Source organism: Osmerus mordax, chromosome 19 (assembly GCF_038355195.1).
Source record: "Osmerus mordax isolate fOsmMor3 chromosome 19, fOsmMor3.pri, whole genome shotgun sequence".
NCBI classification, from domain to species: Eukaryota; Metazoa; Chordata; class Actinopteri; order Osmeriformes; family Osmeridae; genus Osmerus; species Osmerus mordax.
Window position 1 is genome coordinate 915,288 of NC_090068.1, and position 72,089 is coordinate 987,376.

General features: G+C 42.6%; 3 protein-coding genes across 5 annotated transcripts; 1 reads left to right on the forward strand and 2 right to left on the reverse strand.

Moving 5' to 3' along the window:
* Nucleotides 1–4,592: 4,592 nt before the first annotated feature.
* LOC136963012 (NADPH--cytochrome P450 reductase-like) lies at nt 4,593–27,510 on the forward strand. 3 transcript variants are annotated; one of them, XM_067256975.1, is made up of 16 exons: nt 4,593–4,657; nt 9,330–9,584; nt 15,764–15,812; nt 16,134–16,262; nt 16,462–16,611; nt 17,358–17,482; nt 17,762–17,851; nt 19,014–19,112; nt 22,945–23,061; nt 23,421–23,539; nt 23,791–23,972; nt 24,394–24,543; nt 24,800–25,067; nt 25,221–25,366; nt 25,524–25,609; nt 25,809–27,510. In XM_067256975.1, exons 2-16 carry the CDS (start codon nt 9,397–9,399, stop codon nt 25,951–25,953), a joined length of 2,043 nt encoding a protein of 680 aa, XP_067113076.1. In that variant the 5' UTR covers nt 4,593–4,657; nt 9,330–9,396; the 3' UTR covers nt 25,954–27,510. The 3 variants fall into 3 exon arrangements, with proteins under 3 accessions (XP_067113076.1, XP_067113078.1, XP_067113077.1); XM_067256977.1 differs by lacking the exons at nt 4,593–4,657; nt 9,330–9,584 and adding an exon at nt 11,056–11,124; XM_067256976.1 differs by lacking the exons at nt 4,593–4,657; nt 9,330–9,584 and adding an exon at nt 12,992–14,201.
* A 104-nt stretch (nt 27,511–27,614) lies between these two features.
* Nucleotides 27,615–29,812, reverse strand: LOC136963013 (rhomboid domain-containing protein 2-like). The gene is made up of 4 exons (XM_067256978.1): nt 29,562–29,812; nt 28,928–29,332; nt 28,594–28,741; nt 27,615–28,336 (listed from the first exon to the last, which is right to left on the reverse strand). Exons 1-4 carry the CDS (start codon nt 29,746–29,748, stop codon nt 27,856–27,858), a joined length of 1,221 nt encoding a protein of 406 aa, XP_067113079.1. The 5' UTR covers nt 29,749–29,812; the 3' UTR covers nt 27,615–27,855.
* An 8,754-nt stretch (nt 29,813–38,566) lies between these two features.
* Nucleotides 38,567–46,453, reverse strand: prkrip1 (PRKR interacting protein 1). Its single transcript, XM_067257426.1, has 6 exons — nt 46,312–46,453; nt 45,943–46,021; nt 40,775–40,875; nt 40,565–40,650; nt 40,397–40,461; nt 38,567–39,192 (listed from the first exon to the last, which is right to left on the reverse strand). The coding sequence occupies exons 1-6, from the start codon at nt 46,438–46,440 to the stop codon at nt 39,095–39,097; spliced, it is 558 nt and encodes a 185-aa protein (XP_067113527.1). The 5' UTR covers nt 46,441–46,453; the 3' UTR covers nt 38,567–39,094.
* Between the last annotated feature and the right edge of the window lie 25,636 nt (nt 46,454–72,089).

A 72,089-nucleotide genomic window follows, 5' to 3' on the forward strand; every position in this document is an offset into this window, starting at 1 on the left:
CTCCTCCACTCTTTTGTTTACAGCTTCATCTGGAACAGAATTTATCAGAAGATGTCTCTTTTATAGTTAGTATTTTTTATAAAGTTGGTTAACCATTTGATTCGCCTTTTCATCATGCTATGTGAAAGGTTTAAGTTGTGGTATTACATACTATGATCTCCAATAAATCAATTCAAATGGTGTTATGCATCTGTTATAGGACTGGGAAAGACTTCAATTCACATAGTAAACATACTGTATCTATAATTACCAGGCAGTATTTTCCCCTCCACATTTCTTTAGTTCAGTAAAGTTCATGCATATCATGTTTGCACAATAGGGTATGCTAAAAAAAATAATCTTAAAGTTTTCTTGAATAATTTTTTAATCCATATGCTATAAACACTTTTTCGTTATCTCCATCCCTCCTGTTTGAGACATGATTCATCCCATGGCTCAAATCAGCACATAGAGAAACAGATTCCTTAGTAACATAAGGTCCTCTTGTGACTATTTTACCAAATCACACCTATTTTTATAAAAGATATGATAAAAGCAATTTTCATTATGCCAAACCAGAATCCATATGCTTCTTAAAAGAAATAGACCAAATAATGTTCTTAATGTAGCTATTAACCAAACATTTTTTCCAACTATATTTTCTATAAAAGGTCAGATAGGTAGAACTTCATAACTCGTTTTGCTGCAGTTCAAAACGAGCCAATTATCTCAAACCATCACAACCACAATTTATCAGACTTTATGAGTCTTCCCAAATTATTTTCAGAACTGAATGTTATAATAACCCTCTTCATGCACCAATACCATTTATTAATACAACATTATCACAGCCTAACTGTTTGTCCCAAACAGTATGCCAGGCTCTGATAATAAAACTTAAAACCAAATTAAAATTAAACTCCAAATAAAAATTCATTTCGTTTTTTCTCTTGCTCATTTTTAACCAAATTACATCTAATACCTCTGGGATCACCTTTGTAAGATCTCAAGTAACGGGACTCTTTTAGCCCCCACCTTTCTCCATCTCTCCTCGGGATTTCTGTAACTTCTTGGTCAAAGAAAAAAACCACACCACACTCCTCTCTATTTCTATTCAACACAAAACAAGTTCAGGGACTCTAACCCTTGGAGTGGATTTTACCCTCTCCTTTTTTATAAACACAAAACAAGTTCAGGGACTCTAACCCTTGGAGTGGATTTTACCCTCTCCTTTTTTATAAACACAAAACAAGTTCAGGGACTCTAACCCTTGCAGTGTATTTTAACCTCTCCTTTTTTAAACACAAAACACGTAGGCCTACAGGGACTCTCACCCTTTTTGAAAAGGACTCTAACCTCTCCTTGACAAAGACAAAACACATATAGGGACTCTCACCCTTTTGAAGAGGACTCTAACCTCTCTTTGACAAAGACAAGCCACGTGTTAGGACTCTCACCCTTTTGAAGAGGACTCTAACCTCTCCTTGACAAAGACAAAACACGTGTAGGGACTCTCACCCATTTGAAGAGGACTCTAACCTCTCCTTGACAAGGACAAAACACGTGTAGGGACTTCCACCCTTTTGGAGAGGACTCTAACCTCCCCTTGACAAAGACAAAACACGTATAGGGACTCTCACCCATTTGAAGAGGACTCTAACCTCCCCTTGACAAAGACAAAACACAAAACCGGTTGATTTCCCACCACTGTTGGTTTGATTAGGTACGATGAAACATAGTAATCGTCTAAATTTGGTTCTCAGTTCCGAATAGCAGTACTTTGAATTAACAGGTGTCTGCTTACCTTTTTTTATGTTGAGGCGCCTCTGACGATTACGTCTGCCTCCTCGTACCGGTGTATGGGTCTTTCTCCCGATCTGTCGGTCGGGCCGGAACCCTCTGGACTCCCTCTTTTCAGCGTCGGGGTCACCATTTGAAGGATTGAATTATTTTGTGTCTATTCCAATATGTAATGATAGTATTCAATGACACAAATTTGTGTTCTAGAAAGAGTGGTCTGGAGTCGCAGAGGTCCGATAATATCAGCTTTAATGCAGCAGTTGGAAATCAACAAGTACAGAGCTCTGGGGTTGTCTACGTTTCCCTACCCGCAACAGAGTTCGGGCTGGTTCACGAAGTCCAACTCGCTATCTGTCCCTCCCCAGCATATATTTATACAGTGCAATTTAAACAGAAAGATGAAAAGAGGGTTGAGCTTGTTCTCTCGAGCATCAGGGAGTTTTTCTTGCCTACGCGTCCCACCTGCTCGGGTGCCGTCTCCACCCGGTTTCAAGGTTGTTTCTGAAAATGAAGAGATAGAGACACAAAGAACAGCCTGCTTCCCACACCCAGTGTGAGACCCAATGTTTAAGCCTGAGCACACTTCTCAGTTCATAAGACAGAACTTTAATAAGCACAATGCATAACTTTACTAAGCACAATATATTCTTTAATCCCTCTTTGAAGAGGCCAACAGCGGAAGGGAAGAAACTGTTTTAGTGCCACTTAAGCTCACACGGCTAGCTGTCATTAATCTTGACAATGTTCTTTAATGTCAGATGCAGGGCTTGACATTAACCTTTTGAGGCACTTACATTCTATGCACAAAAGTCATTTGTCCGAAACCTTTAAATAGTGTCGTAGGCCGAAAACTGGATAAGACACCTTAAGTTTAGGCTAAGTGGATAACCACAGGTCAAGAAAGCTTTGTCTTGACATTTGGTCTCTCAGCAGAGAAACGGGGACAGTAAGGGGAGGGGGTCAGCTGATTCAAGATAAGCATGAATCAGCAGTTACAACGAGAACATAACATATTGACATAATGCTTACAGGAGATAACGAGATACATCGAGAGCAGGGTAGACTGACCATTTGGGTTTTGGGAGGACAGGGTGAACTGCCATTATGATAAGGGGTTTTCCATATGCTATAAATGCTGTCTGTATTCAGATGTTAAGTAGGCTCTCACTTTGTGCTCCGAGAGACCTAACTGTGTGTTTTCCCTGACTTGATCAATAAAATCTTGTCGTTGCATCTGAAAACTTGGACAGACTCTCTGCGTTCATCCTTTGCACCTCTTCGGCTAAAAAACAAGCCACCACAATAGCCTGACCTAGTGAAACTGGCAAAACTAGCCTGGCTAACGGAGGTCGCTTTCTCAGGCAAATGACGAATGAAACAGGCTCGGTTAAAGAAATCCAATATTCTGGCTATCTTCGGTAGGCTCGTATCTACCAAAAGCAGTCCTCACTGACGTTTGTGGTGTAGAATGGAGTGAAATACAACATTGTGAACACTGCCAGTGAGTGCCCGAGTCTGACTCTGAGGCTAACGTCAAAACCGGGGGACCAAGGCATGGCTGCCGCCTACTACTATGCGGGCGACGCATTCTCACAAAAATTGCAAGACTTTCGTGACCCAAATCAAAATTCTGATGCTACAGATCAAAGGGGAATCGCGTTCTCTCTTAAATGCTGTCCTCCTCGACCTGAGCAGAATTCACCGAGATGAACTTCACCGAAACAAAGGAAAAAAGCAGGCATATTGCAGGCATTTCTAAGGCTGAGTAGGTAGGTAAGATGGCGGCGCAAAGCTAGTGACGTCATGTGAATCAAATCAATAGTTTGTTTGGTAGCTGTAGCTAGTGCTAACGTTACCCACCTAAGTCAATCCTGTTTGCTTGCACAGGGATCTTCTACGCTAGAGCTACGTTATAGACAAACATCTGCCATGCCCGACGAGTCAATGTTAGCTAGACTCTAGCTCATCTGCTTTTTATTAACGCTGATTTGCAAGGAATGCAAGAACAGCTAGATAGCGAAAATGCCTAGAGTAGGCATGTAAACTAGTTTAGCTTGCTAACGCAAGAGCATAGGTAATGTGTGATGGTTTAGTTTATTGGCAATGGGGCTAACGCGTTATCTCATGTTCCTGACTGTGTTTCATTCGAATAAATGGATAAGAGCGTCTGCTAAATGACTAAATGTAAAATAACCCGTACATGTAAATCTACAATTCACGATTCATGTTTGTCCAGATCTTTGGCAGGTTATTTTTTATCTAGCTAACTGAAGCTGAGTTCAATCACGATATAGTTTGGCTCACAATAGATTCATTTGTACGTTTTTATTTCAAGTCCCCACCTTCGTTGTTTCAATGAGTGTTGGCCGTGTTGCGTCTGCTCCACAGCTTCGCTTGTTGTAAACCAACCAATCAGCGCGCAGCTCATCTATATATTCATGAGCATACCATAAAAGGAGAAAACCTAGCGTTTTTTACCGGGAACATTTCAGAGGATCTATTCAGGGGGCATAGGCCATTTTCAGCCCAACCAATGTTACATACCCTATTCGGAGACCTTAAGGAACAGTGTAACCCAGTCAATCACCCCTTTAATAGAATAAAAACAACAGGACGAGCCGGGTGCCTAACCGCAAATGCAACACCACCTACATCCACCGGGGCCGTTGCCTCAAGCCAAGGGGCGGAGGGGTGGGGGTCTGTATCAAAGAAAATACTTTTTGTCTGTATAGTACCAGCAGGTGGCACCAGATCTCTACAACCGTTTCGCTCTGCTGTGCAGCGCACCTGGATGACGTAAATTTTCGATGTCGCACAACTAGTTAGCTAGCACTAGCCTAGCCATCTTACTAAACCAGACAGAATACAGGATCAAAAGGTAAGAGTTGAGATACTTGACCAGGGACAATCATTTTGTATTTAAAATGTTATTATGATTTGAGGTAATTGTATAAATATCTAACTAATAGTTTTTCTTTCATTGGTGGTCTATCTACCAAGCCCCCAACATGGTCAATTGATTTACATTACAAGCTATTTTTTGTCCAGACTAGCTAGTTAGGTCAAACTACTCACATTCAGTTGTGCAAAACAGGTTACACAAATGTTCCATCCCTGTTTGAAAATGTATTGTTGGAATGCTGCTACAACTATTGTTCTTCGAATCTTTATTCAACTTCTTCATATTTTTATTCTTATTCTTTTATTTCTTCCGTGGCTCCTTCAAATCTTCAGCTATTTAAACTGTTCGGCTATCAAAAAACTGCTATGACTGCTATGACTTTTCAGCTTTCTACCTCTTATCCTCAAATTAATATAAATCAATATTCATAATATTTTTAACCCTTCTGCTGCCTTCGAGTTTTTTCCCCAATCCTCTTGAACTTCTTAAACTTTCAAATCCTTCTTCTTCCTCAATCTTTCAGCTACAGCCACCATTTAAACGATAAACAAAGCTTTTTGATATGTATTCAACATTTTTCAATATCACTGATTATGTCTCATGAGTTTTTGAGACCGTTTCTGAGATTTACATGGGTGTGTATGTGACAGCATTGAAATGCTAGAGTGGAGAGGAGCTTCAGAAACTGGTTCAAAAAATATTTCAACCATTTTTTATTCATTTCAGCATTCCAACGCATTTTATGCAGTAAATGCACCTTATAGTTACATTTACATTTAATTAATTTAGCAGACACATTTATGCAAAGCAATGTACAAATAGTGCATACAGGAAGTACAGCGAGATCAAGGATCAGAAATAAATAAGTTACCTAGTTCGAACAGTATTTTGGTGGTCAGAGTCAAGGAACGTTCTGATTTTGCATCACAAAATAACCTCATCTCAGCTATCAGGCAGAACATCTATTAATTTCAGGAGGGTGTGTGTACCAATTAGAATGGGTTTAGTTTCAGGTGTCTTCTTTATACCCCAACGGAGTGCAGTGCCACGATCGACGTTGTTTGGATAAGCATTTCGACATCAAATAATGAAATGATTATTCACCGCATAATCAGTTGCCAAAAGGCATAATCAGCTGCTGTCAAATGGGCTGGCTAGCAAACAGAATGACAATATAAAGTGGATATACTTTCAATATAGATCAGTGAATTTTGTTAGGTCTACATAAATGTGTTTACTGATGTCAAAACTGCCTACACATTGCAAATGTACAAGCGTTGTATGGTGAATTAGGCCTACAATTATGACAACTGGCTCAACCATTGTACATGTAATGACTTCTGTAATGAACTAAATGTTTAGATGTTTGTGGTGGTAAGACAATTTAACAGAAAAACAATATAGTACATTTTGATCAACATAACATAAGCAATTTAGAACATAGGGCCTTCATTTGTCTGCTGTTTTGTATTTATCATTCCAGGAATCTGTGTGTGTATGCCACCAATGTTATCATGGGAACTATGCACTATCTATAGTTCAAGTACGGTAATCTGTATTTGTGTGTTTCACTGACATCTTAATCACCGGCTGAATCACGGGCACTATGCACTCATAGTTTATCGACCATGAGTTCCTTATCTTCTTTAGTACATACAAACATGCTCAAGCTAGCAATAGCAGAGACCCTGATCGGATACATAGGATAGCAGTGTTTCCCCTCCTATATATATATATATTTTTTTTTTTTTTATACAGCGCAAAATAATAATTGGTCTACTGTTATGAAAAAACACAGATATGCATTTATATTTTTGCAACCAATATGTTTGATTAGCTTCTGCTGTTTGGACCACTCCCAGACATTTTTGTACATAGCTTTTTGTAATGTTAGTGACAGTGATATTTCTGTCACAGCTGTCAGACGATATACCATCACACTAGCTTCAGAGGATGATATTGATTGGTATTCTCTAACAGATTTACATTTCTTACATAAAAAAGCCAAATGGCCAATTTGGCTATTGAGAAGCTCAATATGACAACCCTTTGAGATCCTCACAATTGTGTTATGATCCTTATTGTTTTGGCCGTCTAAAACAGAACAGCATTTATATGGAGCTAAATCAGGGCCAAATGTTTTGTTAATTCGAAAACAAAAATCTTTAGTCGAAAAACTAAAGCTTGACATTGAAAATGTAAGTTTTGGTCGAAAACGTGAAAAATAAAACCATGTATTCAAAGAAAAAATAAGTGTACCAATTGTTTTTTCAGGTTGAATAATATTTCGATGAAATTGTGGAATAATTTTGAATAAGTTATGAATTTTTAATTTTCACTGTCATATTTTCCCTTTTTTTTACGGCTTCAATTTTTTTTGTTTTAGTTTGAGTTTTTTTTTTTTTTGAGTTTCAGTTTTTTTTTTTTTTTTTTTTTGAATTTTGGCCCCGATTTTGCGTAGGGGGCGTGGCTTCAACTCAGAGGCGGTAATTATGAGTGACAGCCTAACAAAGAGGCAGAAGACTCGGCTGTTGGCATGGCGTCCGCTCCGCCAAGGCAACAGGCTGGCGCCAGCGCACAGTTAAGACATGTGAAAGATATTAGCCTTTTTGAATAGATACTTTGGGACATTATCCCCGCAGTGGCATTTTTTTGTATGAATAGGAATGGGACAGCAATTTGCGGCATTATTATGAAGGTACATTTAGTGTCTTTATGTTTAGTAAAACTTTTTTCTTTGCAATGAAAAATAAATTTTCTGCAAAATCGAGGCTTCAAAGCTAAAAAAAGATTTAGCAAATTATTTTGTACATTATTTTTGCATTAGAAACTTTTTTTGCTTTTGAATATTTTTTATTATATATAGGTTACTGTAGCTTATTTGATGATGGCAAAATAATGCATTTCAAAATCATTTTCTAGAATCAACGTAATGTATTTAAAATAGTACATTAAAATATAGCTGCAAGCAGCAATGAGGTGGCCAAGCAGTCGAATGACCCATAAAACATGTTAAACATCCTCATAAGAGGTTTACGAGTACACACAACAAGTTTGGTGTGAATCCATCAAAGATTTGCTGAGATACGACCCAACTTCCTGTTTGCTGGCTTAACGGCACATTTTGATTGGCCGTACCGGGCAAACGGTTTTGAAAATCCAAAAAACATACGATAGCTTTTGTTGAGGCTTGGTCTGAAGATGATCTCTGCCAAATTTGGTGAAGATAAGAAAACATTTGTAGGAGGAGTAAAGAAAAAAAGTTTTTTCAGTAATTCAAAATGGCGCATCAATTCGGCTGTTATCGAGAGTTATCATGTGTCACACACAGGATGTCCCAAGATATCATGAGACAAAGGAATTACTTAATAAAGGCAAACAAATCAACAGTTATTGGCCAAAACACATTTTTGGTTCCTGCGGCCACGCCCAGTGATCACATGACACCAAATTGATTGGACATCCTCAGGAGAGGGTTCCGAGTCATCCTACCAAGTTTGGTGTTGATTTCTCAAGGATTGGTTGAGATATGACCCAACTTCCTGTTTGGTGTCTTTGCTGCCGATTTTGATTGGCTGTACCGGACAAACGGTTTTGAAAATAAAAAATCCTTTCGACATTTTTAGTGAGGGTTGCTGTGACGATGATGTGTGCCAATTCTGGGCAAGATTTGACAAAAACTGAAGGAGGAGAAGCGAAAAAACTTTTTCATTAAAATTCATAATGGCGGAAAATCTATATAACCGGAAATTGGCGTCATAGGGTGTGTTGAACTCGTCTTGATCCAGGGAATCCAACGGTACCTCATTTTTGAAAATCGGTCATACGGTTCAAAAGTTACGTGTGTAAACACAAGTCCAACTTTGACCCGTTGGTGGCGCTAGAGTGCTCGAATGGGAGACATGAAACTTGGTGAAAATAAAGAGGGGACTGTGCTTAATGAGTGTGCCAAATTTCACAACTTTTTACCATATGGTTCTAGGGGCTGCCATAGACTCCAATGGGAGAAGAAGTGTAATAATAATAAGAAGGTAGAAACACTTAAGTGGCTTCGCCGCTTCGCGGCTTGGCCACCAATAATAATAAGAAAAGGTAGAAACACTTAAGTGGCTTCACCGCTTCGCGGCTTGGCCACCAATAAGAAAAGGTAGAAACACTTAAGTGGCTTCGCCTCTTCGCGGCTTGGCCACCAATTAGTAGCTAAGTGAAAGCTCTGTGCCGCTTACTTAAGACGCTGCCATGAATCTTTACAGACAGTCCTGTCCGTCATAACTTCCTTTATGTTGGAAAGAAACGTTTAACAGTATTGGTTGTATGTAGCCAAACTGCATATAACAGGGAACTTCAATGTAGTTGAGAACAAGACTATGCACGCCTATCTCAGCTGGACCCTGAATGCAGCTGGTTGGGAACATTGTCTGCCAGAAACATAAACGTAAAACGTTCTGTTGTTTTTGAACGTCATCGGTGTTGCGTCTGAACGTTGAGTCTGTGTGGATATTGAGATTGGGCCTATTTGTGACTACTACACAAGCCATGGAGTAAGTTGAGATTCTTACGTTAGGCCTCATCAGCTGGGAACACAATATCATGGAACGCATGGTTAAATTTGTTTATCTGAAACCATCTTATTTGTTGATCTTTACAGGCCTAGTCTCCCCGGTCCCCCTGGCTCCAGCCAGTGTTTCACAGCCCCTCAGCAAGGTTGTGGTCCCATGGCGGACACTGAGGAGGGCACGGCAGAGGGCCGTAGCAGCCCGGACCCAGCCCAGGCAGAAGATCCTCTCTTCAGCAAGCTGGACATCCTTCTCTTCTCCCTCATCATCGGCATGCTCATCTACTACTTCATGAACCGTAAGAAGACAGAGGAAGCAGACCCTGAATTCAAAAGACTCCCCACTGTGTAAGTGGCCTTCCTTTTATTTTCAATTTTTCAAGAGGATCTCTATCCAAAAATAATTAGGATATTTTTTATACTTTCCAGTGAATCTGATTTTACACGTTTATCAATACCGTATTTCTTCGATCAAACCCCGCGGCGTCTATTACGCAATGATCATTTTTGGTGCGGCGTTTATTCGAGGGCGGCGTTTAATTAGTAAGAGAGATTTAGTGAATTGTAGCTGCAGTGCGGTCATAGACAAACAAAGAATAGACAAAGAGGTCAAACAAAGCCTGGTGTAAAATTGAAGCTGTGCGTGTCTACATTGTGTAGAAATCTGAAGCAGCATGCCGAAACATTCTTACACTTTAGCTTTCAAACAGAAAGCTGTGCAGAAAGCATTCACCAGCAGCAACAGATCTGTAGCACGCGAACTTGGGGCTGATGAAAGGCGAATTCGCGAGTGAAGTCAGCTACCTCGCTATATTGTACCTGTCGCAATTACATTATAATAATGTATAATTAGTTTTCAACCAATGTCATAATTTGGAACTATATAATTGCATTCAGTTGGCTATTATTAAGTGACTTTATTTGGTAAGAGTACAGTGCCTTCATTTTGAAGGCCTTGGAACGCTCGTGAGTGAGAGAGTCGACAAGCTAACAGCAAGCGAAGCATGGACAATTTAATGCTCCGATAAAAGTTAAAGTTTGTTATAGCTGATGTTAGCGATCTAAGGAAACCTCTATTCCCTGGTGTACAGCATGCCGCCAACGAGGTATGTTGTTTTGTGTCTGTATTTTACTTTGGTGAAATACATACACACATGGCTAGATGCTGCGCATGTCATTGTATGTTCATATTAAGCTAATGTGGTCTTCATTTTCTCATTATAGGCTACTGTGGGTTTAGTTTTCACTGTGGATTTGGAGAAGCTTCAAATAAACCTGTAGCAAGAAAGCCACTTGTGTCTGCCAGTGCTTTGAGGGAATTATAGTACACTTTACTTGTGTAATAAATATTGTGTTTTAATTTGACCAATTAAATAACAGTTTTCGGAGCAGCGTTTAATCGAGGGCTGCGTTTATTACACAATGTTCATTTTTGGTGCGGCGTTTATTTGAAGGTGGCGTTTAATCGAAGAAATACGGTAGTTGTGTCTTTTACGGCTGTATGAAGGGGATGGCACTGACCCCTGTCAATGGTTTGAAATGTGAATGGATAACTAATCATGTCTGTTTCAATATGTATAGGATTTTTACACTCCTGCCCCCACCTCTTATGTGCTAAAGACTGAAGATGTTATGCTGCATGGAGTCTCACTTGATGTGACTAAAGGCCAATTTATACTTCTGCGTTTTGACGGAGACAGGGAACGCCCTCTCCATCAAGGAACACCTCCGAGCCCCTCGAGAGCTCTACTTGCACCTCCTGATTTTCCTGACCGTCCGTCCGTCATTTTACGGATACCCCTTGGCTGTGATTGGTCCGTATTAAGAACCGCTTGCGTCAGGGTTGCCGTGACCAACAAGAGAACAGAATCCTTTGACCGCCATTGTTGTAAGTTTTTACAATTCATATTTCAGCTAAACAGTACATGTAAATCAGCATCTGAATTAAAATGTGACGAGAAATGGGCAGTGTAGTTGCTGAAAATGTGCTTATTTTATTGATGAAACGGCTAATTTGTAAATTTGCTCCGACTTTTCGATAACCTAGCTAGCATCGCAGTGCAGCGCCACCTACTCTTCTGGCAGTGAATTGTTTTCAGCACCCACAGCCTTCGGATTAGTATAAATTGAACCAATCCGTCCGACTCCGTCTGTCCGTAACGGAGTCGGAGAAGTATAATTCGGCCTTCACAGTTTGTTAAAGTTCGGCTACGTGTGGAAAATGGGAAAGTGTACTTTCAACGAGACATGGCTAGATCACAGCGATTTCCGCTGTTGGTTATAAGCGGTACCCAGCTCCAGGTACGAGGCTCGCTGCAAACTTTGCCAAAAAAATATTAAATTGGGTGTGAACTGTGAAGGCGCTGGAGTCACACGCTTTCTCTTCTCTCCGTCCGTCTGTCCGTCCGTAAACGGAGTCGGAGAAGTATAAATCAGCCTTTACTGTTGCATTGGTAGTCATATGTTGATAAGTATGGATCAAGACATGTTCTTACAGATAATAGTTGGGTATAAAATGGAATGTGCAGCATTGTTCTCTAGGGTTTTCTTTCTCTTGGTTGCCAATATAGAAAACCCTACATGTATTACTACTTTGTCGGAGATTGAGACGTTTTTCAAAGGTGGAGACCCGCTCTTTTTAGTTTCCCTTGGTTGCTTTGTTTCTTCAAATACAACTTACAGTACAGAGTAGCCTATGTAATGGTTCAGTTATTTTATTCTCTTATTCCCCTTAAAGAGTTCAAAAACTCTCTCACACTTTTTTTTTATCACCCCCTAGTGACCCAAAGTAATTCGAATTGCATTTTGCCATGGAACTTGAAGAGTTGAAGGCTGCCAGTGGCAGTGAGCTCCTGCATGGTCTACACTAGACCGCACTGTGGTCAGGACTGAGGCCTTCAAGCATTTCAAAGGACTGCCCTCATGTAGGCCCTAAGTGAGGGAATGTCCATGGTCACATTAGTTAACATTTGTTGTTGGGAGAAAGAAACACCAGAGGAACAACAAAGGAATTTGCTTGTTCCTCTGTTCTGAGTTGTGGTGGGAGCCGTGGACAGTTGTGTGGCAAAAAATCCTACGGCCTTCATGGAAGTCTGGAGCGGCAGTAGCATTTTTCTGATTTGACCATGTGTTTGTTAGATTAGCTAAATGAGCTGTACAAATGTAGCTTTTATCAATAGGAAAAACCTTAGTGAAAGAACGCAAGGAACATGCAGACTTGCATGATCTCTTCAACAGGATCATGTCCACATTGAAAAAGCCTCAACCTCAATCTGCATTATAGGCCTATAACTAAACCTACAAAATAAAAACATTTCTTTGTTGAAGGATTCTTAAAATAAAACTACTGAACACTGTACATAGAAAGGCAAGATATGGCTTAATCAGTACCAGTTGTTCATTTGTTGGCATTTTTCTGTGTGTTTGGATCAATTCTCCCCCTCAAGGGAATGCCAAAGTTTTACCCCTCCCCCCAGAACAATGGACGTGAAGGAGATTCTAATTACTGGAAATGTTTACCCAGTGAGGAGTCCCTCTTGAACTTTTCTTTCTTTCCTTCCTTCTTTCTTTCCTTATTTTCCTCTTTCTACCTCTGTGTCGATGGGAGCAGTGTTACACTGAATCAAAAAGTAGCCCACAACTGGAAGCCTAATTACTGGACCCCTCTCTCCCTGAGAGAGATCCCCCCCCCCCCCCCCGGCCTCAGCAAACCCCATTGAAGGAAATGGAAATATGCAAGACGGAGGAAACGGCCCACAAGTGAAGCCCTGAACATTCCAGGAAGGGGTTTGTTTCGTGGAGAGCTGGAAAAAGAGAGCTACCTTGGAGTTTGCTTGTCATGCAGTCTGGCTGGCTCATACTGTAGTGTTTGTGGTGTTTATATTTATTATTTATTTATAACTTTTTTGCTGCTGCGCACAGGGGACTACTGTGTTTTTGTATTGGTGGAAGTGATTTTCTCTATCTACACTGGTACTTGCTGGCCCACTGGCAAGGTCTAAAGTGGATGCTCTTTTCCCTTTTTGAAATCGCTCCGAGGTGGAAAGTTGGGGGCCAAAGTCCAGCCTTTCTTTCTGTTCGAGCCTTCACTCTGTGGCGAACCATCTCTAATTAGCTTTTGAAGAGGCGTGAATGGAGCGGGCCATGTCACTAAAGGCGACCTTTTATGACAGATTAGGTAAACATAGTGACACGCTCTCTCGGCTTGGGGCTTTTTGAGACATGCCTCATGCAAGCTCGCATCCTCGTCGCTCTGTAAGAAAAGGGGACACGTCAACAACAGAACACATTTCCGGCGTTAATGGTTGCCAGGGTGACTTGGGTCTTGTAATCCCTACTGATTGCAGAGGAAAAGAGGAGGAGATATAGATGCTGGTTGTGTGAGCCCAGTTGAGTGTGTTTGTCTGTGCAGGGGGGCATGACAGGGCTGTTTCATGTACATGTCAGCTGGCGACTTGCTAGTGTGAGATTTGAGGGAGATGTCTGTCCAGCCAGCCTTCACGTTCAGGGTGCTCGCCCTGCCTCGGAGCCAGATGTCAGCTGCGTGAGAGCGGGTGAGGCGAGGGGCTGCAGCAACGCCGCGTCCACATCGAGGAGAACGAGTGGGGTCTCCCGTCAAGCTAGCAAGAGGCTGCAAAACATAGTAGCCATGGCTGCCTGCTTGTTCTGATTCCACCGTGAAGAGAAGGAGAAAGCACTCCAGTAGCGTGTGTGTGTGCGCAAGATATAGGGATGTTAGTTAGTGAGGGGATGAAATTCAGCTGAAGCATTGGAAAAACGGACTATGAGAGGCCAAGGCACAGTTAGCTCCTAGCCCCCCCCACACAACACAGGGGCTTCACAGGGCACGTTATCGGACTGTTTCCCACTGTGGATCAACAAGTGTTTGGCACACTGGAGAACACTGCCTCCAGTCATGGGATGTGTGTTCTCACTGCCCAAGGAGAGACAGGCAGCGGCAGCCAGGTCAGTCTTTGTGTGTGTGTGTGTGTGTGTGTGAGTGAGACACGCTACTCCAATTTCATCCACTGTCTAACTAGGGGTGGGCGATATGGCCAAAATCTTCTATCACGGTATGAGTAATTTTATATCACGGTTACGGTATATATTACGGTTTATTACACAGCTGTTCTTAATGCTGTAGAATGCTCCATTCACTTGAATGGGGCTTCCCAACGTTCTGCGGTGAACAATTTTTTCATATTTGACCGTTGCTATGCATATTTGACTGCTGTCAAGGGAAGTGGCCTTTTTGCCTCGGATTCACGTCTTTCGTAGCACTCCGCAATTAGTCCGGTAACTTTTCAACCCCAGCGTACTCCGTTGCTTAGCGACGTCAGCTGATTTGAAGCCTAAAGAATGTTCAACATCTATGCAGTTCATCGTCTTTGGCGAACTATTTCTCTGCTGATCAACACTACGAATGGTAACAAATAAATTGTAAAAGACACACTGTGTTAAGTTATTCTTTCGGCAAGTAGCCGTGTAATAAGCGGGATAATGTATAGAACCTCCGCTTCGCGTCGGGGTGCTGTTCGCCCTGTCGGGGCTTATTTTCCCGATAATGACCGGCGTTCTATACATGATCCCTTACATATCTCATGTGAGTAGGGGGGTGGGGGGTTTTGGCATATATGCTTAATAAGAATGTATGAAATACATAATTTAAACCAATAAAGAAATAAAATTAAAAAATTCTTTAAAAAATACCGCGGTTGAAACGGTATAGCCAAATCTCAATAATTTTGGTACTACCACCAACTCTCGAAAATAGATTTTTGAAAAAATTATGTTCCATTTTCCTTTGAGGGCACAATCAGGAGCAGTTTGTGGATTACAGATGTCAATGAAGACATGTTTTAGTTGTCTTAGCTTGCACTCAGAATTTGTTGCGTGGCTCTGTCAAGGAGCTAGCAGCTTGTTAAAACACACAAGTTATGTTTGAGTTGTATTTTCTAAATCCCTAGTTTTTGGAACTAAGCTTCAGACTGTATGCGTCAGAAAGAGAGCAGAAATCAACACAATTGTTTCAACAGTTTCTATTCCACAGCAGTTGTGATTCTGACGTTGTGACCAACAGTGAGTTGCGTTGGGCTGTTTCTATACTTTGTTTCCATGACATGTTCAAGGATTTCAACACGGGTAAAGGGGTGTGGGCGCCACAAAAAATCTGTCCCCTGGGCTCAAATAGGATGAGAGTGGTGGAGCAAAGAACATTCTCTGCTCAACGTTTTTGAAAGGCTGCTTTTATGGAGGCAAACATTACATGACATGTAGACGTATAACAGCTACTGGGGTCAAATTATGGAATGAGTAAATGAAGACGCAGTTGGTTGTGTCTAACTCATCAGATTTTCTATGGGTTGAAACAATTGATTCCCTGGTGCCAAGATATCTCAAGGATTTAAACTTTTTGGTCTACAGCACTGTCTTTTAACTGCTACATCACAGCCCTATTGGTGGATTTAAATGTGTAAGTTACCTTAATGGGTTTAATGTTAATATCTGCCTGCTGTTTGTTTGTCCAGAGTCACACCACAGCGAGAAACCAGCTTCATTGAAAAGATGAAAAAGACGGTTGGTGGTGTTTTTCCTCATCTATGATGAATCTATCTCTATGATGAATCTATCTATGAACTAAATGATACAATTTGCTGTGATATCATGTCATCGTTATTTATCATCTTAATTAACCATCGAGGTGAACGAAAAAGTCATAACTTGAATAGGTGGCTATGGGTCTTGGGGCAGTGCATTGTACCACTTGACAGTCATTTGAGCATGGATAGTTTAATGAGGTACCCCCCCTCCCGCCCCCAATAAAGTCCTACCAACTTAAATCTGTGTATTCATCTTGCTAATGACCCATGTTTTGTCCATCTGGATCTATCTCTCCAGAACAGAAACATAGTGGTGTTCTACGGCTCTCAGACGGGCACAGCTGAGGAGTTCTGCGGCAGACTGGCCAAAGACGCCCAGCGCTACGGCATGAGGGGCATGTCTGCCGACCCTGAAGAATACGACATGGTATTGGTCTTGTATATCTGATCTTCAAACTCGTGGTTAACGTTGTACACCTAGGTATTGCTGGGTCTTTGGGATTGGATTTGTCCAACACTCAAAGTCAATATGAATGTTTTCTGTTGCCTTCTTAGCAATGGAGACTTTTTTCCCAGTCAGAAGTTTCTGAGAAAAAAGTCTTGGCTTGTTGGTTCTCACTTTCCAGTCGGAGTTGCCCCGCCTGGCGGAGATGGAGAACTCGCTGGCGGTGTTCTGCATGGCCACCTACGGGGAAGGAGACCCCACAGACAATGCTCAGGATTTCTATGACTGGATGCAGGAGACCGACGAGGACCTGAGTGGCGTCAGCTTTGCGGTTCGTGTTTTCACCATCAGACTTTTGACAATTCATTTTTAGTCACAGTATCACAGACAGATGTATGACTTTTAGGCTTTAATTCCATAAGGACAATGTCTTACTCCGGCCTAAAGAGAGTGTAGTAAGAGATGTCAGGGGCTTTAATGCTGTAGGGATTTGCGTACACAGACTCACTCCGCATCCCAAAATATTTGTCCTTTTCCCCCACTCCAAAATCAAACCCTTTGGGTGGAATGTAACACACACTTTACCAACCCCCTTTACTGAACACTCCAAATTCACCAAGTGGAAACATGAGGCTCTGCCAAACAGCGTCTTTGGCTTAGCAAGCTTGCTATAGCGCTGGTAGTTTGTGGTTTTTCCTGAGACATAGTTTTCCATTTCAAGTGTTTTCTCATTTACATCACCGCTGAACAATGTGAACCACAGCTTCCTCCAGTTCTTTGTGTGACCCTCCAGAGGATGTTTTTTGAACTGCTTCATTGGTCAAAGGGTTGTCTTGAAAATACGTTTATTTTTTGTCTTCCAAAATATTGCTTTTTCAAAGCCACAAAAGGTTACAAGTAAGATTCAGATAGGTTGAGACCTCTGCAGAAATTTGAGTCTGCTACACTTTTTTCAGTTCTGATTTATGCTCATGAGTAAATTGGCTAAAACAAGCTTTTAATCAATATAAATATCTATTTTCCCAAGTATCTTTACATTGATTTACTGTTAAGGCCAATATTGACTTTCTACCACAGGTGTTTGGCTTGGGGAATAAAACATATGAGCACTTCAATGCCATGGGGAAATATACAGACAAGAGACTGGCAGAGTTGGGGGGCAATAGAATATTCGATCTGGGTATCGGGGACGATGATGCCAAGTAAGTAGCAATCTTACCAGAGTAGAACATACTACAAACAATAAAGCCAAGTCAGAATTTCCCTTTGGAAATCATTAAAATTCTATCTAATCTAATAGGCAATAGTACATTACACAATGCAGTATTCTTATAAACCATTAAACTATTTGCATACCTTTGTTACTTTGTATTTTGAAAAGAGCAATATTGTATCTATCACAAACACTTCCATGTATTTATTTTTTTCAATTGTATTGCTGTCAAGTGTTTAAAATATACTTTTCCAACTTTACTTCTCAGTCTTGAGGAGGACTTTGTGTCGTGGAAGGAGGGATTCTGGCCTGCAGTGTGTGAGCACTTTGGAGTGGAGCCTACAGGGGATGACACCAGGTAATGGCTGACATGTGCTGCACCTCTCAACAGGTCAAACCTGTTGCCAAATGCTGCAGTTTAATGTAGAAATTAAATAATAAGACTGTGCCTCAGAAGTACAGTACTGTAGAGGAGATTGCAAACTCATTTAGGTGAAAACCAGTATAGGTTAGCCAATTCTGAACACTGACTATATGCATTATTAAAAAGTCTGGTGTATGAAACCATGGAATGAGTTGGGAGTTAAAACATATTTTGTTTGTTGTAAAACAATATTCCAGTACTTATTTACTATCCCAAACACAGGTCTACTGTTGTCATTTTCTATTCGAATCAGAATCAGAATGGGATTTATTCGCCATGAAAGTTTGCACAGACAAGGAATTTGCTTTGGCAGGAAGGTGCATACAATAAACATATACCTAAAATTTTAATATGTGGACTAACTATACTAAGGGTACATAAACTAGCAGTACTAAGTGGGATTAGAATAGAATTAAATATACAATAAAATAAAATATAAGTTGCCGTAAATTACAATATAAAAATACAAATATTACAAAAAATACAAATGTACAAGATACCATGTTGTAATGCAGTGCAAAAAGCAGTGTGTTTTAAGCAAGAAGTCATTAGAGTCAGTGTGGTCCCTTGGCCTTGTTGAAGAGGCCAACAGCGGAAGGGAAGAAACTGTTTTTGTGGCGTGAGGTATTGGTCCTGATGGACCGCAGCCTTCTGCCGGAGGGGAGTGACTGAAACAGGGAGTGTCCAGGGTGGGAGGAGTCGGCCATAATCTTCCTCGCTCGCCTAAGGGTCCTCGAGGTGTGCAGGTCCTCGAGGGTAGGCAGATTGCAGCCAATCACCTTCTCAGCAGTACGGATGATACGCTGCAGTCTGCTCTTGTCCTTGGCAGTGGCAGCAGCGTACCAGACGGTGATGGAGGAGGTGAGGATGGACTCAATGATGGCTGAGTAGAAGTGCACCATCATTGAACCATTTATGTGATCATAAAGTATATGTATGCATCATCGCATTTGCATCACAGAGAGAGGAACCTGCAAGAAAAGCGGGCCGGTCTTTGCTATTGGTGTGATTGTGGGGTATTAGACTTCTCAGGTCTGACAATGGATGGTGAAATGGCCAACAGAAGTAACCACCTTCCAAATTCACGTCTCCTCAGTATTCGTCAGTACGAGCTGGTGGTGCCGACCGACATCAACATGAATAAGGTGTACACCGGAGAGATGGGTCGCCTCAAGAGCTTCGAGACTCAGAAACCGTGAGTTGGCATGCACAGGGTGTGTGTGTATCTTCCATTAGTCCAAATGTGCACAGTATACATGTGCAGACCTGACTACAAAGCTGCATCATTGCTCAAATTGAAACAAAAGGAATTGATTATTGTTGTTGTTCAGGGGGCCACAAAAGAGATGACTGTTGTCATGGTAGTGACCTGATTCTCACTGCTTCACTGGGCCTCACAGGTCCAAAAGCAAAGTCAGCCTTAGTTTGCTTCCTGTTGTCATGACTGTTATCCAAATCATTTAAATCTAAATAAATAAATAATATGCAGTCTATTTCCTTTTTTGATATTAATATCAAAATATTTTATATATTAATATCAAAATAAGAAAATAGGCTCATTAATGACTTCGCATTTTGAATCTTTGGTTTAACCCTGTAAGACCCCTTGGCTCTCCAAAAAACAAATTTTCCTAATTTTTTGGGGGGGAAAGACCATGTTTTCATAGCCATTGGGTCTGATTGTATTGCCTTGCAATGTCATTGGATAGTAAATGTGAATATAGATCTGGCTATAAGGCCATGAACTCATTCCACCAGCCAACTTTCCTGGAAACAAATCTCCTTGTTTCATTTGACTGGATATATCATCATTGAAGTAAGTAAATTCCATGAAATATTTTTTTGGGTGATTGTTAGAATATGTAGTTCATGTACCGTATTTCTTCAAATAAACGCTGCAGCGTTTATTAAATAACGTTCATTTTTGGTGCAGCGTTTATTCGAGGGCGCGTTTATTCGAGGGCGGCGTTTAATTAGTAAGGGTGATCTCGTGAATTGTAGCTGCAGTGCAGCCATAGACAACTACGTTGCTGGCATTGTGACAAATGAATCATTCTGCTAAAATCGCAGGTTTCATTTACTACCGCTGACCTTGTCTATTCTTTGTTTGTCTATCAGTTCGGCAACTCCCTTTCTCATTGGCTATCAATTAGGTGTGCGTTGGTAGTACAACTGTCTCAAATACAGGTGTTCTACATTGTGTAGAAATCTGAAGCAGCATGCCTAAATGTTCATACACGTTAGCTTTCAAACAGAAAGTTATGTACATGTGTAATAAATACTTGGGTTGAATTGAACCAATAACCATTTTCAGATTTTTTTGGGTGCAGCGTTTATTCAAGGGCGGCGTTTAGAATCAGAATGGGATTTATTCGTCATGAAAGTTTGCACAGACAAGGAATTTGCTTTGGCAGGAAGGTGCATACAATAAATGTATAGGGACCTAAAATTTAAATATGTGGACTATCTATTCTAAGGGTACATAAACTCGCAGTACTAAGTGGAATTAGAATTAAATATAATATAGTTTATTACACAAGGTTTATTTTTGGTGCTGCGTTTATTCGAGGGCGGCGTTTATTCGAAGAAATACGGTAAATACTAAGTTATTGTGGAATTCATGCATCACATTTGATTTTCATCTTGTTTTGTCTTTGTTGTAATTTTACAACGTTGGGTCAAAATGGTAGCTAAAATAGCAATTGCACCTTGAACTCTACATGGAGACATTACACTGCTCGAATGTTCAGATATAGGATAAATACTTACAAAAATATTATGTATTTTATGATTCACACTGTACAAATGGGTTATTTGTTATAATTTTCAGTTTAGACCAGATTTGAAGATTTCTAAATCAATGTTACTTCTATGTTAGCAGTGAAATATAGTCAACTGTTTTTTTTTATCTGGACTTTGTTTGTTTGCCCAAATATCTACTTTTTGCACAAGGCAAATACTGTTTGTGGAATGCTTTGGAGGATGGTTGTTCAGGGAAAAGTGTAAATGTTTTGGAATGTGGGGGTTGCAGGTATGGTGCATTGTTCAGGGACAGGTGTGAATGTTCTGCAATATGGGGATGTAAGAGGTCTGGGGCGTTGTATCTTCCTTTTAGAATGTTAAGTAGAGAGCACATTAGGCTAGCCAGACAGTATTGTGTGCCTTCAGTGGAATGTATAGGATGAATAAGATTCATTTGCATTGGAATTAGGTATACTTGAACATACTCTAACTATTATTTCCATTTCAGAATGACACCAGCAAGGACAGTTTACTTCAGTGTGCATGATGTCATTGATGCTATCCAAAATGTAGAAAGTGATGTTGACATGGAATCAGACACCAGTGATTCGAGTGATGAGGAGGTGGTTGAAAATGTTGAGGAAGTGGAAAAAGAGAATCAGAGACCCACTGATTGTCCAACTAATGATGATGATTGTGGTTAGTGGGAACTGATTTAAATTTTTGTTCTCGCTGTGATATATTGTTTTATTACTGTTGCTTGCTTTTTTCCACAGGTACACTTGCACTTATAGCTGTTCATGTTGTTTAATTGTAACTTGTTTAACTACATGCTCTTATGGTTCTTCCCTTTGGCACTTACTTTGGTTGTTCACAATGTGTGCTTCATGTTTTGGCTACTTGCGATGTTTTTTGGCTATCTTGTTGTTATGATCAGTGACCTATGCACTTTGTAAAGCTCTCTCTTGGAAGTCGCTTTGGATAAAAGCGTCTGCTAAATGAATAAATGTAAATGATGGTAAGGACATCGAGCAAACCAACACAAGCCAACCAAACCACAACATATGCGCTGTCAAGTGGTAGGCAACAGGGCAGTCACACTTGTGTCATCCTTTGCTGGCATTGATCCTGTGCAAAAGATTCAACACTCGAACAAAAAAAATTCTACATTGAAGTTGAGAGACCTCATATTGTGGGTTCATACAACAAATACATGGGCGGTGTGGATTTGCTGGACTCTTTTCGAGCCAAATACAAGTTCCTCATGAAATTGCGCTGCTGATACAGTTACATCTTCTGGCACACTATTATCATTGCTGTGATCAACGCCTGTCTCCTCTACAAACGGGACTGCAAGGCTCTCAATATTCCCAAGAAAAAGATGTTGAACAGGAGACTGTTCCAGGCGCAACTAGCTTCCTCTCTCATCCTGACAAACACAGCTGTCAACACACCAAGGAGAGGGCGGCCCTCTTCAGCCAGTGGGAGCCCTTTGACGTTGATAACTGTGACACCTCAGAGACCTGTGACTGCTCAGAAGAGACCATCCTAAGGTAATGGGGGTCCACCAAATGGGGTCCCAACCAAGAGGGCATGTGAACCACCAACGGATGTGCGCAGGGACATGGTCAAACATTTCCGGTGAAGACAACGAGAGGACACTGCAGACACTGCATAAAAGGATATTCTAATACGCTCTGCAGAAAGTGCAATCTCCATCTCTGCTTTTCAGAGGAAAGGAACTGCTTTTGGGACTACCATTGCACGTGAACAATGGACCCCGGGGTCTTTGAAGTTTTCATTCTGTTTTTATATTTTTTTTTTTCTTCATAAAATTTTAGTCATTTTTGTCATTTAATCATAAATTCTGATTAATCAAAATATGACTGTTGGGTGATTATTATTATTAATGAAATGTACTGATATAGTGCTTTGTAAGCAATCCACACTCCAAATTAACCATTAGATGTTTTGTGTATTTGTTCTGACAGTTTGAGAGCAAATGCTGAAATTCTGCTCCCAACTAGGTCCAATGTTGCATTATTACAACGTTTCCCCAAAAATGTACAAAAACATATTTTTTAAATTAATCCTTCATTATCTTCATAAGAAGACTCTTGCAACATCATCTGACTTAAAAAGAACATAATTTTTTTTATTTTATGTTTGGGTCTTACAGGGTTAACGCCTCACCAGAAAACAACACGCACAGCCTTCATTTCTCTGTCATTGTTCACTCTCACCTCTCTGACATTGAGGAAAAATGGCTTTCCATTTGTGTGCAGGCCTTTTGATGCCAAGAACCCCTACTTAGCAACAGTGGTCGTCAACCGCAAGCTCAACACTGTAGGAGAGCGCCATCTCATGCACTTGGAACTGGACATCTCAGGCTCCAAAATCAGGTACTGAGGCGGTTAAAGAATTATAAAAAATAAAATAAAAAAAACTGCCTGATGCTGGATGACATCATCTCTAACATCTACAATTAAAGCACAATTTGATATTAGGTAACGGGAAAATATTTATAATAGTTGTGATGATAATTTTTATTTTATATATATTAAAAAAAGGATAATCACACTGCATGTTGTTTTTCTCCAAGTTATTTAACCTTCACTTACCTCATACTGTAAATGTTAATAATCTACCTGTCCTTACTACCTATCTTTCACAATGTCCACATTTAATAGATATAACATTGATGTTTACATCTTTATAACAAAAGATACACAGCCATTTGTTCATCTGACCCGCAATCTAGATACGATTCAGGAGACCATGTGGCTGTTTACCCCGTCAATGACGCCTCCCTGGTGAACAGGATAGGCCAGATCCTGGACGTTGAACTGGATACGGTTATCTCTCTTAATAACCTAGACGGTCAGTCATACATCATGGATTATTATGTCTTGTGGAAAGCTCTTGGCTGTTTTGCATCCATGTTTGCATGGATCTGATGCCTATGTGTAGTACCTATCAGCAATTGAGTATGAGTCACAGTTTTTTGCAGATGATTAAATTACAGTGTGAGTAATAGTTTCAACATAACGCAAAGGGGTAAACAACAGATTCTAAAGTAGCCTACATCGGATTCAGTGCTTACTTCTTTGTCTGTATTTTTCCCCATTCAGAGGAGTCCAATAAGAAGCACCCATTCCCCTGCCCCACCTCCTACCGCACGGCCCTGACCCACTACCTTGACATCACCAACTCCCCCCGCACCAACGTGCTATTTGAGCTGGCCCAGTACGCCTCCGACCCCAAGGAGCAGGAGACCTTGCGCAAGATGGCTTCCGCCTCGCCAGAGGGCAAGGTGAACACTCATGGTTCCTATGCACCTGCGGTCGCAAGGACTTATCCATATCTCCACAACATAACTAGAATTCCATATTGGTAATGTCTGCATGCTTCAGACAACCACGCAGCAAACTGACGGCACAATTAGACAAATTCAGATCAGTATAGTATAATAATCATTAAAATAATGTCAGTTTCTGCAATGTGGTAACAAGAACGTGGTTTCCCTTTTCTAATTACTCTGTAAGCATAAATGCATTATTCACATTAGATGACATTCACACAGCTCAGTGTACGTGCCCCCCCGATTCTCTGATTTTTTATTAATCTAAAATGTCACATTAGCTGCGTCTCCTAGGCTGTATAAGTGCTGTTTTTTTTAACTAGATAAACCCAAAAGTAATTCAAGCTCATAAGGAGATGAACCTGTGTCTCAGAGTGTATACCAGAGTTGGGTGCTGGATGCACAGAGGGATATCCTGACGGTGCTGGAGGACATGCCCTCTCTCCGCCCGGCCATAGATCACCTGTGTGAGCTACTTCCTCGCCTTCAGGCTCGCTACTACTCCATCGCGTCCTCCGGCAAGGTCAGACTTCCCTGTCCCCTGTGTGGGACATGATTTCATACATACTATTATTGGTAGTATGTATGAAACCTACTCACTATTTTGCTCTATTTATTTAATTTCATATTATTCTTCAAACCTCTTCTATTACATCTACTGAAGGCTATTTTATTTCACTTGTTTTTGGGTAGCCTACTCATACATCAGTACAGATGTGGCAATTGTGTAAACGTAGTAAACAAACATACCAGTCATGATATTGTGAGTCTTTTTCCAGGTGTACCCCACAACCATTAGCATCTGCGCCGTGGTGGTGGAGTTTTGCACCAGCACTGGACGCACATTCAAGGGCGTGGCCACCAACTGGCTGAAAAACAAGACTGTGATGGACAATGGCCACAAAGCTACGGTGCCCATGTATGTGAGGAAGTCCCAGTTTCGACTCCCCTTTAAGGCCAGCAACCCTGTGGTGATGATTGGTCCGGGCACGGGGATCGCACCCTTCATGGGCTTTCTGCAGGAGCGTGCCTGGCTCAAGGAGCAAGGTAACCTAAACTACCATAGAAAAACAAATACAATTTGGTTTGGGATTTAACTAAGAAACAATGAAAACATCTACAAATGTACACAATGTAGTTCAGTCTCCGGAAAGAGGCCTCCAAGGACCAAATCTAAAATATGTTGTATTTATCCATCAGGGAAGGAGGTGGGCGAGACAATACTTTACTTTGGCTGCCGCCATAGAAACGAGGACTTCCTGTATCAGCAGCAGCTGGAAGAGTTTGAAAAGGCAGGTGTGCTGACTCAACTAAACGTGGCCTTCTCACGAGACCAGGAGCAAAAGGTATACAGAGACATTGCTGTCACAACACAACAAACTTTGTTGAAATTGCTGTAATCATGCTAATCACACCAGAGCTACCAAAGGCTATCCAGCTAGTGTATGCCAAATAGCATCTGGCTTCTCTATGCTAATAGTGTACCATGTCAATCCTCCTCAGGTTTACGTGCAGCACCTCCTGAAGCAGAAAAAAGAACACATGTGGAAGCTCATCAACACAGACAACGCTCATGTCTACATATGCGGGTATGAGTCCATTGAGCAGCTAAATCGCTCATTTAGTACATTTCAGATTGATTATAGTTGCAGGTAGGAAAGAGACATATGTAATGATGGTATCGTAATCCTTTTTTTTTTTTACAAAGTAATGCATTTATCCAAGAATAAAACAACATGCAGGACTTCCACACAATGTTTCCTCAGTGCCTCTTGTCTCGCTCCTCAGGGATGCAAAGAACATGGCGCGAGATGTCCAAAACGCATTCCACGAAATAGTGCAGGAGGAAGGAGGCCTGACGCATACCCAGGCAGTGGCCTACATCAAGAAGTTAATGACAAAGGGTCGCTACTCTCAGGATGTATGGAGCTAAACACTAACCAGCAAATTAAACTAACTACACCTACAAATCCACTTCACTGACCTATGTCAGATAGTGGAGGATTAACTGGATAACAGTTAAAGCCTTTGGAGTGGGAGTTTACAGATACTTTCACATAGGTACTACATAAAAAAGATCTCTGTATCCTTCTATGGTGAAATTGGAACCAGAAGGTTTTGGAATGGGATATGATGTTATCAGGAAGCTTGGGTTCCTTTTAGATAACCTGACATTTGATTTTGATAACAAAAATGGCTCAAGTGATGCTGGGAAAGCACGTTAAAACAGGTTACTGCTGTGTTTCCAGTTACTCTAATATGAACAGTTACCCTGTATCAAAAGCAGTCGTTGTGTTGTCTCCTTATAGGACATAGAATTATCCTCAGTTTGAAGTAATCCTGAAAAGTTCTGCAGGCTGTATTGGTTTGGACATGAAATATAGCCTTTAGACATGCTAATCATGTTGTGAAAATACTCCTCCCCACTGCCGATTTTGTTTGATATAGCAATTTTATAGTTATAGTATAATTTGATAGTAAAATAAATGTAAAAATACTTTAGACTAACTTTCCATACCACAAAAATGGCCATTTAGCAGAATCTTCCATTATCCCATGCTAATGTTTGCACACCTACTACACAATTAACTAGAAATATAATTAACATTTTAGTTTTCAGTTACAGTAGATTAACCAATTACTCAGATTAAATATCTGGCAAACGTTGATGGACAGTTGGCTAAATGAAATACATAGTGTTTAAAAATACAAGTCTGTTAACTCATTTAAATGTGGAATACAAAGTCTATACATTGTTTTGCACCACAAGGTTACTGTACATACATAACACCAGAACAGTTCTGGTGCAGTGTTAAATTGGCATATTGGGATGTTGTAAGTTACTGTAATGCACATTTCAGTTGGAGTATGGATTTGTTTGAATTATCCATAGGTCTAATTATGCCACTGTTTTACTAGTAGAATTACCATTATATTTTGCCCGACCCACAGAGTTATCCACTTTGTGCTGCTGACACTACTGTGCATGATCATTGAGGTATTTTAGAAGTATGTTTGCAACATAATTTCATACATTAACAGTCATTATTGTATTTTACTTCTGGGATTTTTTATTTAATCATTATTCTTGAGGGTTGGCTGCATAGAAGACGTGTTGAATATATATTCAATTTTGAGGTTTTTGTTGAATGTGTGGAATCAAGTTGAGTTTCTCCAATGTTGTTACATCTTATTTCTTTAGTCTTTCATTTCCTAGACTAATCATCAATGGAACATAAAAAAACACAGATGTACTGTACTGCTAAACCATCATAGAATGGCAAGAGTTGCAAATGTCTAGCAAGAAATTGGTCTTTTTAGATTGTGGTTTGCTTTGATTTGCTGATAACAGATTAAGTTTGTTACATTAATCTGTGTTATACAACTTGATCCAGTTTTATATGCAAAAGTAGTAGTTTGTAAATAAACAACTTGAAAAGCATGATTAAAAAAAAAATATATATATATTAAACAGAGATTGTGGATCCGATATTACGTTTTTGTCTTTTATATTATGCCTTTAAATTGGCCATTGCCATCAATGCAGTACATAGAATCTACTTCTAGTTATTTTTTTCTACACCAGCGCAGTGCAAACCACTGTTTCACACACTGTTTGGGAAACATCTGAAAACAGTTCTTGCGTATTTAATATAAATAATGATATGAGAGTTGTACAAACAAAGAAAAATCACACATTACAAATCCAGTCTTTGAGGGGTTTCTAGCCTTAAACCTAGAATGCCTGAAAACCCATTTTGTCTACACTCATTACCTCCACATACAGCATCAAAATAAGAAATATCAATCAACTACATTTTAGCCCTGAGTCTACCTAGCCCGAAAAGCCCACAGGTGCCACTGGGTCAATCATCACAGATGTTGGTGCTAAATCACTTTCTGGAAAAAGTGAAAAGGTATCTGGATGAGGTAGATAACCAACAGGCTGACCTGAGTGCATATTCATTGGGCTAACATGAGAATGTTGAGAACAGGAATCCCTGCCACCGTGACTATTCCTGTCAACAAAACCATGTTCGTGACTATGTCCATGCGCTTGGCTATGGTTATGACTGCAGCCATGCCCGTGGCAATGCTCGTGACTGTGTCCGTTATTAAACCCAAAGTTATATGCCAGGGCATATCCGTGGCTGTGTCCATGTGGGGCTGAGTGTGGAATAGGACTATATTGAGTGTACGAGGAGTGTGGCCAGCCTTCATACATCTTTGGTGTGGCCTCTGTAGCCTGGAGGCTTGAGAGAGTGGAGACTGGAGCATAGGCTTGGACTGGATAGGACCCTGGGGTTGGGGTGATTCTGCAATTTATGATAAAGTTAGAAAGAATTAGTGTGCAAGATGGTTGTATTGCCTTTTGTGAAGTTGTACAGTGTATTATGATCAATAAGCAAAATAGTCCTCCTGTTCAGGAGGGTATGTCAGGGTACAATGTTACACATTGGTACTCTTTGAATAACAGCAGGACCAATTCTTCCTTGCAATACAGGTGTCTCAGAAATGCATTCCTAGTCTTTAAAGGCCTAATCGAACCAAAACCCATTTCTGAAATACTGACCGAGGATGAACAACCTTCTTCTTCTCTTCCACAGATGCTGGGATGTACAGGACGCCAATGTTCCTCAGCAGTCTGAAAGGCATCTTCTTGTCAAGGATTGACGCCCTAGCTTCAGACATGTCCAACATAGAGAACCAGCCTTTGCCATCTGTTTAACAACCGCAAGTTAAGGAGGTAAGGCCTATGTGTATTGGATAGTAAGTATTATTCATATGTACTAGAAGACAGACATAAACAGTACTGATTTACTTACTGGAAAGTTTGGATACAAGTCATTACACATGCAATTCAAAGTAAAATTTCCAAAGATCTTGAGGAAATGGGGTAAGGATACAGATCCACCCTGTTGCAATGGCAACAATGTTACAGAGGAACACAGTTTGTGGGACCAGTAGTGATATGATCATCAGAAACAGCCATGGCAGGGCCAACGTGGGCACACTGACCCCAAATAGGACGGCCTTGGTCATACGGGATTGCATTGTAGTCACACTGAGTAAGGCTAGAGAAATAGGGACCAACCCTTCCACCTGGTCTTGAAAGGATGTATCCAAAACAATGAGTTGTAGTGTAGTGTACAACACCCCGGTGATGGTAGAGAGTAGTAGAAATAGGAAGATAAAGTGGACAGTCCCCAAACTCTTTTCAATGTTACTGCCTAGGGGCGCCACAACCCCTACACTGAGGAGTAGTTGAATCATGGTCTTGTGGTGGAAGGAGTATGTAAGCAGCTTGTGTACTGTAAATGGAAGGTATAGCATCGTTAACACATGTCTGGTAGGGGTAAAGTACAGATTCACAAAGTACATTTTGTGTGTGTATAGCCTATACACACACAAAATGTAAACGATGAGACATACGTTTGACTTTACGTTTAAAGACACAACTGGGGTGTTAGTAGGCTACTACCATGGTATGACTGAAGACATTTATGTTTTACTACCATATATTAAGTGAAGCTGCCTTACCATGCCCATTGACAAAAGCACTAGTCCCAAGACTGAATACATCCTGTGCTAAACTGAAATGTGAGATCACGATAAATAATGCGCAGGATACGATGATCACAGTCACAATCCCACTAGTGAGGCTGATCTGTGGCGTAAAATTCTTAAACCTATGGATGACATCTTTGAAAACAATTCTGGAGATCATTTTTAAATTAAATCATAAATTTTAATCCACTTTTTGTGCCTACTTCCCAAGATAGCGGCTTAATCAGTCGTGACTCTCCTAGCTAGCTGGCTAACATGTCACACTTCCTGGACTCGAAGCAAAGTGAGTGCTGATTGGTCAGTTGTCAAAAGGGACGTAGCAATACAGCTCAACACAGTCGGATTAATTCGGCTAATTATTAGTTCGAACACATAGTTAACACGTTCATGTAAGTTTAAGAATGTTTTGTTATTTACGAGACAATCCCGTTTGAAATTTCCCCCGGGCTTAGTAAATACATTTGCAACTGCTTTAAGGCAGGGGCGGAGCCAGAAGTTGAGGAATAACGCCTGGGACCGACTAGGCGGTCTAACGGGCGACCCGCACTCGCTCAAATTATAGTGATGTGTCGTTCGTGAACGATTCGTTCATTTTGAACAAATCCTTACAAGGACTCGGGAGTAACGAGTCCTCTCAAAGAGTGATTCGTTCATTTTCTCGTGGCCGCGCATCGGGACTGTTGCATAGGCTCAAATCATTCGTTCATTTCCCGACTCGGTCTTCGGGTACGAGTATTTGGATCATTTTTCACGTGACCCGCATAGGCTATGTAGTGGCAGCTAGAGGAAACGAATTATTCGTTCATTTCCCGACTCGGTCTTTCTACGAGTCTTTGGATCATTTTTGAATCTTCAGGTATTGCAGACATTTATTACACACCTTATGGATACGAAAATGCACCAGAGACACTCCATATACAAATGCATGTTTTTGCCCATATGACAGCATAATGTTCAACCACACTCAACAACACAAAACAAATTATAAAGGACAAATAAAACCATACAATTGCAAATCAACACTGTTAAGTCTTTGTTTCAATAATGTTAGAAACTCAGGAATGATATGATGTTCGGGCAGGCAGGACAACCACGTGTGAAAACGGTTTAAGAAACGCGTCACTGGCTCACAGTCGAGGCTCTAAAATAGTAATAGAAAAGGAGTTGACTGACGACGGGGAAACGGGGAGACGGGGAAATACAATTGACTTGAATGTCTTTATCCCTTGGATATCTTCAAGCACTGCTCACAGCCGCATGGCGACGTTATCTTTGTAAACGTTACATTAGTGCGTGTGATGTGTATGTAGCCTATGGCGTGCGGAAAGGGACATGGAGAACCTGCCTAGGGAGACTGTCGTGTGACATCTACTTCTGGATAATAAAGAATATATTGTGCTTATTAAAGTTATGCATTGTGCTTATTAAAGTTATGAACTTAGAAGTGTGCTCAGGCTTAAACATTGGGTCTCACACTGGGTGTGGGAAGCAGGCTGTTCTTTGTGTCTCTATCTCTTCATTTTCAGAAACAACCTTGAAACCGGGTGGAGACGGCACCCGAGCAGGTGGGACGCGTAGGCAAGAACAACTCCCTGATGCACGAGAGAACAAGCTCAACCCTTTTTTAATACTTGTGTTTCAATTGCACTGTATAAATATATGCTGGGGAGGGACAGATAGACAGTTGGACTTTGTGAACCAGCCCAAAACTCTGTTGCGGGTAGGGAAACTTAGACAACCCCAGAGCTCTGTACTTGTTGATTTCCAACTACTGCATTAAAGCTGATATTATCGGACCTCTGCGACTCCAGACCACTCTTTCTAGAACACAGATTTGGGTCATTGAATACCATCATTACATATTGGAATAGACACACAGACTTTAAATCCTTCAATAAGTTTATGGCAGGCCTAGTTTATGGCAGGCCTAGTGTATGGAAGGCCAAGTGGGCAAGTATTAAGACGCCCCCGTGTGTCAACCACGCGTAATTGACGCCGACTTTGCATGCAAAGACGGAGTCCATTACATTTACATTTATTCATTTAGCAGACACTTTTATCCAAAGCGACTTCCAAGAGAGAGCTTTACAAAGTGCATAGGTCACTGATCATAACAAGATAGCCAAAAACATCGCGAATAGCCAAAACATGAAGCACACATTGTGAACAACCAAAGTAAGTGCCAAAGGGAAGAACCATAAGAGCATGTAGTTAAACAATTACAATTAAACAACATGAACAGCTATAAGTGCAAGTGTACCTGTGGAAAAAAGCAAGCAACAGTAATGAAACAATATATCACAGCGAGAACAAAAATTTAAATCAGTTACCATTAACCACAAGAGCAACAAGTCTCTAAGCAAGAGTCATTGTGATCCTTGAGGAAACTAACATCAGGTCAAGGGAACCGTTCCTAAGTACCGTTGTACTCCCGGAACAAGTGCGTCTTGAGCCTTTTCTTGAAGGTGGAGAGACAGTCAGTGTCTCTGATGGAGGTGGGGAGTTGATTCCACCACTGGGGGTCCAGACAGGAGAAGAGCTTGTGTTGGGACCGGGCGGTCTTGAGCGGTGGGACCACCAGGCGGTTGTCTGAAGAAGACCGTAGGTGGCGGGTGGGGGTGTAAGGCTGCAGGAGAGACTTGATGTAGACGGGTGCAGTCCCGTTCACTGCTCGGAAGGTCAATACCAGGGTCTTGAATCTGATACGGGCCATGATAGGTAGCCAGTGGAGAGAGATGAGGAGCGGGGTAACATGGGAGCGTCTGGGTAGATTGTAGACCAGGCGGGCCGCCGCGTTCTGAATCCTCTGAAGAGGGCGGGTTGCACATGCTGGGAGACCAGCGAGCAGAGAGTTGCAATAGTCCAACTTGGAGAGGACGAGTGCTTGGACTAGCAGCTGGGTGGAGTGCTCAGACAGGTATCTCCTGATCTTCCGGATGTTGTAGAGGGTGAATCTACACGACCGGGAGACCGCAGCAATGTGGGCCGTGAGGGAGAGCTCGTCGTCCATGGTAACCCCAAGGTTCCTGGCAGAGGATGAAGGGGTCACCGTCGCAGATACCAGGGTGATTGAGAGATCGTGGGAGATGGAGGGTTTAGCCGGGATGATGAGAAGTTCTGTTTTGGCGAGGTTCAGCTGGAGGTGGTGCTCGGTCATCCAGGCGGAGATGTCTGTGAGGCAGGCCTCAATCCTAGCTGAGATCCCCGGATCGGTCGGGGGGAACGACAGGTACAGCTGCGTGTCGTCAGCATAGCAGTGGTAGGAGAAGCCATGGGAGGTGATGATTGGTCCAAGTGAGGTGGTGTACAGAGAGAAGAGGAGGGGTCCAAGGACGGAGCCCTGTGGGACACCAGTGGAGAGCTGGCGAGGGCCCGACAGTTTGCCTCCCCAGGAAACCTGGTAGGATCTTCCCGACAGGTAGGATGAGATCCACTGGAGTGCAGTGCCAGTGATGCCCATCTCAGAAAGTCTGGCGAGCAGGATCTGGTGGTTAACCGTATCAAACGCTGCAGAAAGGTCCAGCAGAATGATAACGGATGACCTGGAAGCCGCTCTGGCAGACTGGAGGGCAGTGGTGACTGAAAGGAGGGCAGTCTCTGTGGAGTGGCCAGTCTTGAAGCCCGATTGGTTGGGGTCAAGCAGGTTGTTCTGAGAGAGAAAGTTAGACAGTTGGTTAGATACAGCACGTTCAATTGTTTTTGAAAGGAAGGGTAACAGTGATACCGGTCTGTAGTTCTGGAGAACGGCAGATTACCATTACGCCGTTACGCCGACATCCATACAAAGACGGCGCCCGTCTTTTTCGCCTCAAATCGAACCGTGTCACGTGACACGTTCAAAGCACGCGTTTATTTAGACGCGTGCTTTGTGACACGTTAAAAGCACGTGTCTAAATAAACGCGTGCTTTGAACGTGTCACGTGACACGGTTCGATTTGAGGCGAAAAAGACGGGCGCCGTCTTTGTATGGATGTCGGCGTAACGGCGTAATGGTAATCGAACCGTGTCACGTGACACGTTCAAAGCACGCGTTTATTTAGACGCGTGCTTTTAACGTGTCACAAAGCACGCTAATTCCATACAATCATGGAGACCGCTATGCCAAGCGTCTGCAATCATGGAGGCCGCTACGCCAAGCGTCTGCAATGATGGACGCCGCTACGCCAAGCGTCTGCAATGACGGACGCCGCTACGCCAAGTGTCTGACATTATGTGGTAAGTTAGCTATGCTATGATGTGGCTAGCTAGCTATCAATGGGAGAAAAACATGAAAGTACATGATCAACCTGGCATTCCAGGTTAAGAATACCAATGGAGGCTGTGTTGGAAATCGTAAATCAAACTTTTGTCAGCATTTTGAGTGGAAATTTCATTTGCCTTTGTACAGGTGTATTCGTGCTCGTCGGGCTGGCCCACGCAGCGGAATGACAGTTTACTGGCCGCTCTGTCCATTCGCGCACCTCAAAGTTGCGTATTGATCAGACAACAAGACACGCTTATCAACTCGATTACTATTGATCAAAACAGAACGAGAAAACATACTTCTTGAAACTTACTATTGAGAACATATTCGCTGACATGCATTGCACGCGTGATGAACACAGCTTCTTCTTTTTTTTTCATCGCAGACTTTTTTTGGCCTTTGGTGCTCGGGATTTGTCATTGGCGCTCGGGAAAACTGCTTTGGCGCGCGCCAAAATGTTCTCTATGCAGGGAAAACCCTGCACTAACAGAAACCAGCAGACTGTTATAACATGATACAAAAGTGTATTTGTCACTAGCCTATTGATATTGCTCATAATATTAAGCTTTAACACACTTTGGTAATAATGTGACCTCTGACCTACACTAGTGTCACAGGCATTTCCTAGTCACACCTCACAAAGAACTAACTTATGGCTATGCAGGCATAAGCAAACAGCAACATGTCAGTTTATCAATGATACTAAAATCAAAATAATTCATAAAAAGCAAAATAATTCATAGATTCTCTATATTTCTCTCCTGGAATTGACCAAGGGTTATGTTCTCATTAGCTTGATATAGCAGGGGATAGATCAAACATTATTTATTATTTTCAGAGTATTCCAAACTGTATAAAAGTAATAAAATAACCATTATATTTAATTATTGTTAACTGATCAGTGGTTAAGGACAAACCTCTTCAATACACAGTAGTCTAGGGCTGTAGGGTCAGATGCTATACCTCCAAAACAAAATGTAAGGCTGTATCAAAAATGGGAAAAATATCAGTTAGTTAATAGTTAATAACATGTAGACTACATATTAATCTATTTTCAGTCTTTAAAAATGCAGTGTTTTGGCTACACAAAGGATAGAATGAAAGTGGCATAGACTACAAAAAGATATTACGATATTATCCACTGCCTGTCTTGTCCTTCTGAAAGTTGTTAAATTGAATAGGCTGAACATCAACATGTAACATCAAGTATAGCCTATAATGTCAGGTGGCTGAGTGGTTAGGGAATCGGGCTAGTAATCAGAAGGTTGCCGGTTCAATCACCGGATGTGTCAAATGACGTTGTGTCCTTGGGCAAGGCACTTCACCCTACTTGCCTCAGGGGAATGTCCCTGTACATACTGTAAGATTTGTAAAAATGAATAAAACCAGAACAAGAACATTTATCAACCGATTGAAACAAATTGATTTTTAAAATATCAGATCAAGTAATGATAGAAAAAGAAATAATCCACCCTCTCCCTTATAACCCTAGAGACCTCCGCATCCTTATAAATTCTTTGTAGAAGAACGTCCTCCTCTGCAAAAACCACAAAATCGCACCACTGCATTCCAGTGATAAGCAGCTGGCCTTGCACCTGCCAATAGTAGCTGTGGCCTGGCTTCAGGCGCAAGGCGCCACTCTGCATGTGCAGGTACCCGCAGTCCAAATAGCTCTTCACGTTGGGGCACTTCACCTCCACTAGCCCGAATGGTGGTGCCTCCGTTGGATCAAAAACGACACCATCTGGAGAAGATCCGAGCCAGGGAGCATCTGGATGAATGACAAATCCTGATGGCCAATAGTTGACATTTTTAATATGGGCATATTCTTGAATAGCTACTGGCTCCAGTGCCAGCCCCCTCTTCATCAAGGTTGTCTGAACCCCACCTTTGCGGATGCGTTCTGCAAGGTTCTCTGCAGAGCTGTGACCTCGGACATGGCACACCTCCCGGAACCTGGATGAGGTGAGCCTTATCTTCCTCAGGCTGTGCCACTCTGCACTGCTACTCTGTTCCCTTGTGGCCATCTCAATGGATCTTGCCATGTCGAAAGTGATGTTAAGCGACATGACGTTTAGGTGTTGTTGGTGAGTGCACACAAAGGAACATGTGGTTGGGTCCAGCCTGTGACCATCTAACAAAAAGGGGTGGTGGAGGGGGTGCGTCTGGGTGGTGGATGATTACCCTACTCACTAGCACTGGGTGCTGGTATGAAATAGGGCTGCCTTCTTGAACGGTCCCAAAGGCTGAATCGACGAGGGGGACATCATTACTTATGGAGAGTGTGGTAATTAGAGGAGCAAGGTCTGCCGTGAAGTCCTGGTATGCCTCGTCGACCTTCAGGACATCTGGGTCTGGCAAGTCCCCCCGCACTGCTTTGTAGCGCTTGCTCCTTTTAAAACAGTTATGTCATAATTTGAAAAAAGATTTACTCAAAACAAAAATAATCTGACAATGACTGCAGAATACATTATTACTTGACAGTGAATATTATCTTACACCATCAGCAGCTGTGTACTGTCTCGACTTGGGTTTTGTTGAGATGAAGACCATGTTACCCACTCTGCCTGGTTTCACACCCTATCAAGTAATCAAACAAACAAATAAACCTTAAGGACAGAAGTTGGTTAGCCACCATAACATACCATCACAAAGTACAATAACTAACTGTAATAGATGTGGTAATGATGCGCCTGTTTTGTCTTCATTGTGCTTTGTAAACAAGGTGGGTAGAGTTTATATCCAATTTCAAAAATAAATGAAACATAAACTATTTGTTATTAGCCTTAGTTCTTAAGTACTTACCAGTCTTCGTGGTTTATGCCATCGCTGCGAGTAGGTGGTTTGCATGCAAACCACCTACTCTTCTGGCGGTGAATTGTTGAATTGTTGACAGACGTCAAAACTTGACGTCTGTACACATTAAAATGTAACGTCTGTACACGAACGACAATTCAGACGTTTTGGCACAGTTGGCGTTCCATATTATTTAGACGGGTACTTTGAACGTGTCACGGTTCGATTTGAGGCGAAAAAGACGCCGACTTTGTATGGAAGTCGGCTCAATGGACGCCGTCTTTGCATTGCAAAGTCGGCGTCGGAGAGCTCTACGTGCACCTCCTGATTTTCCTGACTATCCGTCCGTCTGTCATTTTACGGATACCCCTTGGCTGTGATTGGTCCGTGTTAAGAACCGCTTGCGTCAGGGGCGGGGTTGCCGTGACCAACAAGACGAACAGAATCCTTTGACCGCCATTGCTTTTACAAAAAATCAAGTTTTTACAAATCATATTTTAGCTAAACAGTACAATGTTAATCAGCATCTGAATTAAAATGTGACGAGAAATGGGCAGTGTAGTTGCTGAAAATGTGCTTATTTTATTGATGAAATGGCTCATTTGTAAATTTGCTCAGAGTTTTCGATAACCTAGCTAGCATCGCAGTGCAGCGCCACCTACTCTTCTGGCAGTGAATAGTTTTCAGCACCCACAGCCTTCGGAGTACTATAAATTCAACAAATCCGTCCGACTCCGTCCGTCTGTCTGTCCGTAACGGAGTCGGAGTAGTATAATTCGGCCTTTAGCCTGGTTTTCAATCGTCATATAGTCTCTAGCTAGCTTTTGATCAGTCAGTGTCACTGTCGTGTGTATGCATGACAAAGGGGTGCGGCTAACAGTGTTCACACTGCAGCGACGCGAAGTTACGTAATGTGACGAGACTGAATTTGAAAGTACAAAAAACCCACCAGGAGCACCGACAACGTCGGCAACCCTGCGCCAGGCTTGAACGCACTGCAAGGGCTGCATAGACGTTCATTTGGAATAGACCAACCGGCCTGGGGGAAAGGGGGGCCTGACAACCGTGTTGCTCAATCTTCTGCCGACATTTTTTATTAGTAGTAAAAAAAATTATAAGGCCAACGGCCCTCCGGCCCAAAAGCGCTTCGGCCTACCGGGAATTCATAGATTCGACGTAGATAGGTGGCTGTGACGTAGATAGGTTGGGTTTTTACCCGCCTATACAAAACCTGAGCTGAAAATGGGTGAGAAACTGTTCAACGGTCTAACTCCACATTTCAGTACGACAAAGTTTTCGCGCTTTGCACATGCTTTCTGCAACTAAATTCACACGTATATAATGTACTGAGAAGCAAATCATGGAATTAGCTTTACAGCATCTTTAAGTCTGGCCTTTAGCTGAGACATTCATTAACAGTCAGACTTGTACGGAAGCCATTCCAGCAATGTCTTGGCTGTGTGCTTCAGGTCATTGTCGTGCTGCAAGGTGAACCATCGCCCCAGTCTGAGGTGCAGTCTGGAGCAGGTTTTCTATAATGACCTCTGTATTTGGATAGACATCAGACTCTTATCCTGACCACAGCCAAGCTGCTGACTACTTTTGTAAACTATGGATCGTTTAAGATTTATGGATTCACAAAATTCTAAAAACGTGTAGACTAATGGGCAAATGCCAATTTCATTCATTTACAATTACATATACAGGGAGTCAGGTGGCTGAGCGGTGAGGGAGTCGGGCTAGTAATCCGAAGGTTGCCAGTTCGATTCCCCGTCATGCCAACTGACGTTGTGTCCTTGGGCAAGGCACTTCACCCTACTTGCCTCGGGGGGAATGTCCCTGTACTTACTGTAAGTCGCTCTGGATAAGAGCGTCTGCTAAATGACTAAATGTAAATATACAACACAATCAAATGTACTAAAAGTGAAAAGGTACAAATAACTTTTGAAGCCACTGTATTTAATTTCTATGTTCCATCCCACCAATCAATTCATATTACCACATTCATCCAAAACCATCTTAAGGCAAAAAACAAAATTCTATGCATTTTCTTTTCTCCACAATAAGTTTATCAAAAAGAATATATACACACACACACAATCCAGATTAAAATTGTGAGAAATTAAGATTTAAAGACAATTATGAAACATACTCTTAAACGATTTTCTTAGGGGTGTTGACATACTGTATAAAATCAATGTTGGAAATCAATTTAGATTAAAGAAAAAAAACGTATAGTTTATGCTAATTTAGTCATTAGACAATGTTGGAATTCCATTAAAATGCATTATTTCTTGCATTCCAAGGAAACAATAACTCCTAACTGCTGTAGTGACAGATTCAATCTTGTTAGATGTGAGATTTCCTCAAGGGAGGAAGGAAGGTCGGATTTTAGAATATTTATACCGGGACCTGTATTGCATCTAATTTCATCCTGGCTCTTGTCACATAACTGGGAACAGAAAGGTCACCGCATCCCCATGACGAAGCTGGGTGCCTCTGCATCATCTTCAGTCTCTTTCTCCTGGAAATCCTCCTCACTGCTGGAGGAAGTCTTCTCTGTTTCTGCCAACAAGGAAAAAAAATGTGTACTTGTGCATTTTTTTTTTTTTACTGTCAAATGGGCGAAGGGGGGGAGGATCTCTCCCATGTAGTGAAAATAGGACAAGGGGTCATAAATCCAAAACTATTTTGTTTTTAAGTAAAGAAAATCAATAAAAATGTATACAAATGCAATTACATCATAAAACATGTCACATATGACATGCAAGACCCTTATAATGTAACCCGTATAATGTGCAATTTTAGTACAGAACATCCCATAAAACATTTTCAAACAATCAATTGAAAGTGAAAGTACCATACATTGTTAGTTCTGAGGCCATCCTTTTCTTCACAAACACAATAAGCACATCAAGGTCAAATCAAGTGTTTGACTCCATAAATGACCAAAATATAACTAAAATCTAAGATCTCAGTGTCAGGGACATAAAAAAAAACAAAAAACAGCAAAATACTCAGATGCCAGGCTGGGCACTTAATGTCCAATGATAAAACACGTCAAATAAACTTCTAACTTGTAAAGTTGCTACAGCCAACAGCTAACACAGCCAGGCATCTACAGAGCTACACTCTGGGGGCATGTTCATGAGCCTCCATCATGTTCATAGCCCCGAGTGTAGCGCTGCAGCTGCCAGGCTGCGTTACCTGCTGGCTGTAGCAACTCGAGCTACATAAAATCAATTGTTTTCGGGGGTTTTGGCCGTACCGCAAGTACTCGGTGACCTAGAGAAACTGAATTTCTTCCTTTCGTTTTTTTTTTTTTTACTCATGCAACGGATGGGATTTGTAATGTAGCGAAATACAATACGACACTCAAAACGTAATCAAGTACATTTAAATTACCGATTTTTAAAAACGACTTAAAATACAAAATACAACAAAGCTACTCAATACAGTAACGTGAGTAAATGTATTTTGTTACTTTCCACCTCTGGTCCTGTGTCATTTTTTTCTGCATGCCTTTCTGTATACCAGCTGTTGTTTCTTATGTATGTGTTTAATATACAATTCTGCTCTCTGAACTTAATGCCTCAGAGAGACATTGCAGAAAACCATTTTCATGTCTTTGATACATTTATTATTCCTAAATCCTACATCTTGTCTTAGGTTACTCTCTCTCTCCACTAAGCTGACCGATGAATGCATATTAACTCCATAACCTAGACAGAAAAAAAAAATCTTCCACACTTAACAGATGTTGTTATACCTTCATCTTGGGTAGATGCCAGCTTTGATTTCTTTGTCATCAGTTTCTTCTGCTTCAGCTTTTCCCTAGTGAAAACAAAACAACGCAAATCCACGGTCAGCTCCATCCAAAGAACAGTATGACGGAAACCCTTCCGACATCCATCTTTTGAAAGGCTTTAGGGCCTACCTCTTCTTCCTGCGTTTGGCTGTCCTCTCATCAGCTGCCAGTTTGTTTTCCTCAACCTTGTCTAGATAATCCAAATCCTTTCTTTGCTGCAAAAGACAATGCATAGAAAACATGTATATTCTAGAATTGCATCTGCAAGTACTACTCCAACAAAAAAAGATTAACACTTTTCTCTTTTGGTCACAACATTGGTTGAACTTAATTATCAACCTTTTCAGTCATCTTGTCCAGGAAGTCTTGTCTTTGGTACTCTCGTCGGCGGAGGTGTCTGTACACATGGAATTCCCCGCTGCCAGCACCTGCACTGGAGCCTGACATAGGGGAGATTTGCATTAGGATTCATGTTAATAACATTAACAATGTAAAATATACTTTTAATTAAATTGTGACCATATATTAATTGTTAGCTTAGTAACAACAAGACACATTCTTGTAGATTCTTGTTGTTGGTTGGCTGGTAGGTGGCATGTAACTGTATAAACCAAAGAGTATAGTCGACAAGAGGCGAAGCGCTAGTGTGTTTTTGACAACTGCCCACTAGATGGTGCAAAGGTAGCGATGCAGCCATTTTGGACTGTAGCTGTTTATCATCCGAAGAACGCTAAGAATGTACTTGCGTTCTTGAGAAGTATGTACTTGCTTTCTTGAGAAGAACGTTCTTGCCAAGCATCTTGCAAGACCGCGAGGACAGGCAACGATTTGAGATGCGTGTGTTCTTGCAATGACTTCTGGGAAATCAGATGCGTTCTTGCATCACCATCCGATGCATCCTCAAGAAAAGGGGGGGGATCAAGAACATTTCCGGGTATTTTTGGCGTTCTTGGTGACTTGTTCTTTGGATTGGAACCGTACTTGGGCCATGAAAGATGACGTCAAACGAGTTTGCAAGAACGGAAAAAAACGTGGATTAGGGGTGGGCGATATGGCCAAAATCTTCTATCACGGTATGAGTAATTTTATATCACGGTTACGGTATATATCACAGTTTATTACACGGCTGTTCTTAATGCTGTAGAATGCTCCATTCACTTGAATGGGGCTTCCCAACGTTCTGCGGTGAACAATCTTTTCATATTTGACTGTTGCTATGCATATTTGACTGCTGTCAAGGGAAGTGGCCTTTTTGCCACGGATTCACGTCTTTTGTAGCACTCCGCAATTAGTCCGGTAACTTTTCAACCCCAGCGTACTCCGTTGCTTAGCGACGTCAGCTGATTTGAAGCCTAAAGAATGTTCAACGTCTATGAAGTTCAACGTTTTTGGCGAACTATTTCTCTGCTGATCAACACTACGAATGGTAACAAATAAATTGTAAAAAGACACACTGTGTTAAGTAATTTTTTCAGCAAGTAGCCGTGTAATAAGCGGGATAATGTATAGAACCCTCCGCTTTGCGTTGGGGTGCTGTTCGCCCTGTCGGGGCTTATTTTCCTGATAATGACCGGCGTTCTATACATTATCCCTTACATATCTCATGTGAGTAGGGGGGTTATGGCATATATGCTTAATAAGAATGTATGAAATACATAATTTAAACCAATAAAAAAATAAAAATACCGCAGTTGAAACGGTATAGCCAAATCTCTCCCAGTAGACACATTTCTACCGTCGCACGGTATATACCGTCATACCGCCCAGCCCTAACTTGGATTGATAAACAGCCTGTGAGTTAGTCAAAGAGTACTGAAGCACTTGCTGCCTCTATAAGAATGTAAGATGTTTAAGATGATGATTAAGAATGTAAGATAAGTATACCGGGCTCTGATAGAATTCTTTCACCAGACATTTCCTCAGAAATGTATTTGCGCAATTATTATCTGTAAAAAGTACTTTTATCCTAGGCTCATAGGATTTTCCACTGTTTATTTAACTTGTTCTCTTATTACTGTAATAACTTGTAAAGGGATATTTTAATAAATAATTGTGTTATAAATCTTTTGATAGCTGTTTATTTTAAATTTGCTACTAAAGTTTTTAGAATCCAAGATGTTACCCCCTAGGTCCATACTTTGTAAAATTGACCATATTCATTTATCCCACCAGTCTTTTATAAATATTTTCTATTTGATAATATAATATCTATTTTTCCAAATTGACATATTATGTGGACTAAAATTGTGTTTGAATATTAGTTTCCCTTATAGAAGGGCCTATTGTTTTAAAGGCAGCTTAGAAATTAGAACAAAGTCACAAAGTGAAATGTAATGTCAATGTAATCCAAATATTGTAATGTATCTTTGGAGACAGTTATTCCAAAGGACAATCTTTCGTTAATGGGGGTTAGCTAAAGATTGTCCTTTGAAGTATATAGTCTAATACTACCCCCAATAAAAGAACCACTCAATTGGAAATGACTTACAACATCTAAACTTAATATTAAGGATTGACCTTCAGGCTAATTTAGACAGTCAACACAAAGACCGCAGTGCACAATTCTGAATAGTATATTCTTACAAAAACCTTATTCTTAATATATATTTTTTCATAAATAAAAGACACATTCAAATAATTATTTAAAAAATATATAATAATAAATATCGATTTTTGAGCTCAAAGTATCGATACAATGTTGTGAAGCAAAGAATCGCGATTCTGCATTAAATCGATGTATTGGCACAGCCCTACTCCACACCAGCTCGTGACCACTCTGGCTTCAGATGACTTCACCAGCGCAAGATGGCAGCACCCGTATCCGGGATATTTTGGCTTAATTTTTTTACAGTGGGAGGAAGTGGAGACATGTCATCCATTCTTTTTACAGTTTATGGTCGCGACCCACCAGTTGAGAAACACGGTTCTAGATCCTTGCTACAAGATATATCTAAGAAACATAGATTTGACTGTACTTGTGTGTTGTTTTTTTTGTTATTAGACATTCTGTTACTTTCAAGGGTCCTTTGCAAACTGATGTATGATGCAACTTCCTGTCTTTCAGTGGAATTCAAAATAAAAGCTCCAAAATGGTAATTTCTTGATGGTCACACCGCATGATATTTCATAAAATGGGCATACTCGAACAAACTTTGTGTTATATGACAGAAATATCAATACAAGAGCACTGTAATTTCATATAAGACTACAAAACACTTTGGAAATGATGCCAAACAGGGCAGAAAATACATTATGAGCAAAGTTCCAGAAGTTTCCAAAATAGCGGTCATGCCTGACCGGTCGCACCACATGATATTTTGACACTTTCAGTAACAAACAAATTAGAAATGCCATAACATTTTTGAAAAATGAATGTGGTTACATAAAGGGGAGAGACTAAATATAAATATTTATATTTTCTATAAATCTAGACCATTTTTATCTGGAGAAAATGCAGTCGAACAGTACATTTAGGCGTCATGTCATTGACTCAAAAATGAAATGTACGAGAGTCTGGTAGGAACAGGCTAGAACCCCACTCAGGGCTTCTGCAGGTTTCAGTAAGTCAAATTTAAGACCTTTTTAACCCTTGTGTTATCTTCGGGTCATTCTGACCCATCAGTCATTGTGACCCACCGTCGTATTGCGACAACTTTACCGCATACAAAAACAAAGTGAAGCATTTTATTTTATCCGTTGGGCTGTCTCAGACCCCCCACATTGCAAAGATTAAAATAAAAAAAATAAAAATGAATTTGGTAAACACAACGATGGTTTGTTATGAACCTTTAGGTCATGTAACCCGAAGTCAGCACAAGGGTTAAGACCATAAAGATCGAAATTTAAGACCTACACAACGTATTATCCAAATTCAAATCAAAGAAATTCTGAAAAAATCATTTTATTTAAATTAATTCAGTCATTGAAAAAGCATTAATTTTACACATAGGTTAATCATATTAGTAACATTCCACACCCAACATCGTGCCAAATCCCCAAAACCTTACCCCCAAAATAAAAATAGGGTCAAACAAACTTGCCCTCAAAAAGAGAAAGCGTGTGACTCCAGCGCCTTCACAGTTCACACCCAATTTAATATTTTTTTGGCAAAGTTTGCAGCGAGCCTCGTACCTGGAGCTGGGTACCGCTTGTAACCAACAGCGGAAATCGCTGTGATCTAGCCATGTCTCGTTGAAAGTACACTTTCCCATTTTCCACACGTAGCCGAACTTTAACAAACTGTGAAGGCCGAATTATACTTCTCCGACTCCGTTACGGACAGACGGAGTCGGACGGATTGGTTGAATTTATAGTACTCCGAAGGCTGTGGGTGCTGAAAACAATTCACCGGCAGAAGAGTAGGTGGCGCAACGTTTTTTTATAAGTCGTCGTCGAGTGTTTATCGAGCTAGGTTATCGAGAAGTCGGAGCAAATGTACAAATTAGCCGTTTCATCAATAAAATACGCACATTTTCAGCAACTACACTGCCCATTTCTCGTCCCATTTTAATTCCGATGCTGATTTACATGTACTGTTTAGCTGAAACATGAATTGTGAAACGTTACAGCAATGGCGGTCAAAGGATTCGGTTCGTCTTGTTGGTCACGGCAACCCCGCCCCCGCCCCTGACGCAAGCGGTTCTTAATACGGACCAATCACAGCCAAGGGGTATCCGTAAAATGACGGACGGATGGATAGTCAGGAAAATCAGGAGGTGCACGTAGAGCTCTCCGAGGGGCTCGGAGAGGGCACGGAGAGGGCGTTCCTTGACGGAGAGGGCGTTACCTGTCTCGGTCTCCGTAAAAACGCAGAGGTATAAATCGGCCTTGAGGAGACGCAGACGTATTTCGCGGTCAGGTATTGCATTTATCACAGGATTTGTAGTTTTTATCACCGCATACGTACCAACACCAAGATCCCACAGAAATAACTACAACAAGCCTTTATAAAAATGCTGCGGCCAGTGTTTCTGTAAATGAACGAGGGTAAAACTTTTTTTTAGACTTGACTAGATTAAATTTAAGACCTCGGATGAAAATCTAGCCGTTTTAAGACTTTTTAAGGCCTTAAATTTTTTATTTAGAATTTAAAACTTTTTAAGACCCCGCGGAAACCCTGGCACTGTACACGAGCAGAATTTTACTGCCAAAGTAGACTTGACCTATGAGACTGTGCCAAGCGCTCGCTCGCAGCTACCTGAACAACTCTCGGTTGTTGAATTTGTACGCGAGTACTTACATCTTGCAAGTGAAAAGTGATGTGCTCCTGTTAAAGAATATAGTTATACGCTCGCGACTTTTGGCACAAATCTGACGCCAGTTGTTTTGTTGGACTGAATAAACGACTACAATTTAAAATGTTTTACAAAACTGAAATACAAGATGCACTTGCTTAGACAGTTATTGTTGAAGCTAGTGTTTTGTATATTATTTTACACAAGGGCTCAATGAACCGCCGGCTGCGAGTGCATCATGCACGGTAGGATGCAGGGGAGAATACAACCTACCCATGACATCGCGCACAAACTCCGGAGGAGCCCTGGGGTTCCACTCTTTCGGTCGGTCTGGGATAGGCGCAGGTTTATCCTATAAAAAACAACAAATGCAAACCAGTTAGCTAGCGCTGGCCTTGTATTTGCCAAGCCCTGTTGTCTTACCAGCCACTAAACTCAATACAGCGACTAAAGCTAGTTCAATTTCATCGAGGTATTTGAGCCACCTAAAGTTATTCTATAATAAAACATTGCTTGCATGATCCAAAGTAGATTGGTAGCTATGTAGCTGTTATGAGAAGCCAGTAACCAAAGCTTAGCCAGTAAAAAGCTAGTTACCGTAGAGATAGTACTGAAGAGAAGATAACCTGTCTAAACACTTACAGGATTGCGCATTAGTCTCTCCAACTTCAGACGCTGTTCCTCTGCAGGGGTTTTAGCTATGATCAAAGGTTGAGATTCCTTTCCACCTGGTTTCCCAGCTCTCCCATTCTTCTCCTTGGACGCCGCCATGATTCGAAAACTGTCTTCCTCGACAATCGAATGGGAGTATAGTAGACTCCTCTCAATCCATTATATACCGCCATCTAGCGGCCTGGAGTAGTATCCCCTTGCAGAACTGAAACATAATTAGCCCACATTGCCAAGTTCCCTTCATTGCAATGTCCAATTCCAATCCAAGTTTGTGTTCCAGGGGATACACATTTGTAATAATATGTGACATTGTACTGTACAATTGTGACCAAAACAACTTTGAAGAATCAAAATATAAGAAAATATGCTCCGTGGTTTCAATTTCAATTCCACAAAATTGACAAGAGTTTTCTCCAATATCAAACTTTGAATGAAGGAATGAAGGATGAAGTTCTTTCACTTTAGGGAGACTTGGAAAGGTAAGATAACTCATTCTCGTTTCCTTCACCTCCTCCGGGATAAAATCTTTGAGAACATAATGTTTCATTTTGTTTGGATTAAGTCTATCAATGAATATATTTCTCACATATTTGTTGTTGCATTTATGATCTTTAATTTTTACCCAGACAAGGAGATGGGAGCGAGAATGTCACAGAGTGATGTGAAAGAATCCCTTTTACCAATAATACTATGGGTTTTGGTATGGCTTTTACAACCGTATAAAACTCTTTAGGATGACATACAAACCCATGTTTTAAACAAAAATCATTGTAATAAAGAAAATTACCAGTTATCCATCATGTCCAATAGGGATTTTTTTAAATATCGAACCCAGTTTTCATAAAATAAAGATTTGTTGTGGTGCAGAACAAAACGATTGTTCCAAATCCAAGTTTTGTGTGGACAAAAATTGTGAGAAAATGCAAATTTCCAACATAAGAGAACTTGTTGATGGAATGCAGACGATTTAAGAAGTAATTTGGATAACTCAAAGTCACATCTAATCAAAAAATCCAGGCCACCTATTTCCCCAAATATTGAAGAAGAGACCGTAACCATAAACTTTCTGTATTGCAAAGAAATGATCTAAACCATTTAGTTTTTAAAACACTATTCATTATTTCTAAGTCAATAACATTTAACCGCCTTCGTAATTGTGAACTAAATAATTTTTATTTATATAGTGATTCTTATTTTTCCAAATAAAATTAAATATCAGTGTTACATTCTTTTAGTAGGTGGAGTGGGATAGCTAGCGAAGAGGCTGGATGAACAAATTTAGACAGCAGTTCCAGTTTAGTTAACAAAACTCTTCCAAAAATTGAGATCTCTTTGTAGCCAGTTATTGAGAATCAATTCACCAATCAGTCACAAATCACTACGCCAGCGTCTGATACAGCGCCAGCGACGGAAGACAAGAGCATCATATTACCGTTATCGTTTAAGGCTTAGCATTGGGGTTGAGGCTTCCTGAACAAAATGTTATGAAAGTTGAGTTGCTGGGCCGCAGAGCCATAGAAAAAGATGCATAATGTAAATTTGATTATATAACAGATTCAGATAAGAGAAATGTCTCTGTTTTTGTTTAGCACTTGGCACTACCGTAGTAGCGAACATAATTGTCATACTGTGGTGTAGTCGATTCAATTTCTTTTTTTTCTTTTTCATTTATATAGCTCACTTTTAAAACAACAACAGTATCATTTTGCCATTTGAAATCTACTGTAATGACCTGACTAGGTCAGAAAGGAACAATCGTCCAGGCATAAGATGAAGTTCCCGAATTGACATTTATTAACCACACGGTACACAGTCTACTAGTAAGCCAACAGCTGTTTGTTCCTAGCCCACGCTAAATAAAAGAAAGGTAGCCCACAAAACAATAGTGACGTCTCTTGTGAAACCCAGACGTAACAGAAAGAACAGACGCTAAACCTGGCCAAAACTTCGATTGCTCCATCCATCCATCCAGCCCAACCACCCTCCATGCCCCTTCGCCAACCACCAGGCTGCCCGGCATCCGAACATTCTGGGCATTCCCATGATTAGCAGACAGCAGGTTGATTGGCATGTCGGACCCCGCGAACACTACTTGTAAACATCCAACTAACAGCCTAACATATAACACACGTCTTTCGGTGTGGGTCGCTACACTATTTTTGTACTTTAACATTTTACATTTAGTCATTTAGCAGACGCTCTTATCCAGAGCGACTTACAGTAAGTACAGGGGCATTCCCCCGAGGCAAGTAGGGTGAAGTGCCTTGCCCAAGGACACAACGTCAGTTGGCATGACCGGGAATCGAACTGGCAACCTTCGGATTACTAGCCCGACTCCCTCACCGCTCAGCCACCTGACTCCCTTAACTGCTAAGATTCCATGATGAGATGCCTTATCAATCTATTAACGTTACAAAAGATTAACACTGCAGTCTGTTCGCTACCCTGTTTGGTATTGTATAATGCCAGGAATTTCGGGCCCCATGGCAAAAATTCAAAGTCGCCAAAGGGAATCAGTGCAAGCCTATGCAACGCCAACTGTGCCAAAACGTCTGAATTCTCGTTCGTGTATATGGAACGCCGACAGGGTCAAATGTACTCGTAATTTAAACGCGTATTTTTGATCGGACACCCGTTTAGGAAGCGCCTGCAGCTGTTTCATAAGCGGCTGCAGCCGTAAATGTGCAGGCGAAAGTTACACATGAATGTACGCGTTAGTTAACGCTCTCAGGCGTTAAATAAACGCCTGTATATTTACACGTGTAATTGCAGGCGTTAAATAAACGCCTTTATATTTACACGTGCAATTGCAGGCGTTAAATAAACGCCTGTATATTTACATGTGCAATTGCAGGCGTTAAATAAACGCCTGTATATTTACACGTGCAATTGCAGGCGTTAAATAAACGCCACATGCAAATCACTGGCCACAATTTCCCTAGCTCCTCCTGTAGTTAGCTGGGCTAGTGTGATTGGATTCTTCCCTGCATTTTCAAGTACCAGCTCCTCCCCACTGTAGAAGCGGAAGATTTAGAAACAAATTTAGTCCAGCACAGTCAGAAGTTTGAAGGAAGATGGCAAGAAGAAACTTTCTACAACACTGTAAGCAGACTCTTAATGACTGCACTCGGCTTTTGTTATCGGATAACACTGGACACGATGACCTTCAGTCCACGTTGACAATGTACAGTTTTTTCGAAATCATTATTTGTGACATGAATCGTAATCTTCACCGGCTAGCTAGGCTAACAGGGGTTTAACTTGGTCATTGGCTGTGCGGATAGCTTTTGTTTGTTTGTTTTTTTAGCAATGGATTGCTACTGTGATACTTCTGCCTTGCTAGCTAGCCAGTAACTGACGTTCTTTTCCGTGAAAGCTGCCATGTTAAGGCTAGACAGTCCATATCCAACTATCTGTCCCCTAGTTAGCTAGCTAAATGAGTTAGCCTCAACCCCCAACCATCTGCTATCAGTACTGTACAGTAGGCTCCAGTGCTGCAAACTCCTCAAATTTGTTTTTTGTTGTTACCCAAAGTCGATTAGTCTAGCTAACTGGTATTTTGAAGTCACTGCTAAAGGCAAACAAGCTCAACCTTCAACCTGGCTGGCGTTAGCTTTTTCTTTTATCTTAAAACAAAACTTTTTCTATTTCATTCAAGTTTATGATCTTACCGGGCCACCACAGGCTACGCTACCATATGCTACTACAACTTTTAGCTTCTAATATTACTGGTATTTCTCCCTTTAGGCAATTGGTATTTCTCCCTTTAGGATATTTTCAGTTGTTAGACGATTTATTCGGGAGACCTGTGTTCACGTTCTTATTTCAGATACACATGGTCGATAAATTATTACTGTTTTACATACAACCACAAAGAACTGTAGCCATGTCTACTTTAACACCATTGTCTTCTTTCAGGATGGAAACAATGCAGCGAAGCCTAGAGTGGGCAAGGGGTACGCTCTTGAATGATGCTTCAGCAGACGGTCTAATAGCTGAAGTATCCGAGTTCATCCAGGAGATTCGCACCTATGGCCGGCATGCACAACCAGGTGAGAACCATTTCAGTGGGGGTGGGTGCTCACAGCTCAGCTAGTCCTTTAAGTTGTTTCACACATCGTTCTCTTGCTGCCCATTGCAGTTGCCATTGTATTTTTGTGTCCATTGGTGTTAAATTCCAGTGGTATTTAACAGTGCATGCCTGGAGCGTGTGCAAGTTACGGTGTCTTAAATGTTCTAAGCACAGCATTGTATTATTGTTGCAGCCAGTTCCGGTTACCAGGCTCCATTGACTTGGACTGGAGCAATGGGGGCTCCTCATTATCAAATCACCAGAGAGCATCTGAGGTTTCTCATGTCCTGTGCTTTCAGCCTCTCTCAGATGGCCGAGATCCTCCATGTGTCCCGTTCCACAGTCAAACGGTGCCTACGGTCAGTTGTGCTTGGGGTTAAATGCTATGAAAAGCAAATCTTTTAAATGCATGCTTTCCACAGTTTGTAGACATGAGTTGATTGTCAACAATCAAGAAATCAAGTACTATAGTGATGAATAGTCTCACCTGGGCATTGTTACTGTTTCTGTCTCGTCAGACGCTTGAATCTTTCACAGGCGGGGCGTTTTTCAGACTTGTCAGACACTGCTCTGGACGATAAGGTCAAGGATCTGGTGGCTGGGAACGACAGACTTGGACCGGAGTCCGTCCGAGCACAACTGAGGGCAGAGGGAATCCGGGTGCAGAGACGCAGAGTGAGGGATGGCATGCTTCGCGTTAACCCGAGGGCGGCTGCCCTCAGAGCCATGTCGCAGAGGCTGCACAGAAGGTCCTACCGTGTCGCTGGTCCAAATTCTTTATGGCACCTGGATGGAAACCACAAACTGATAAGGTAAGGTTACTCACTGACCGTATTTGTTATTGAAACTATTGGTTGTAACAGCTCAAACACAATCAGGTAGCTCACTTGTTTATCAACCAGAGCAAGAACTGACATGGACATATGGATGATAATTGTTTTAGGATGTTTCTGCTGTTATTGGTAGTGCAGATGCACTTTTTCAAGCACAGCTTTTATTGACACAGTCCTATGTTATGTCTTTTCTGATTTCAGGTGGAGGATATTCATCCACGGTGGCATTGATGGCTACAGTCGCCTTGTTGTGTTTCTCCGTGCTTCCAGCAACAATCGCAGCAGTACTGTAATGGACTGCTTCATGAATGCAGTGACCAGATATGGTGTTCCGTCCAGGGTCAGAACAGACCACGGAGGAGAAAACAACGCTGTCTGTTTATTCATGAACATTTTCAGAGGGTCTGGTAGAGGCAGTGCTTTGAGGGGAAGGAGCACACACAATCAGAGGATTGAGAGACTGTGGGGTGACCTGTGGCGTGGTTTGACCAATGTCTACTACCATCTGTTCAATTTCCTTGAGAGTGAGGGGATTGTGGACATTGACAATGAAATGCATGTCTGGGCTCTGCATTATGTGTATCTACCTAGAATCAATAGAGACATGGCAGACTTCTGCAACCAGTGGAACCACCATGGTTTAAGGACTGAGAGGCACCAGTCCCCTCTGCAGATCTTCGTTAGGACTTGCCTTGCACAACAAATGCTAGGGGCAGACAGCACTGTACCCAGAGGTATGGGTGGGGCAGCTCAGGACGGGGCGGCTCAGGACGGGGAGGCTCAGGACGGGGCGGCTCAGGACGGGGAGGCTCAGGACGGGGCGGCTCAGGATGGGGAGGCTCAGGACGGGGAGGCTCAGGACGGGGAGGCTCAGGACGGGGAGGCTCAGGACGGGGTGGCAGGGACACCTGTTGTTCACTAACCAGAGAGAGTGACCATACTTCCAAACCGGTTTACTTTGGGAAATGCTCTCATGCAAGTACTTGCCGCACAAATCAATCCCCTCGGAGGCCTCAGAACAGCCCTTGGAATGGACATCCTGCAAGAGGTCATTTCTTTCCTGGAGTCCTCAAATGACCAATAACATTTTGGACTTTCAGACAAGGAATACACAAGTAACGAGAATTATATTTGCACTGCCAGTTGCACTGCTACTCACTTTACTCTGTAAAATGTTTTTTTTGGGGGGGCTTTTTGTCTTTTATTGACCTTTTTGATTTTTCATCAACTGGTGCCAAGTGTTGACCAGTGCTATTCATCTCAAGCATTTCACTGTCCAGTTGACACCATCACTAATGTATACACATAAATGACATTTGTGCCCAAAATAAAATTGTAAACACTGTGTGGCCTGCCTTTCCCATAATTATTGATAACCACAGAAACGTATTACATGGTATATAGGCTTAGACTAACATCTAGTGGACAATTAGAACAACACATGTTGCAATTTGTGTTGCAGGCCCTGCATTTCTATCACACAATAAGTGTGTATGTATGTATATACAGTGGGAAAATGTGTCCAAACTTTTGACTGGTACTGTATATATATATATATCCAAACTGTATTTGTGAGATTGAATAAATAGAGGTATAGCTTGGTGTTAAAAGTATCAGACTAGATCAACAGGTTTTATACTCAAATATCATTACGTTGAATGCAAGCATCTGCCAAAAACCTACAAGACAAAGACAACGAAAAATACAAATACAGATTTCTCGTCTTTTATTAGAAACAAAACAGAATTCGTCAGAGGGCGAATCAGAAGATGTTAATAACAACTCTGAAATTAAATGGTACCAAAGGTAGGTGACTGGAGGATTCCACTCTCCATCTTTTCTTTGAAACCCGTGTAAGTGACATGGATGGGCAATCTTAAAATGATGGCACAAGTATTTGCCTCTGGGAATATTCTCACAGGCTCATCCCCTTGGTGATGTAAGAATTCAATGGTTGGTGAAACTGGGAAGCCGAACCGAGGAATTGCTGAAGCACCCGATGTGAAAATTAGGATCTGCTCCAGGGTTAATTTCTCAGCGCTCCCCTCTGAAATGTTTTTGCAAAAGATCATTAAAAAAAACATAACATTTAAAAACAAACCTTAATACTGTGAACACCATACTGTCATTGAAAGTAGTTACTGATGGAATACATCTAGTAGAGATGTAAGATACTGAGAACTTATGTCCAGCTGAGTTGTGAGTGATGAGGTTAAAATGATGTGACATTACATTTTTATTCTGGTTTTGTCTAACCTTCCACCTCCAGCAACCAATCTCTCCAAAAACATATGGTCCTACTCTCCACTGTTCTGCCAGCAGGGGAGAGTTCCGGCTCAAAAAGAGAAGCCAAGTCTTTGGCTTATAGAGGCTTCTCTACATGGATAAAAACCTCTCTGAAGAGGGTTGGGTGTCTGGTTGCAATCGGGAGGAGACTAAGACACTCCAGTCCCTCTTTGAACCTATAACATATACAAATAAAATGTCATGCAATTTATTGACCCAGATTGACTAATCAGTTTATGTTTAGTCCTCATATGTATAAAAACTCACTGCTCAACAGCATCCCGTAGCCTGCTTTCCAGGTAGAACTTGGTGGCAGATTCCACCAAGGCATCCCTCTCCTCCAAGGTCCGCATATATCGGACTGAACCCAACATAGAGAGTTCATCAGAGGCCTCCAGCACCGCTTCCTGAGCCTCGTCCACAGTTTGTGCTATTTGTACCTTTGATCATTGAAATGAATGAATGAGCAACTGCACACTGTAAATCAATAACCTTGAAAAGATGTATCAACAATGAAATTATTCATAAAAACCAACAGGATAATAACTTAATAGCAACATGAGAGAAAGAAAAACATTCACAGTATCAAGTACCTTGGTCAACTTTTCCCTGAAGTTGTAGTCATTGATTTCTGCTATGTCTGTGACAGGAGGTTGTAGGCCACAGACTTGCCTGTAAAGTCGTTCTGAAAAGAACTGTGGCTCTACACCCCTGTGTACCAGACAGACAGAAATCATTCTGCCCACCTGTTTGTACACGCCATCATAGAGTGCTGTCGAATATCTAAATATTTTTTAATACATAGTATACACATATATAATTGAACATTTTTGGAAGATATTGGGCTCAAAGGGCTAATAACAAATGTGTATTTGTTGATGTAAAAGTAACTCACCTTGAGAGTTGCAGGAAAGGGATTTTTCTGTCTGGTCCCTCAAATATATCAGATGAGTGGATGGCACTCATCAGCAGACGGAGGAACTCCCTCGTGGTCCCACCCTCGTCAGCTGCCCCCTCTCCAATTCCATTAGCGTCCCTGAAAACAACATCCAATTTTGCCTCAGGGTTAAAGCGTGCCCGCCGAAAACCTCTGAGCGCACACTCGAATACGCTGTCTCGCAGGATTGTTCATTAGGTTGGCATCAGGGCTTGATGTTGAGTCCACCATGCTGCTCATCAACTGCATCAGTTGCTTGAGATCCACACAAAATATTTGAACAATTCAAAATAAAGGCCATAAACTGACTACTTAGTCTGTTAATTTGTCAAATACTTTAAACAACATATTGCTCTCATAACTTACACAGTGTCTTCATCTACATCAGGAGATGTAGAACGGGCACTCCATGATGGGGAGGCCACAGGAAGTGGTTCTGAATGAGAAGCTCCAGGAAGTGGTTCTGAATGAGAAGCTCCAGGAAGTGGTTCAGGCAGGAGGACTCAGTATGACTTTACGGATACTTTATTTCGCACTATACAAAACACGATTGTACATTTGATTTGGCATTGTGGTTCTGCTCGCATCGGCTCCCTGCCGCATCCAACGAGACACCGTCTCGACCTCCGAGCAGAGAGCAGCGACGCATTCCCCCTGAAACAGGAAACAGAAAACAGAACCAAGGGTGGAGGCCGGGGAGGCGGAGGCAGCAGGAAGACTGAAGTCTATGTCGCACCAGCGATGCATATGCCGGGAACCCCTTATATACCCAGCCCTATTAGGAGGGAGTGCCCTGCGCATAAAATGACGCGTTGCTAGTGACGCGCTATGTCTCACGTCCTCCTTCATGAACCAGCTCCGCTTGTTTCAGGCAGGAGGACTCAGTATGACTTTACGGATACTTTATTTCACACTATACAAAACACGATTGTACATTTGATTTGGCATTGTGGTTCTGCTCGCATCGGCTCCCTGCCGCATCCAACGAGACACCGTCTCGACCTCCGAGCAGAGAGCAGCGACGCATCCCCAACACAAAACCACATGCCAAACAAGACCATGAAGAGACTACTGTGTGTAGGTGGTGCCCCTGAAAAAGAATGAGATGGGCGTCATGTTACCCATACATACCTCAGCGTTGAATCCCAGCGCCCTGGTGCCCCGATGCATCTCGTGACTGAAATGAATCGATTGAAGTGGTACCATCTGAGGCACTGCCTCACATACCAACTGAGGCACCGCCTCGTCATACCAACTGAGGCACTGCCTCGTCATACCAAAAAATGCGCGGGCTGCTGCGGCAGCCAAAAGCCAGGCGAGCTTTATGTACATCTGCGACCGCCATTTAATGCCGAACAGGTGCCACTGCGACGGGTGAAGGGGCATCACCTTGAAAGCGTCGGTGATATTGGCCTTCCCGAGCCAGGCGCCCACGCCTGCCTGTTTGATTAACCGAATCGTGTGATCGATGGTAGTGTGGTACAGAGAAAACGGCTCCGACGGAATCAGGCTGTTGATGCTAGGGACCCGAGTATTGTGCGGAGCCGACAGGTCAACGATCAGGCGTTTTTTGCCAGAATATTTGCGAGTAGCCACGTCAATGGGACTGACGCGAAACACGGGAAACGGCGACTCCACGAACGGCCCCAACAAATATCCCTTGCCGATCTCTTTAGTAAGTAAAGCATTGACCACGTCAGGCTCCCTGAGCGCCGATTGCAAGTTATTACACACATGAGTTACAGTGGGCACACATTCCACCCCAGCCATAAACCCTTTCCGCAACCCAGTGAGGAGATACTTCACAAAACATCGGTTGGGGTGACCACTCAAAGCTTCAGACAGACGACCAATGTCAACAGGGGTAGAAGGATGAGTATTTATTTCATGCCCTTGCCCGCCGGTTGGAACCGACGCGGGCAGGTCGACCTCGGATGGGCGTCCGAGCACTGCCTGCAGACATGAAGAAATCGACAATTAGGGTAGGTACAGGCCCCCTCATTGAAATACATGCACACGGGAGGAGCGGAACCAGCATTAACCACCTGGCGTCTGGAGGAGCGATCGGACGCCAACGTTGTCTCACAGTGTCGATGAAACAACTTTTACACACATGATGCAAGAAATCCAATATGCTAGCTATATGTAGAATTATATATTTTTTGTATTTTATTCAGGTTGAAAGATTTAATGTTACAGTATGCCACCGGGCACTCAGGGTAAACAGTCGTGTAACCGACTACTGCTATTGCTAATGCAATAGCCTGGGGGCGCTGTTTCGCTGCCACATTGAATTGCCATTTGAAAAATGCATTTCCATTTCAATAAAGAGTCGAAAAACCTTGTCAATATGATGTGCAATATCACATACTTATAAATAAGCTTTCATTCAAAACTGTATTCTTACTGAATTGAGGATTGCATTGCCACTTTGCACATTGAATTTTCATTTGAAAAAATGCATTGCCGTTTAAATAATATAAAAATAGTCTAATAAACTTCCATGTATCATAGCCTACTATTGCAGTGATGTTACCTGTCAACAAGGCTATCCTCTCCTTGCTCTGGAGCTTCCTCTTCAAGCAGACTGTCAAAATGATGATTTATGCGATCCCTCATTTCAGTTATTCTCCTTCGAAATCGATCAGCCATAGCTATTTCATTTGAGACACTGTTGAGAAACCTTGGGAAAAGTGCGCGCAAAAACTAAAAACTATTAACTCACTTCCGTTATCGTTTTCTGAAATGCTGTGTAATTTTGTAAAAACCCCAAATATATATTCTGCTGATGTGGGTTTTTTACAAAATTTTACACAGCATTTCAGAAAAAAAAAATATATATATATATTTATTGTGTGATAGAAATGCAGGGCCTGCAACACAAATTGCAACATGTGTTGTTCTAATTGTCCACTAGATGTCAGTCTAAGCCTATATAGCTTATATAACTATGTAATATGTTTCTGTGGTTATCAAGAATTCTCAATAGTCTACTCTACTCCAATACTATGTGATTGCAGTCATGGACGGATTAAGAAACCACGGGCCCCTGGGCCTGGATGTGTCAAGGCCCCCCCCCCCTCCCCTCCCCGCCAAAAAAACAAACAAAAGACATTTATTTATTTTTTTGTCAGGAATAATATTGATATTGTTTTTTTTAAACGCAGAAGTACTCGAGTAATCAACAAAATAAACAACGTTTATATTACCAAAATATTTGATAGTTGTAACCCTAGTGTACATTTGTAGCCCACACAACCCTCTCTCTTTCTTGAAAAATGACCATCATAGGCTTAACAATATTATATCTTCAATAAATAGTGTGTGTTGGGGGTGCTTAGACACAGCTCTAATGCTATTGTTTTTGGATTTCTCCCTACAAAGTTGAAGGGCCCATATTGCATGGAGTACTCAGCCCCTATACATAAACTGAGGGGATAAACACTGACTTGAAAGGTATCATGATGGTTTCTTTCTTGTGACATCTTCAAAGTGAATGTTTAGGCTATTTTTTTGTTTAATCAGTAGGACTTTTGGGGCCCTGTTAAAGACATTAATGACTTAAGCCTAGCATATACCGGCTATGGCGCATCGTGTCATATCATCATATCAATACAATACATATCAAGTTCATAACAGCGACGTCACGCAGAGGCTCTGGGTTAGGGGCCCCCTGAGCTCATAGGCCCCTGGGCCTGGGCCCGGTAGGCCCGTTGGTTAATCCATCCCTGCCTGCAGTACCGGAGTTTCAGGACTACAGTTTCAGGACTGCAGTTTCAGGACTGCAGTTTCAGGACCGCAGTTCTAGGACCGCAGTTCTAGGACCGCAGTTCTAGGACCCTAGTTTTACCTGACAGCGCCACTTAGTGAATTGGATGACGAAAGGCAGTGTCACTAGATCGCAACAAGATATTTGAATGGTTTGAGATAGGGAAGAAACAAGAAAAACTCGGTATGGATATATTTAAAATATATATACAATAATAAACAATAATAATTGCAGTATCACATCCATCCACCAAATACACCTGCATCGCTTCATCCAACTCTTCATCATTTCCTCCACCCCATCAACCACTCTTGAGAGCAACATTTTGAAGCTTAAGTTTCAGCACCGCATTTCTAGATTTTCGCGACCACCAAAAGACCAAAAAGAGTGCAACCAAAGCAGTATTCCCCTCAACTTGGTTGTTAACAGTTGTATGTTTGGCAATCAGTGTAATTAGCTCATTGTTAGGTAAAGACAATCATATATCTCAAGGACTGCTTTGATAACACAGACTGGTCAGTGTTTTTTGACAACACACTTGATGAGGCTGTGGAGGCTTTGTCAGAATATGTGATGATGTTTGACCTGTAGCTCTTACATCAACGGTGATGAAGAGTTTTGAATGTCTGATACTTTTGCAACTACAAGAGACAGTCCAAAACCTGGCAGATCAACTCCAGTTTGCTTCCATGAAGAGTAGAAGTCTAGATGATGCTGCCCTTACATTGCTGCATCATGTACATTCCCATCTGGAAAAACTAAAAGGCTTGTGTTTGTGGAATATCTCTAGTGCCTTTAACAGAATGTAACCACATCTGTTGGGAATACAACTACTAAACATGTGTAAATCCTTGATTCATACTGCAGATAATTTAATTCCTAACACACACACAGGGTTTTGTCTACTCCCCGGTCAAAATACTGCAATATACGTATTCTGTGATTAATTTCATTATATACTCTATTATACATAAATATCAAAGTTAGCTGAGGAAATATAAGTTCAACTCTAATCTGTAATACTTTATTTGTGTGATGTGGGATGGATGGGGCTGCGGAGGATCCACCGCTTCCTTCTCATCTGCTGCTGGTGTTAGAGAGGCAAGACACAAGGACGACTCTCAGGGCAGATTCAAGATATACATTGTTTACTAATTGTTAAAAATAAACAAACAATGACAATCACCCCTCCATATCACTCCATCAACCTATCTTGTTATGAAACAAGCTACATTCACTTCTTCTCGTTATAATTTAATGTTGAGCCGTAACCTAAATTCACTACTGCAGGAAAATATTGATTATCTGTTCCGGTCCATGGTTATCCAATTCAATAGGTGGCAATCACAGAAATCTAGCTTCTACCAGATCCGTTCAACAAGCCGTTCCACTAATGTTCCGTTCCACTAACAGGCAACGCTAATTCAAGCTAGACCTCAATAAGCTTATACTACTACGTTTTCACGGACACGGACACAGGGAACACCCTCTCCGACGTGGAACGCCCTCTCCGAGCCCCTCGGAGAGCTCTACGTGCACCTCATGATTTTCCTGACTATCCGTCTGTCCGTCCGTCATTTTACGGATACCCCTTGGCTGTGATTGGTCCGGTTCCCCTCTTTAAAAAGGGGGACCGGAGGGTGTGCTCCAACTTTAGGGGGATCACACTCCTCAGCCTCCCTGGGAAAGTCTATTCAGGGGTTCTGGAGAGGAGGGTCCGTCGGATTGTCGAACCTCGGATTCAGGAGGAGCAATGTGGTTTTCGTCCTGGCCGTGGAACTGTGGACCAGCTCTATACCCTCGGCAGGGTTCTGGAGGGTGCATGGGAGTTCGCCCAACCAGTCTACACATGTTTTGTGGATTTGGAAAAGGCGTTCGACCGTGTCTCTCGGGGGCTCATGTGGGGGGTGCTCCGGGAGTACGAGGTACCGAATTCCCTGATCGGGGATGTCCGGTCCCTGTACGACCGGTGCCAGAGTTTGGTCCGCATTGCCGGCAGTAAGTCAAACTTGTTCCCGGTGAGGGTTGGACTCCGCCAGGGCTGCCCTTTGTCACCGATTCTGTTCATAACTTATATGGACAGGATTTCTAGGCGCAGCCAGGGCGTTGAGGGGTTCCGGTTTGGTGACCTCAGGATCGGGTCACTGCTTTTTGCAGATGATGTGGTCCTGATGGCTTCATCGGGCCGTGACCTTCAGCTTTCACTGGAGCGGTTCGCAACCGAATGCGAAGCGGCTGGGATGGGAATCAGCACTTCCAAATCTGAGGCCATGGTTATCGACCAGAAAAGGGTGGAGTGCAATCTCCGGGTCGGGGAGGAGATCTTGACCCATGCGGAGGAGTTCAAGTATCTCGGGGTCTTGTTTTTGAGTGAGGGAAGAATGGAGCACGAGATCGACAGGCGGATCGGTGCGGCGTCCGCAGTGATGCGGGCTCTGCATCGGTCCGTCGTGGTGAAGAAGGAGCTGAGTCGAAAGGCGAAGCTCTCTATTTACCAGTCGATCTACGTTCCTACCCTCACCTATGGTCACGAACTGTGGGTAGTGACCGAAAGAACGAGATCGCGAATACAAGCGGCCGAAATGAGTTTTCTCCGCAGGGTGTCCGGGCTCTCCCTTAGAGATACGGTGAGAAGCTCGGTCATCCGGGAGGGGCTCAGAGTAGAACCGCTGCTCCTCCGCGTCGAGAGGGGCCAGTTGAGGTGGCTCGGGCATCTGATAAGGATGCCTCCTGGACGCCTCCCTGGTGAGGTGTTTTGGGCACGTCCCACTGGGAAGAGGCCCCGGGGAAGACCCAGGACACGCTGGAGGGACTATGTCTCTCGGCTGGCCTGGGAACGCCTCAGGGTCCCCCAGGAAGAGCTGGTGGAAGTGGCCGGGGAGAGGGAAGTCTGGGCCTCCCTGCTTAGGTTGCTGCCCCCGTGACCCGACCCCCGGCAAAGCGGCCGATTATGGATGGATGGATGGTCTCTTTGATTCTTTGTGTTTCAAGATGACCTGAAAAACTGATGATAATATACAGGTACTGCTTTGGAGAAAGGTATACCCTTCATATTTCCTGGCATAGTTGCCTGTTCCCACATGCAAAGACACACAGAGATGCAGACAGTCTGAACAGTGTCAAGGCTTGGCTACAGTGAGTTTGCTTCCTTGTGTGTGATTCCAGCAGACTACATAGTCTAGGCCTACCTACATAGACTGCAGGTTTCATTATTTTGCTCGATCGTTGCTACGATCCATCGTTATCGGGAAACGCAGCCCTGCTTAGTTTCTAAGGCCTTATTTTATATCAATTAACCAACTGCTTTTGAAAACAGTTAAAGTGACATTATTTCTTAACTTGTTTATTTAAATTAATATATTTTTGGGAGATGAAGTAAACACGTAAATCATTCATGTCTGCACTTTGTCGTGGGAGATTGATTATGGGGTGGCGAAGCAAACTAGAAGAAGGTATCCCCAGGTCAAGGTTCTTGGGCCTAAAATGGCTGACTCCTAACTGCGTAGGTGAAAATCACTGCGCAGTTGATAAACTCCGCTTGAAACTGGTTTTCTCCAAACCAAGGAGAATGTCTGGTGGGGGACTTGAATTGGCAAAATGAAGTGTGGGAAAGGAAATGATAATATGAGGAAAATAGGCTGTTATTGCACAACAGCCTATGATGGGGTCGTTAGGCTCAAGAGGGCCTGTCAAGAAAGTGAGTGAGAGGGAAGAGAATTGGAGAGAAGTTACCAAAATCTACGACACAAGGGACCACCATCATTGCCAATAGTGATCGGTTGTGCTGAACCAGGCCCGAATTAGGAGAGAGAGAGAGAGAGAGAGAGAGAGAGAAGCAGAGTCTGTTATGATGGGATTCAAGGACATTGGCCTGGGACATTAGAGGGGGAGTACTTGAAAGATGGGTGATTCAGCTGTTGGGAAGTTCAACAACATCCTCGCTGGTCAAAGCAATGCACGCAAGGTGGAAGGGGGGTGAGGACAAGAAAGTCCAGAACTTTCCAGTATAGTGCCGTCATTATTGTGCAGGGCGGGGGATTATTCTCATTTAACCTATAAAACATGAGTTTTGGGGCATTGGTCTTTGTCTTTTTTGTATCTCTTGTGAATGCGCTATTGCCTTTCCGAAATAAACCATCGAGCTACCTTGAGCTGATTGAAAGATATTTTGTCTTCGACTCCTTTTTCTACTACCTTCTATGGACGTCTTGATTTCTCTAACAAGTGGTGACCCCGACGTGATAGCAACTACTTCAACAAGAAACTGGTAAGTTATCTTATCTAGGCTATTGTTGAAAGTAAAAGCGGTGACACGTTAATGAAGAAAATGAGTGGAGAATGTGGTCTTTCGTCAAATCATCAACGAGGCTTGTATGAGTGGAATGCATGCGCAATGTGTGTAATTATTATGTTGTTTGTCTGTAACCAAATGAACTACGGACCTCTAAGTTATTTAAAAGACCAGCTTAGGGAGGTTTTGACCCCAGATGAAACTCTGGGGGGTAGAGAGAGTAGCGACCAATCTGAGCAGAATGATCTGCTGAGATGCTGAGGGAGCTAGGAACTGGCGCGCTGGACTATGATCTCTGTGTAGTCAGGCGTCAGCGGTAAGATCTGTCTGGTTTTGGCCCATGTAGACGAACTACGGAGGAGAAGTCTTGAGTAAAATTACGTTACTAAAACGTATGAGATATGCTAAAAATCATGCTAAAAGTTATGTCTGAATTTGATGGGGAACGAGGTAAAAAAGAGCTTCTTCATAAAATGATTGTTATTAAAAGAACAATGGTGTGACAGATGAGTGAAAGACGAGCTTTCACGGACACGGATGTCCAAGGGTTTTCTGGATGCGGAAAACTGAGCTGTAAATTTTGCTAGAAGTGCTTGAGTTATGTGTTATGTGTAAAAAGTAGTATAGATGTATGTAAAAACGGAGAGAAATGTGTCTCTTGAGAGAAGCCGTTGCCGTAGGTGTCGTAAAAGTTCTCTGTCCTGAGAGGAAGCGCCGTCTCTCAGTCTCTGAAAGGAGCTGGAGAGAGCGTGTCTCTTGCATTTACATTTATTCATTTAGCAGACACTTTTATCCAAAGCGACTTCCAAGAGAGAGCTTTACAAAGTGCATAGGTCACTGATCATAACAACGAGATAGCCACAAAACATTGCGAGTAGCCAAAACATGAAGCACACATTGTGAACAACCAAAGTAAGTGCCAAAGGGAAGAACCAATTAGAGCATGCAGTTAAACAAGTTACAATAAAGTAAAAATAAAATAAAAAATAATAATAATATATATATCACAGCGAGTACAAACAATTTTAAATCAGTTACCACTAACCACAAGAGCAACAAGTCTCTGAGCAAGAGTCATTGTGATCCTTGAGGAAACTAACATCGGGTCAAGCGAACCATTCCTAAGTACCGTTGTACTCCCGGAACAAGTGCGTCTTGAGCCTTTTCTTGAAGGTGGGGGGCCAGACAGGAGAAGAGCTTGTCTTGCAGGAGAGTTCGGATAGACAGGAAGTTGAGAGAGAAGCTACGGTGAGAGTGATGTACTATTGTACTGTGTGTCCCGCCCCAATTGCGTCAGACGTCGGCGCCCCCTTGTGTTGTTTCCGGCTCCGCTTCCTGGTAGTAGGGCTAAGCGGAGCATAGCAGCATTTAGCTGGAAGATAATGTGAAGATAATATGTTTTTAAGAAGAACTAGTGGAAATAATGTTCCGAAACAACGACAGCTGAAGCAGTTTATTTTTTGGTCACACACACACACGCTCACTTCGGCCCCTGTTCCTTTTTCACACACACACACACACACATCGCTCCCTCCCGGATCGTTTTTCTCTTTTTCCTTTTTTGTCGGAACTGAGCGAGGTTTCATGAAAGACTGGTCCAAAACACATTCTGGTTCAGATGAGACGTGACTTTGTCAAAGGGGGGTTTGACCACTCGGTAACCTAACCGATGGCAGACACTTTCCGGCTTGGTCAGTCTCTGTATGGATTTAGGATGCTGGAGGACTGGTACCTTTAATGAAAGAGTTTTGCACCATGAGGGCTGGGCGACCACCTGTGGGTCGGGGGTCTGATGGGTGATGATGGTGGTAGGGTAGTTCGGGGGGGGGGGCAACGGGACAATACAGGAGCTAAACCTCTCGGGTCATCATGTACCCCTATGGTGCAGCTACTATCGGACTGGTCTAGATACCCCGAACAAACCCACCTGAGGTGACCCAGTATGAGGAGGCGCTGACTCGGTGCATAGCACCGGAGAGCCAACTCTAAACCACGTGGGCAATTCTCCCTGCTGGTTTAATAGCATGGGCCAAGCAGGAGAAGAACATGCTGAGTTTTTTTTCTTTTTGTTTTACACTCTCAAGTTCAACTCACATTCCGGCTATGAGGGAGGATGCAATATAAAAAGCTGGCAGTCATGTTGTTTTGGAACATTCCAATCCCTGGGTAGAAGCCGAGGCTTCAGAGAAAGTTAACTGGAACCTCGTTAGGAATAGGTCATCAGAATGACCATGGCTCGCGACCATGGGTCAGGAAAGATGGAGAATTATGTACAAAGATAAGGGCTGAGAGAAGCTGGTAGAAGAATATTTTTCCTGTAGCAGGGAAAGGTAGAAGAGTACTCTGGATTTGTGTGTATGTTTGTGGTAATCTTGTCCCCGGGGAGGGAGGACCCATGAAGGGGGTATAGCGGAGATGATGTCAGGGTAAAATAGCAGTCTCGGAACTCTTGGTCACCAGAGGGGTCTAGAAATAGAGCCCTGATACCGGACCAAGGAGAGAGGCTAAGGCCTCGTAGTAATACTCGTGTGATCGTCTCCTAGCGACGCATGCCTGTTAGGGGTGCGTACACTTCCCCAGTATGGCATGGAGTGTGACTAACAGAGCCGAGAAAGAGATGGATGAGTGCGAGCATGATAAACGGACTGAAATGGGTGTGTGAGTAGCCCAGTCTAACTCATGAACTAATGTATGAATGCATGATACTAACGAGACAAGTGACAAATTGGATGGGGGTGTGTGTTCTTAAGTATGAAGTGGTTAAGAGTTTGTTTAAACCAATGCCTAGGTAATACTAAAAAGAGACCTGAGTGCCTAACTTGCATGAGGAGGAATGAGATGTGAATGGAGACCCATGCACAGGGAGGATAAGGTAGAGGTGTAAATTAATAGAATATACGAAGAATGTCAACCCACTAAAGCCAATAAAAGAACATGGGGCTGTCACTGAGAAGACTGAACTAGGCCTGGGGAGGTATTCGACAGGACAGGGAACATGGGACTTTAAGTGGAGTGTGTTGATGTTAAGAATAGGCTAGCTCGGAGTTTGGTAAAACAAACTGATTAAGGTGCAGAGCTAGTAAGTAATCCAATGAGGGGTTATAAAAGGAGTATATTGCATGTGCTAAAAGAGCATTTTAGGATGAGTGACTAGGAATTGTGTGGTTGGGGACGTGCCAGAGAGGTTCTGGTCACATCCCACACACAAGCTCATGTTTTGTTCAAGCATATTTCTCTTATGCGCTCATCCCTGCAGGTCGCAAGGAACTCCGAGGAGGGGGCTGGCTATTGCATGAATTGTCAGTTGGACATTCCTGGGGGAGGAGTCGGGCCTTCTTCGGAAGTTATAACCTGAGAGGGATGAGAGAATAGAGTCTTTTCATAAAAAAGAATATCGGGAACTTCCATTTGGTAGCACTGGAAGTATTTTATATTTGAAGGTGGGGTTTTGTTTTGGGTCCATGAGACTGTGAGACAACCCACAGAGTAAGCTCAATAATGAGCACTGCCTAAATACTGATATCTTCAGTCGGCAGTCTAACTCAACAGTAGCTCAAATCAACCAGTCACGTGGTCCTTTCCTGGAGTCTGAGAACCAGTGATGTGTTGATTGTTGACAGTAGCCACAGCTTGAGCTACGGGCTAAGTTCCGCCCTGTTTCATCACGTTCGATGAGCAGGCTTTTGGTTTGAGAAAGAGGTAGCTTCAAGTTGCGATCCCAAGGGAACCTGGAGGCCAAGGCCTGTTGAGAAGTTTCCTGGCGGCCCACACTCAGAGCTAGTTTGTGTGCCTTAGGAGAGGGGGGAGGGTTCCCTTCCCTTTTAGTTTAACAGAACGAGATGCCAAGAAGTTCTTGGGTGTTGTGTCAGATACTGGAGACAGTTGTACTGTCCTCAGTAAAAGCACAATGTTTGGGAGAAATTGAGTGGCACTGCCAAGATTGACATTAAGTGTCATAGCTAACATCGGCTATATGAATGAATGAGTAATCGCATGATGAATGACTAACAGACTGTTTGAACAATAGGAAGTTGTCTACTACTGCATGGATGCACGATGCTATTGATGTATGTGAAAATTGTGTGGGGTTTTTGTTATTGTAGTAATAGCCAAGTAAACTGTAAAATGTTGTGATTGTTTAAATTGCATGAGGAAGTAAGAACTGAGAAAGTTGAAAAGAAACCCATGTATACTACTGACTGCATGAGGAATGATTTGAGAAAACCTTAGCAACAGGTATAGCATTAAGGCTGTAAAGTAGTGATATAGATTAGATAAGGGGTAATTTTAAGGAAATTATGTCAGGTGGGACTAATAAATAAAAGTAACATTGTCTTGGCTTTAAGACCTAATGAAGGTGCCCCAGTGAATGAATGTCATTAGATATATCGGTATGAATGAATATGGGTTTAAAGATAAATAAACTGCATGTTTGCCTAAGAGCAAAGAATAGTATCCTTTCTGGTTGTTGGAAAGGTCCCCAGAGAGCAAAAAAGAAAATGGAGGCAAATCACGAGTGTTTAAGATAAACACCCAGCCTGAGTGTTGCATCCGGCATATGCTCCTCTGAAAGAAAATTGGTGACTCACCGAACAGAGAATCAGGGCATATTCGGTACTGTTGCAGTACCCCGATGTAACAATAGCTGCATGTACCACTGGGAACTTGGCCAATAGCACACCTCTTCCGCATGAGGGAGAGCCTCATGATTGTGAGATGCAGGTGGCGGAGTGTGTAAAGTTAAGATCTGTGCTGAGATAAGTGCGGAGCCGCTCACCTGTCTGGAAGTAACCTTGTTTATGGATGGTTCTTGTAATAGAGAGGTAGACAGGCTAAGAGCTGGGTATACACTGGTACAGATGCAGGAAGGTATGGAAGCCACCCCGTTGAAGGCGGGCCCCTGTAGCCAACTGTGCTCAGCTCAATTGGGAGTTGATTGCACTTACGGAGGCATGTGAGCTAGCAGAGGATAAAACTGCTAGATAAAATGAATGTTTGAGCATTTAATAATAATGCAATTTCTGTTTGTCAGGGATGGCCCACCGATCACGAATTAAGGAAATGAGGCATGATTGGGCGCTCTGCAGGAAGTGGAGTGCATCCTGGCTTCTCTCTCTCTCGTGGGAGAAACGGAGAGTACAGGTGGTTTTAATGAAATCAATATTGTCACTAAAGATGGTTTAGCTTAAATAATAAGGAAAGTAATAAAGATTGAAATGTGTTCAAATGGTTTTGTTTCCCTGTTATTCTTGATCGGACTGTGCCAACTGAGGGGGACTGATATACACTGCACGCAAACTGATAAATTGAGCAATCAGTCCAAGCCTGTAGATAAAGATGAGATCACTCAACTGAAGTGATCAGATAGGATACCAAGATAGATAAAGAAGTTACCTACATGAGGTGACTAGATAGATCCCTTGAGAAACAGGTATGATGAAAGGTATGGTGATAAACCTTTTAGCATATGAACATAAAACATTTCCCCCACCACATCACGTGATAAAGTAGGGAGACTGAACAATCACCATGTAAGGAGATACTAGGTGAGAGTTCTAGATAATCATGTTATCTCTGTCTAAACCTAGATGCCCAGGGGGGGTCTGCGGGTGCCCACCTGAACCATGACATTCCACGCCCGAGCCAAGAAGGGTCTGCCCACAGTGCCAGCCACAGTCAATGCCAAAGCCACTGCTGACCAGGTGCTCAAGGCCAAAAATCCACTGCTGAAGGAGCGAATCTCCGTCCAGAGCCAGAAATGTAGAAAGAGGACCCGTGACATGGCCCTTTCCTGGCCTGACGGTGGCACTTTCGACGTGAGTCTTTGCGAGGACCTGAAGGTCCTCATTGAGAACCGCCCTGGGAAAGGAGGAGCGGTGAGACGACGGAGAAAGAAGGAGGAGGAGCTAGGGGTTCTTGCTCTTTACCTCAACGAAGGAACGAACTAAAGAGCCGTTGCCAAGGCCTGTCGAGAGAGTCTCCAGGACCCTAAGACATTACCTACTCCCATACCCCCAGAAGCTGCCACCGTGCGGGCAGCAGATGGTCGTACGGGGGGTAGAGACAAAAGTTGTCAAGTTCAGTGGTAAGGTCAGAGAAATTGCTGTCTCTGGCCTAGAAGATGCCACGCCCAGTGACTTTGATAATGATGACAGGCCAGTAAGGGTTAGTAAGGGAGCTTATGCTCATGTCAGAGCTGAGCTGGAAGAAGCTGAACGCCCCCGCACTAAAAAGACTGTCATGCGGAAGGGGGGGCTCAAGGGAAAGACAGGGAATGAGTTAGGAAGTGACCATACAGAAGACTCTAGTACTTATGAAGAAACCAAGCGTCAGAGGCCATGGAGAAATGTCAGACCACCAGCCCAGTATCAAGTGCCAATCCTGGTCAGAGGCATGACCCTGCGCTACATTCCCTGGGCAGCCATGGACATGATTGGATTGATGGACCGGATTCCTGACCTCCGGGAGGGAGCAGGGAGGTGGATCCATGCGTTCGAGGAAGAGACTGTGGGCCACCTGCGCGCCGTTGGTGACATCAAGGCCATCCTGAGCAAGAGCTTAGGAGTGGGGGAGATGAGGGAGATGCTCGAGGGGAGCCCACTCCACCGGCTGACCCTCACACAGTCACAGGATGGGGATCTGTTTAACGCCTACCGTCCGGGACTGTGGCAGAATCTTAGGAACAAGTTCCCCACTCAGGTGAAACTTGAGCTCCTCACAGGAAAGCTCCTGGGAGACTCTGAAACTCCCTTAGCTCACATTGCTAAAACCCTGAAGAAATGGAGGACTGAGCTGGGAGACAGCCCTGAGAAGGATGCACTCCAGAGAGCCATGTTCAGGCGGAGTGTGATCAATAAGCTCCCAGCCCAGGTGAAAGGGCGACTGGATGAGGTAGTGGGTCTGACATCAATGACTTTTGCTAAATTCTCTGATCATGTGGTACATGCAATAGAAAAGTTCAGAGAGCATGATGCAGAGATGTTGGAAAAGGACAGTGAAAAAAGCTCACTCAGATGCACTTGAGACAGTAGTATCCAACCCACGCACCTAGTTTGGTAATGTACCGCGATGACCAAAGTACTTTGTCCAACACCATTCTTATGTATATCGACATGCTTATTGTGGGCTCAGTCATGATAGGACAGGGCCCCGAAGATCTGTAATCTGAGTTTATAAATAAACACGAAACCTCCCTAAAGAAAGTGCAATACTGACAAAAACCGAAGGAGGACCTGGCAAGAAGACTCAGAACTGGCACCAGAGCATGGTAGCACCACTATGGGGCATGATCATGGAAGCTGGCATTATCCTGCTGACGGCCAAGCAGACCTGGACTGGCGAGGGCGAGGAGGCATTCGTACACCAGGCACCTGCAATGACCGTACCTGACTACACCCAACCCTACCATTTGTATGTATTAAGCCGCTGTCACTATGTCACTGCTATGTTCACCCAGGTATCAGGGGAGGGGGGCACCTGAGCGTAGAACCGCTCGCCTGTGTTGATTACATTTTGTTTATAAATGGTTCCTGTTACAGAGAATCGGAGAGGCTGGGAGCTGGCTATGCAGTGGTGCAGATACATGAAAATAGGGTACCGATTGCGATATTGTTTGAACCATGTTCTCAACAGTGGTCAGTTCAGTCGGCGGAGCTGCTAACACTAACTGAAACATGGAAATCGTCCCAAGGTAAAATAGGGTCTATATTTACAGATTCTGACATACCTATGGGGTGTGTCAGATGTTTGGATCCCTCTGGGAAACCAGGGATTTATATAAACTAGTGGATCCCCCATACAACACCATGCCTAGGATATTTCTCTAATCTTGGCCATGATGTTACCACAAAATAGCTATGGTGAGGTGCAAGGAACACAAAAAGATAACATTTTAGAGACTATTGGTAACAGGATGGCAGAGGAGAGGGCAAAATAGGCAGCGAGGGCCACCCCCACTGCTGTCATGATGACAGGTGTAGAGTTGACAGCTGAGGTTACTCTGCTGAGAGTCATGAATCAGCTACTATAGCTGAGAAACAGTTATGGGGTGAGAGGGGGGCGGTCAGAGGACCTGACAACGTTTGGAGAGTTTATGAAGGATTAAGTGTTAGGGATTAATTGTTGATTTATTGTCTCTTATAATCCTCAGTGCGCATGGCTAGGCCAGGGCGCAAGGGGGAGGTATATTATAAGAAGGTATATTATAAGGGAAATAAAATTAGGATTTGTTAAGTAAAAAATGAATTCAAACAATAATAAGTCAAAAGAAGTCACTATTGGGGAAAGGGAAAACAATATGACTGTTTATTCCAAGTGTTTAAAAAATCCCAGACTTATAAATTGATAGGAGGACCAAGTTGGAGGAACCAGATCTGCACTGATTCTGGGAAATCTCTGTGCTGGAGGGCCGAGGCACAGTTAAAGTCAGAGACACCATCAGTCTCTGCCAGCAGACCAGGCAATGCAACTGCTGGAAGCCATGCAGGCTAGAGAAACAACTGCCTGTTGACTAGTGACTAGTCCCCCTTCAAGGTCAACGAATGGCTCACTCTAGCTGGTGCCCGGAGGAACTACCAGGCCAACCAGTTTCTGGCCATCAACTTCCATACAGCTTGACTCTTCTCCTACCACATTGTGGCTGAAGGAGGAAGTGGAGGTTAGTGAGAGCCAGGGGATTGTAGTGGAAGAAGGAATGCACAGCAATGTTTCTATGAATGTATAATTAAAGTAATTTCTAATGCCAACCAGTAAAAGTAATTGAATGTAACTTTAAAACCTACCAATGGTGTCATTTGAAGGCTTGTGTCAGTTTCAGTCGGATATCACTGTGGCCTGTAGGGAGAGATGACTACTGTGAGCTACTATTACCCCCCAGACCCGTTGTACCCACACCTGCTGGAGTTAGGGTAAGAAAGCAGGCTCCCGAAAGGGGGCTCCGCATGTTCCGTCGTGTTCCGGTGGCGAACCCAGCGGACACTGAGCTGCGTCGTGCGGTAACTGTCACAACTGGTAGGGATAGGATTTGCGGGTTGACAGCTAGGGGTGTGGGATGGGGAGAGTCACAGTGTACGCTCACCATAGAAAGGATGACAGAGGAGATGAGAGTCAAGTTATGGGAGATACAAGTAAGGTTTGGGCCACAGTGGACAGACCAGCATGGGCATAAGTATGGGATAGAGATACATCCTATAGGAGTAGACCCAACACTCCCCTCTCCAGTGGTGGCGCCAGATCATGGACACCTGTACACCCAAGCGTTAACAAATCAGTGGTATCAGTGGGCCTCTTACACAGAGCGGATGAATGACATGAGTGGATGTTATGTGTGCACCAAGGCCAGGCCTGATCAATTACTGGTGGTGTCCTCAAAGTACGGATGGAGAGAGTGTCATAGGTATCTAAAGTTGTGGAAGGGGACCTCAGGGAAGGCAGGACTTCCCTACCGACCCTTATGTGCAGTGGAGTGTCTGGCGTTCTTAGGGTCCAAAGAGTTTGTGGGGATGGTTGAGTATCGGCCAGAGGGGGTGCCTCAGAGTGCACGAGAACAATGTATGGCGGAA

Coding starts and splice junctions, on each gene's coding strand:
- LOC136963012 (XM_067256975.1), top strand. CDS start 9,397: ATGGCGGACACTGAGGAGGGCACGGCAGAGGGCCGTAGCAGCCCGGAC. Junction 15,813..16,133: donor TTGAAAAGATGAAAAAGACG/GTTGGTGGTGTT, acceptor CTATCTCTCCAG/AACAGAAACATAGTGGTGTT. Junction 25,610..25,808: donor GCTCATGTCTACATATGCGG/GTATGAGTCCAT, acceptor CTCGCTCCTCAG/GGATGCAAAGAACATGGCGC.
- LOC136963013 (XM_067256978.1), bottom strand. CDS start 29,748: ATGATCTCCAGAATTGTTTTCAAAGATGTCATCCATAGGTTTAAGAAT. Junction 29,333..29,561: donor TGCTTTTGTCAATGGGCATG/GTAAGGCAGCTT, acceptor TTCCATTTACAG/TACACAAGCTGCTTACATAC. Junction 28,337..28,593: donor AAGAAGGTTGTTCATCCTCG/GTCAGTATTTCA, acceptor CATAAATTGCAG/AATCACCCCAACCCCAGGGT.
- prkrip1 (XM_067257426.1), bottom strand. CDS start 46,440: ATGGCGGCGTCCAAGGAGAAGAATGGGAGAGCTGGGAAACCAGGTGGA. Junction 40,876..45,942: donor GTTTGTGCGCGATGTCATGG/GTAGGTTGTATT, acceptor CCCCTATGTCAG/GCTCCAGTGCAGGTGCTGGC. Junction 40,462..40,564: donor GCCAAACGCAGGAAGAAGAG/GTAGGCCCTAAA, acceptor TGTTTTCACTAG/GGAAAAGCTGAAGCAGAAGA.